The 71120-nt window shown below is 41.7% G+C and overlaps 2 protein-coding genes and 2 long non-coding RNA genes across 4 annotated transcripts; 3 read left to right on the forward strand and 1 right to left on the reverse strand.

Annotated features, from left to right (window-relative positions):
- Positions 1–8297: 8297 nt before the first annotated feature.
- On the reverse strand, positions 8298–13452 carry LOC135239795 (uncharacterized). Its single transcript, XR_010325491.1, has 2 exons — positions 12073–13452; positions 8298–11427 (listed from the first exon to the last, which is right to left on the reverse strand). It is a non-coding gene; the product is annotated as an uncharacterized LOC135239795 (long non-coding RNA).
- LOC135239794 (uncharacterized) lies at positions 8816–10600 on the forward strand. Its single transcript, XR_010325490.1, has 3 exons — positions 8816–8906; positions 9536–9619; positions 10104–10600. It is a non-coding gene; the product is annotated as an uncharacterized LOC135239794 (long non-coding RNA).
- Positions 13453–37340: 23888 nt separating the features above from the next.
- On the forward strand, positions 37341–47426 carry stc1l (stanniocalcin 1, like). Its single transcript, XM_064308214.1, has 4 exons — positions 37341–37612; positions 38413–38555; positions 40853–41064; positions 44689–47426. Exons 1-4 carry the CDS (start codon positions 37498–37500, stop codon positions 44969–44971), a joined length of 753 nt encoding a protein of 250 aa, XP_064164284.1. The 5' UTR covers positions 37341–37497; the 3' UTR covers positions 44972–47426.
- A 9785-nt stretch (positions 47427–57211) lies between these two features.
- Positions 57212–58887, forward strand: LOC135239971 (uncharacterized). Its single transcript, XM_064309018.1, has one exon. It carries the CDS (start codon positions 57495–57497, stop codon positions 58572–58574), a length of 1080 nt encoding a protein of 359 aa, XP_064165088.1. The 5' UTR covers positions 57212–57494; the 3' UTR covers positions 58575–58887.
- Positions 58888–71120: the final 12233 nt, after the last annotated feature.

The following is a 71120-nucleotide window of genomic DNA, read 5'->3' on the forward strand; positions in this document are numbered from 1 at the left end:
AGCTCACTCTTAGCCTAGAGCCCACTCTAGTCTGGAGCCCACTCTATCCCTGGAGCACACTCTAGCCCTGGAGCCCGCTCTATCCCTGGAGCCCACTCTAGCCCTGGAGCCTGCTCTAGCCTTGGAGCCCGCTCTAGCTCTGGAGCTCACTCATGGCCTAGAGCCCACTCTAGCCCTGGAGCCCACTCTAGTCCTGGAGCTCACTCTTGGCCTAGAGCCCACTCTAGTCTGGAGCCCACTCTATTCCTGGAGCACACTCTAGCCCTGGAGCCCACTCTAGCCCTGGAGCCTGCTCTAGCCTTGGAGCCCACTCTAGCCCTGGAGCTCACTCTAGTCCTGGAGCCCACTCTATCCCTGGAGCTCACCCTTTGCCTAGAGCCCACTCTAGTCTGGAGCCCACTCTATCCCTGGAGCACACTCTAGCCCTGGAGCCCGCTCTATCCCTGGAGCCCACTCTAGCCCTGGAGCCTGCTCTAGCCTTGGAGCCCGCTCTAGCCCTGGAGCTCACTCTAGCCCTGGAGCTCACTCTTGGCCTAGAGCCCACTCTAGTCTGGAGCCCACTCTAGCCCTGGAGCTCACTCTATCCCTGGAGCCCACTCTAGCCCTGGAGCCCGCTCTAGCCTTGGAGCCCGCTCTAGCCCTGGAGCTCACTCATGGCCTAGAGCCCACTCCAGGGATCCCACTCTAACTCTGGAGCCTACTCTATCCCTGGATCTCACTCTAGCCCTGGAACCTGCTCTATCCCTGGAGCCCACTCTAGCCCTGGAACCTGCTCTAGCCTTGGAGCCCACTCTAGCCCTGTAGCTCACTCTATCCCTGGAGCCCACTCTAGTCCTGGAGCTCACTCTTGGCCTAGAGCCCACTCTAGTCTGGAGCCCACTCTATCCCTGGAGCACACTCTAGCCCTGGAGCCCGCTCTATCCCTGGAGCCCACTCTAGCCCTGGAGCCTGCTCTAGCCTTGGAGCCCGCTCTAGCCCTGGAGTTCACTCTAGCCCTGGAGCTCACTCATGGCCTAGAGCCCACTTTAGCCCTCGAGCCCACTCTAGTCCGGGAGCCCACTCTATCCCTGGAGCTCACTCTTGGCCTAGAGCCCACTCTAGTCTGGAGCACACTCTAGCCCTGGAGCCCACTCTATCCCTGGAGCCCACTCTAGCCCTGGAGCCTGCTCTAGCCTTGGAGCCCGCTCTAGCCCTGGAGCTCACTCTAGCCCTGGAGCACAGTCTAACTCTGGAGCCCACTCTAGCCCTGGATCACGCTCTATCCCTGGAGCCCACTCTAGCCCTGGAGCCCATTCTATTCTTGGAGCCCACTCTAGCCCTGGAGCCCACTATCCCTGGAGCCTGCTCTTGCCCTGGAGCCCACTCTAGCCAGGTAATTACACAGCAGCCAGAGTTTGCTCCAGCAGCAGAACCGCTGAACACTTCTCCAGTTGCTCTATGAGGCTCCTGCTGCAGAACTGCTGAACACTTCTGCAGATGCTCTACGGGGCTCCAGCGTCAGAACCGCTGAACGCTTCTGCAGTCGCTCAATGGGGCTCCAGCGGCAGAACCGCTGAACACTTCTACAGACGCTCCACGGGGCCTGTGTCGTGGAAGCAGCCCACAGGGCCTGTATAAATAGAATTTAATTTCTCTGTGTTTGTTCAGGAACTCAAAGCTCCTGTTCCACTCATATCAGCAATTCAATTCAACTCAGCTGAACCCAACTCCCCCAATCCCCTGGTTTGCAGCCACTTTTAATGAGTTTCAGGGACTTGCAACTGGGGGGTTTAAATTAATCGCTGTCTCCTTTTCTCTCTCATCGCCCCCCCCCCCCCCCCCCCCCCCCCCCCCCCACATCCTGCGCATGTCAGAAATGAATGGAAATTCTTTATGTATAAGTGAGGCACTATGTGATTTGTTTATGGATTAAATTAATACAATCACAGAATGTATTGATGACATCCTCTTCAGATGCAAAGACTCATTCCCTGCTATCGCACCCAATTAAGTACTCAACAACGCAAACTTCAGTTTGATTTATTAGGGTTTGCAAATGTTATAGAAAGAACTGACATAACTATCTACCCTACAGTCTAGTTGCTGTTGTACAGTTCAGCAATCCCAACTTGATAATCAGAAAGGTATTGTAACACAGCTTAAATCCTCTGTAGTGGGTAGACCTGGGTGAAATACATATTTGAATATAGAAATTATTTGAAAAACAGCATTTACAAATACTGAGTATTTAATTTACAAAATGTATTTGAAAATATATTTAAGAAGCATTTGCAATTACTTTCAAATATTTATTAAAAAAACATTTAAAATAATGAATTTTCAAATACAAAGTGTTTTATTTAATGGAATTATCTGAAAATACTGCCAGTGATGCACCATGCGCAATTGCACTAAGCTGTTGAAAGACACTGGATATGCAAAAACTCTGAAAGCTGAGCATTTTGTTTAATTAGAGGACAGTATTTTGATGAGGTGACTGCTGATGGTCCCGGTCCAATTGTACCAATTTCCATTGTTAATTGATAGTGAATATGCATGGCTTAAACACTCTTAACACACACCACTTGGAGATTGGTTTTGCCCGCCGTCTCTGCAACCACCATCCTCTCCATTGACTGCATGTCTGGTTGGGGTATATAAAGCTAGCTGGCTTGATTTGCCAATTGACAACAGGTACAAAGCAGGGTCAGTATTTTTGAAATCATCACATCTGATCATTCTACATGTTATAATTGCAAATTTTTAAGCTAAATATTTCTGACAGTGTAGTATTCTGCATAGGCTACTGACAATAGTATTCTGAGATAAATCCTGGTTTTAAAGACAACAATAATAATAATGCTAATATTATTATACTTAATTTTTATAATTAATCATAATTAATTTTATCAAATTATTTGGTATATATTTGAAATGTCCTTTAATGTATTTGTACTTTAATGTATTTTGAAAAGGCTCTAAATACTGTCAAATAAATACTTTCCCAGGAAAGTATTTATTTAAAGGAATGTATTTTTAAATACTATTTGTGAGAGTATTTGGTTTTCCATTAAAATAATTTAAATACATCAAATACAAAGTATTTCATGCACAAATATATTTGAAAATACTTCAAATATGAACTTACAAACATTTTCAAATATAAATACAAATACAAATACAAATACAAATTTTTATTTGTATTTGACCCAGGTCTGGTAGTGGGAGAGCAAACAGCATCACACAGCAAAAGCCTCATCATTTTCATACATCAGTGTTTCTGAATTTTAGTAAACATATGAACACAATGAAGATCAGCTTCTCGCAGAACTCGTGGGGAGAACCTGTGGGCTGTTCTGGTGAACAGAGCTACAGGTGTGTTATTGCCCTCTGCTGGCAAAGGACTGAAACAGCAGTTTGTCAGCACTAGAAGCTATGAAAGCACCTTCATGGCAGGAGTCACTCATTTGGCATGGCATATCGTGACCAAACACTCAGCTCACCCAACTTTTCAATGAGGCTGTAGACCGTTTCCAGTGTTGCGGTGTAAATATTAAACTTTTGTGAAGGTCAAAGATCTGGTTTTCATAATGGCCACCCCCTCCTATTCCCTCCCCTAATAGGTCTAGAGAAGCACTGTCCTTCATTTTTTAGGGCTGCTCCTCTGCTAACATGGTGCAAGTGTTGGCCTTATTTATGAGTTCTATTTTCAGGACCATACGATTTACTTGGAAAATGGGATATGCTCTGCTACACTCAAAGCAAAAACAAGCAATGCACTGAAAATGTGCACATTACAACACAGCAATCATATTTATCATACAAACATAATTTACATCACCAAAGATGCAGGGTACAGCATTTCAGCTTTGGAAGATCCAATAAAAAAAATACATAGATTTAGTTTTTGCTTTTCACAACAAAATACATAAAACTATTACATAAGTGAAAAAATCTGAATCTGGTGTAATTCTGAGAGGTAAACATTTGAAGCACTTCAGACAGAGGTGATATAAGGTATCTCCTTATCATTGTGATTGTACAGCGAAGACCTGTCCTGGCGACGAAGCGAAGTGTGTAATCACTGTGGTTTGACCTGGGTACTTTCAAACCTGAGCTGCTTCTCTCTGTACCAAAAAAACAGGTCTAAAAGCAGAAATGGAAACAGGAATATTCTCTACTCTGTTTTACTAATTACAGACACAGCTTTCATTTTATCAGGGTGATCATAAAGCAGATCTTTTTGTTTTTATTTTTGAAATGTAACTTTTAAGAATTATTTTACTGTCATTAAATTGATTTTTTCTTTTTACTGATATTTTCAGCTTACCTACTAAACAGAAGCCAGGCAACACTGGCAAGGCTCAGGATGGGCTGTGAGGGTGAGCTTCTAGGCTTTTCCACCCAGGACAAACTACAGAAAACATCACAAAAAACACAGTTTATTAGCAGGAATGTGGCACCATGTACTGTAATCACACACAAAAACACAGTTTATTAGCAGGAATGTGGCACCATGTACTGTAATCACACACAAAAACACAGTTTATTAGCAGGAATGTGGCACCACGTACTGTAATCACACACAAAAACACAGTTTATTAGCAGGAATGTGGCACCACGTACTGTAATCACACACAAAAACACAGTTTATTAGCAGGAATGTGGCACCACGTACTGTAATCACACACAAAAACACAGTTTGTTAGCAGGAATGTGGCACCACGTACTGTAATCACACACAAAAACATAGTTTATTAGCAGGAATGTGGCACCACGTACTGTAATCACACATAAATCAGCCGACACCCTCGAGGCACACTGACAGGTGTGGATCAAACGTCCGAGCGAGGGCACAGGTGAGCAAATATGACAGCAGGGATCTTCTTGGCAGCCCCGCCCATAATAAGGGGTCCCACCTCTTCCTGTGCCAGCCAAACATGGGGGCTGCCAAAGAATACTGTCCAGAAGGCATTTTTACCTGCTGCAGGGTTTGTGTTTTTTACCATGGAAAAGTGAAAATGCACTGAATGTTCTGAGAATGTTCTCTAAACCAACGTTAACTCAATAATTAAAGCACCAATTATGCTGTAACATCTGTTTTGTGTTCCTGTCCCAGAATGGCTATACCACAGGGGCCACAGGTGGGACTAATAAGGCTTCCGGTGATTTCGGCCCTTCAAATTCAAAAGACCAAAATTAAGCTGAGCACTGGCAGCCGCACAGGATGGAGGCTGCTTGGCAACAGCAAGGGTGCCATGTAAGACAACATTGATTATAATGGATGATGCCATGTAAGACAGTATTGATCATAATGGATGGTGTCATGTAAGACAGCATTGATCATAATGGATAGTGTCATGTAAGACAGCATTGATCATAATGGATGGTGCCATGTAAGACAGCATTGATCATAATGGATGGTGTCATGTAAGACAGCATTGATCATAATGGATGGTGTCATGTAAGACAGCATTGATCATAATGGATGGTGCCATGTAAGACAGTATTGATCATAATGGATGGTGTCATGTAAGACAGCATTGATCATAATGGATGGTGTCATGTAAGACAACATTGATTATAATGGATGATGCCATGTAAGACAGCATTGATTATAATGGATGGTGTCATGTAAGACAGCATTGATCATAATGGATGGTGTCATGTAAGACAGTATTGATCATAATGGATGGTGCCATGTAAGACAGCATTGATCATAATGGATGGTGCCATGTAAGACAGCATTGATCATAATGGATGGTGTCATGTAAGACAGCATTGATCATAATGGATGGTGTCATGTAAGACAGCATTGATCATAATGGATGGTGCCATGTAAGACAGTATTGATCATAATGGATGGTGTCATGTAAGACAGCATTGATCATAATGGATGGTGTCATGTAAGACAGCATTTATTATAATGGATGATGTCATGTAAGAATGACATGTAAAAATGCACTTTAAAAATTAGCCTAATTAGCCTTTATGGGCTGTGCCTCTAGTGGCACAGCCCGTAAAGCGCTATCCACATGCTCAATGTGAGCCGTGACATCAGCGGTTTGAATCCGACCGCTGACCTTTGTCACACGTCTCTCCCTCTCCCTCTCTTCCTAATTCTTCCTTCTCTCTACACTGTTCTACCAAGTAAAGCTGAAAAAGCCCAAAAAATAATAATAAATTAGCTGTTGGTGTATGAGGAATGTTACCTGCCTATCCACTGGGATGACTTGACTTTCTGCCAACAAAATCTGGACAGTCTTTCCCCTGCAGTGTGAAAACCCCACAGAACAATATAATGGAGAGACACGTTACTCCATCAGGAACACTGAGGAAGTGTACAGCCCTGGACCAACATACCTGCAGCATGCACTTGCAACACCTGCATCACCTGCATCCTACGCGCCAGCACAGGCATCTGAGTGTGGAACAGGAGAGAGCACAGCTACATTGAGCTGTGCTGTAGAACATGTAATGTGGAAACAGGGACAGATCACTGACTGTTCTGCTCACGTGGTTAAACCTGGCTTAATCTGCATATAACATAACATAACATAACTTAATATAATGACAAGAACAGGCTGTTCAGCCCAACAGTGCTTGCCATTTTCCTAACTAAATTAGTGCTCTGATTTCCTACAGACTAGATAGTATCTAACACTGTATCAAGCCTAGTCTTGAAAATCCCCAGTTTCTGCCTCTACTACATGAACTTGCAGGCTATTCCACACATTAAGAACTCTCTGTGTGAAAAAAATCTTCCTAAACGTGTTTGGCTTTTGGGCTGATAGCCGGTTATTGAAACTTGGCAGTCTTGGGCTGTAACATGTTTTTGGTGGCTCATCCAGGATTACCTTTCCATTCCTAACCATTGTAGTGTTTTTTGGATTGGATGGTTGGCGTGCCATCTTTTTCGTGTAATAGCTTTTTGTTCATTCTGCTGTTGCAGCAGCTTTAATGCCTTGTGTCTGATACACGGATCTTCTCTTTTGATTCATTGTATCTTCCTATCTGCAGGTATCTTTTATTGATACTTTGTTGCACCACATTGGGTAGTCGCTTTTGTATGGTGTGCTTCTGTGTTATTCACTTGCTCAATATTTCAGTGCCGTTTGACCTTTTTGAGTTTGTCTCTTTGGTATTTTTCTCTGCTCAACACCTCTTTAACCATGTCTAAATTTCACCTGGCGGAGTTTGTAGCAAATCCTAGGCAGCCAGTTCTCAACAGGCTGAATAAGGAGGAGCTGTTAAGTGTAGCCGCCCACTATTCTTTGGATGTCTGTGGTGATGTCACAAAGAAAGAGATTCTTGCTAGAGTCACTGAGGTTTTGCCCACCCAAGGTTTGTTTGGTGAGGCTATTTTATAATCTCAGTCTGATGATGCTCGTAGTCGTGAGCATGACTCGGAGTTAAAGCACTTGGAGTTGCGCATGAGGGAGCTGGAGTTTGAGAGGGAGAGAGCAAGGGAACGTGCAGAACATGAACTCGCATTAAGGCAACTTGAATTACAAAGTGCATGTCGGCTAAAAGAGTTGGAGCTAGAGGCCAGAAAGGCTGCTACTGTGTCATCCGAGTTGGATGTGAGCCGTAGTTTGCAGATGGTCCCGCCTTTTAGGGAGGATGAGGCTGACAAATTTTTTACCTTGTTTGAACGTGTGGTTAACACACTCAAGTGGCCCGAAAGTGTATGGACGTTGCTGTTGCAGTGTGTTTTTACAGGCAAAGGACAAGAGGCGTATTTGGCACTGTCCACAGAACAGTCCCTCGATTACGTGTTGGTGAAAGCTGCTGTATTGAAAGTTTATGAACTTGTCCCTGAGGCTTATCGGCAGAAATTTCGCCATCATCGTAAACCTGACAGCCAATCGTATGTTGAGTTTGCCCGAAAGAAGGATTCCCTCTTCGATCGGTGGTGTATGTCACAGGGCGTCGTATCTTTTGAACATCTGCGTGATTTGATTGTACTCGAGGAGATTAAAAACTGCCTGCCCGAGAAAGTCGCCACATATTTAAACGAGAGTAAAGTAAATAAAGCTGCGGACGCTGCAGTAATTGATGATGAGTATGTCCTAACACATAAGAACGTGTTTGTCACCTCTGAGAAAATCCCAAGCTGCGAGAGTGTGCGATGCTGCCCTGATAGTGGGTCTAGTGGTACTTCTGCTCCCCCCAAGTCCAAGCCATCCTCAGCCGAAAGCACACACACAGATGCTCAAGCAAAAGGAGGTCCTTTGGTTTGCTTTTATTGTAAGAAGCGAGCGCATGTGTCACGGGTCGAGGTGAGGTGGACCCAAATGCAGACTCAGACAATAGAGTGGTGAAACTCCCATAGGTGATGTTTAATGCGGAAGTACACAATACAGCAGGCAGTCTCGTAGTCAGTTCGTGCAAAGATCAAAACCAGAAAAATTCACCGGGGCAAACGTACAAAATCGGAAGGCAAAAATCAAAGTCGGTAAACAGGTGGAGGTCAGAACAGGAAATCAGCAAAACAAAGACGGCAGGCAAAAATCGGTGGTCGGGAAAACAGGCAAGATCTAAACACGAGTCAAACAAATAAGAGGGTAAATGCTGGAAAGGCACTGTAAACAGAGGCACAATTTGGCACGGAAGAACAGGGAAACAGAGAATATATACCAAGTGAACCAGGTAACTGAAATGAGAGATAATTGAACAGAGCGTGAACATGCAAACAGGGAACAGGTGAATGAAATGACTGATTAACCAGTGTGTGAGAATGCGGCCGGAACAGGTGAGAGTGATCGCCTGAGGCGAGAGAGAGTTAGAGGAAAAACCACGCCCCAAGCTCTACTTTAGTGACTGGACGTGTTGTTGTCGGCGTGCGGCCTGGCCTCCCTGTTAAAGGTGTGTCGGTTATACTGGGTAACGACTTGGCTGGGGGAAAGGTGTCGTCAGACCCCGAGGTAGTTGCTGTCCCTGTTGCTTCTCTTAACCCTGATGAGTTGGCACAGAAATACCCGGAGGTGTTTCCTGTGTGTGCGGTTACACGCACTATGGCATAGAGCCTTAGAAAAGAAAACCCTGATATTGGTTTGGATGGTGGTCTTGATGAAATTAATCTTTGTGACACATTTTTAGCCACATCTGAACCTTGTTGTGCACAGCCCCTCCGCAAATCGACGGTTTCGCCACTCCTGTCACTAAGGCTGAATGTGCAAGTCCCTGTGATCAAGGGCTTGGTAAAATGTCTCTGTCTCGTGGACAGCTTGTTGTAGAACGGAGGAAGGATCCCAGCTTGTCCTCTCTCTTTGAATGTGCAGTGTCTGAAACGAAAATGTATCCCAGGGGTACTTTGTATGTGGCAATTTTGTTTGAAATGATTCTGAACATTTTGGAGCAATCTGGTATTTGGATATTTGTTGCTTGCCTTAATTATATGGATAGCTTTATGTCCACGTGTTGGAATTTGTTGGCTTCCTTTAAGTGCTTGCGTGGTCTCGTCCATGACCTGGACTTTGTTAATTCCAGTTGAGGCTCATTGTTCTGTGCTGTTAAAACAGCCTGTCACTCCGTCTGTTTTTGTTCCTCCTAGTGAGTGATGTGAAGCCAGTGGTGCTGTCCAGGGCTGAAATGAATGACCCCAATCTCCAAACCTCACCTGTTCCTTTGAATGAAGGTGCAGTTGTCTCATCTGATTTTGATCAAGATGAGGTGGTGTCTAATTGGATTTTGCCAGTGTTACAACCGTTACACTTTTTGTGTTGCTTTGTGCACTTTTGTTGACAGTACTTGATTTGTGTGCCCAGAGTGGGACTTTGTCGCTTGAACTGTCTGTGTACTTTTGTCAGCAGTACTGTGTTTGTGTCGGTTGTTACACTTTGATGGCTTGCACTATTTTTGCGCTTTTGTTTTTAGTGACGCTTTGGCTGTCCTGAGTGGACTTTGTTGCGTGTACTACTTTTGTGCACTTTTGTCTGTGGTCCTCGCTTTTGGTAATCCTATATTAGACTAATCTAGAGTCTTTGGAAAAAGGTGTTTACAAAAAAAAAAAACACTAACTTTTGTATTTTTTTTGTCTTAAGGGTGGGGGTGTTATATGCTCCTAGTTATTATTTTTACTGTAATTCGTTTTTAGTAATTTATCATCTTTTCTCCAGTAGGAGTCGCTCTCCAAAGGCTGCAGTGCACAGGCGTGTGTGCTGGTCGGTTCCAGGTGCAAATTGCCAAATTTCCTCCCCCATAAAAGATGGTGATATCGGGACAGCACTCTCTCTCGATCTCTCTCTCATTGTTCTTGTAGAGACGCTACAAGCTGCGACTACTGTGTCTTGTTATTTCGTTTAACAGTCAACATTGTTCTTTGTCAAAATATCACGTTGTATACTTCATAGACCATGTGGTAAGGTTTTCTTTTCTTTTGCACCTTTTTGTTCTAGTCAGTCAGTGTAGGGTAGCAGCGGACCAGAAGACTCACTTTCTCCCCTTTAATTTCTTCTTTGTCTCGTCCCATCCTCGACGGTAGTGAGGGCAGAAGTTATGTTCCATTTAGACAGTGAGTGTTAGGTTAGATCTGCTGGTTCTGTCCTGTCTACCTGTTTGTATGTGGGTTTTTGTATTGTATTGGGTTATTGGGTTTGTAATAAATATATACTTTGTATTCTGGTAAAGAATGTTGTGGTGTATTTAAACGTGTTTGGCTATGGACGGACAGCCGGTTACTGAAACTTGGCAGTCTTGGGCCGTAACAGCCTGTATGGAATCTACATTTTGTTCATTTGCATTTATGTCCCCTTGTTCTACTAACAGAACTCAACTGGAAGAACTGGTGAACTGTCAACATGGTGAACTGTCCTCCAATGACCGTAAGGTAAATAGGTGACATATGCTAAGAGGGCGAGTGGTTGGCTGATGAGACAATGTCCTTCCACCGGTTGTGCTCCCCAGGGTTTGGCTCATACAGAAATTACACAGAAGAGTATGTTAAATGCAACACTTTCCGATTTTAAGTCCACGTTCTGAAGACTGTTCTGCGTTCCAGCACAATTCAGAGACACAGAAAAGCATTTAATTTAGATGCCGTCCGAAAATGTCTAAACGAAGGAGGAGAAATGTGGGCTGGTCCCGTGTCTGCAGCATTTCTGGGCCTGGCTCTTGCACCCCTGTCCCCCTGGGCCCAAGCTCAGAAAGCCAGGCCCAGACACAGGGGAGGTCCAGGAGGAGGCTAGTCCTGAAGGGTGGAGTCTCTCTCTGGGCGAAGTAAATTAAATTATGGCAGAGGAGCCAGAGAAAGAAGAGGATGAGGAAGATGAGGATGAGTTGGAGGAGGAGGAGGCCGGAAAGTTCCAGAAGCGCTTACTCTGCCATTTATGGTATAACCAGGCCTCCTTCTCCTGCTCTTTGCAGGCTCTCTGGTAGTGATCGTCCTCCTTCAGAATCAGGTATCACACAAGGGGCCAGCAGTGCTTCTCAAAATAGTCTGGTTCTCTGCAGGACACACAGCCAGAGACAGACAGACAGGTCTGACAACAGCAAAACCTCAACACTCAAAGAGTCACCTACTGAGTGAGCAGCTACTGAACCATTGTTTAACCCCTTAGAACACACTTAAAACCCAGGACTTTTTGTAAGAATCCCCAATTCTGAAAAACAATAAAGAAATCAAAAAATTGTTTTGTATTTTCTTTATTCTGTCGTGATTATATGTACTTCTGACACTGGACGAAACCTGATTTCTTTTTACCAGTCATACCCCAGGATGTATATAGCAGGATGTATACAACACCAGAATAAAAGCTTGGCGTGGATTGAACAAAGCAGTAAAATTCAACATGTGTTTTCCCAAAGGTAGCTCCCAAAGTTGGCACCAAACCTCTCCAAATTGGAGTACTGTGCATATATTTTTTTCCCAGCCATATCCCAAACCAGAAGCAAATTCCATTGAAGGTGGTACACTCTAGGACCCCACAAAACAAACAGACTTTATCTACTCATGCTCTCTTTTTGGCTAAGCCCTGTATTTCTGTTAAAAGGTATACTTTTGGACAGCTCCTCTATACAAAACATGACAAACACAAAATTGTTACTTATCACACTAAATTCACTTAGAAACAATCAAACACTTGGTTTTACCTTGCTGTGCACTCTGACCTGTGCTCAGCAGTCAGGCTGCTGTAAGTCCGGGTTGTAAGTAGGAAGCAGGCTGTTGCAATTTGCATATGCAAACAGTGGCTGTATGAAATGAGGCAGAGCCTCCCAGAACCCATTTTATTAGTAGCTGAAGTGTGAAGTGAGGGAACTCATTTCTTATACCAACAGCCTCGCATGCAGACACACATACACACACACACACACACACACACACACACATATGTGAGCAGGCAGTGCTTTCTACAATAGCAGTTCATTTGACTGTGCCTGCTTCTCACCTTAGACCTGTCCAAACCCTGCCAAGAGTTTCTTCTCATTGACGTAGCTCATAGGGTCAAAGAGGTACACAATCCTCCTGATCACAACAAGGTGCAAGCCCACGAGGAAGAAAATTTGAACTGTTCACAAAAGTATAAAATCATAATTTTAAATAATGTAGTGCCCTTTATCACTATTGCAGTTTCCTTCACACAAGCATTGGAAATAAACAAACATACCTCCGATCAATAATTGATAAAGTGTTCCCGAAGCTTCCACTCATACGCAATACAAAAATGTGAAGTGAAAGCAACTGGATATGCAGCAGAATAGAAAGCCACATTTTCAGCTAGCTGGAAGCCGTAAAACAACATTTGAAAGACTTTGCTTATGGCTCTGAATGGGATTTTGGTGACTTCAATTACTGTAGTATCGGCAGTTGTTTGAGTAGTTGCAGACAGTTATTAGGTTACAAACACTGTAATCACCAATCTGGGGACAATTTCAGCCCACCTTTGGCGAAGGGGACTGCCATGTTATCTCTTTTATCTCTAGTGGTTTTACTGGGTTTCTTGCATCAAAGTGCGAAGAGTCTAAGCTTTACAACGGCACGTGGATTATAGCGCAGCACCTAGAGTCAGTGACTGATAAAAGCAAAAATTAAAGACAATCTTATTGTTAGATGCCAGCGTATAATTTTAAAGCCAAATAACCACAAAAATTTGACACTGGTGTCTTACGATAAAATGATTTTAAATACTGACAACCTTTTATGAAGCTTGCAAAATTGATACAGTCCAAGACTGATGCAAGCACACATAGACACAAACAGAAACACACACACACACACATAGTAATGGAGCTGAAAGCACCTGGAGATTTGGCCCTCATGTCTGGAGGAAGCTTTCAACACACGCTAATATAGTTGGTGCAGATTTAGTGCAGGTAGCAATCAGTCAGCTGACATGCACAGTGGAACTGCAGAGAGAGAGGCAAGGTCAAAGGTCATAGGAAGGCACACCAAAAGAAACACCTTCTTCACACACAAGAGGACACAGTATATGCAAATAAGCCTCAAACTTGAGCCACCTCCAGGTACATTAGCATATACCCATCGATGTCAGCACCCATCATGGCTGCTTCCATTAGCACCGTCACTGTGTAGAGCTCAGCAAAGATACACCTGGTAGGTCCCACAAACCACATAACACGCGCTACAGCTTGCTGTCTCTAAATACCAATAAAACACACCATGCACAGCTTGCTGTCTCTAAATACCAATAAAACACACCCTGTACAGCTTGCTGTCTCTAAATACCAATAAAACACACCCTGTACAGCTCAGTCTCTGAATACCAATAAAACACACCCAGTACAGTTTGCTGTCTCTGAATACCAATAAAACACACCCAGTACAGTTTGCTGCCTCTGAATACCAATAAAACACACCGTGTACAGCTTGCTGTCTCTAAAAAATACCTTTAAAATGCACCCTGTACAGCTCAGTCTCTAAATACCTTTAAAATGCACCCTGTACAGCTCAGTCTCTAAATACCTTTAAAACATAATGAAATAAATGAGCAAAAGTCAAAGCTTATAAAACAGAGAAGGTACTCTCGGTATGGGGCAGAGCATGTAACAAAATATGCACCGGGCTCTTCAGAGACACTACCAAAATAGTCACTGGAGCACTCATACAAAATAAAGCACATTTATTTAAATAATACTGATGTTTTGACTTAGCATCTTCTTCAGAGTCAACATTGTTTGCTTAATTTGTGTGAGTTAAAATAAGTCAAGATTATTTGTTGTAACTTGGCCTCATTTTGATATCACGACTTTTAACAGCAGGCTGAGCACTATGGCCTCAGAGCAAGAAGATAATGGCTTTGAATCCTGGCCTGGGCCCTTCTGTTCAGAGTTTGCATGTTCTCCTTCGGGTACTCCAGTCTCCTCCCACAGTCCAAAGACATGCAGGTAGGCTAATTGGAGACTCTAAACTGTGCTTAGGAATGATTTTGTAAGTGAATGGTGTGCATGCCCTGCGATAGATTGGCGGCCTCTCCAGGGTGTATTCCTGCCGCTCGTCCAATGCATGCTGGGATAGGCCCCAGCACCCCTAGTGACCCTGCCCAGGACAAGCCGATATAGATAATAGATGGATGGATTATAGACAGTGCTTTGTATGCACTGTCTACCTTTTTTGTAGGTTGAAAATGTGTTTTTTGTTGAGATAAAACATACCACGCACACTGTCTCACTGTCTATAAACTCCTATACAAAATCTCCTGTATATGTGAACTCACCATCGCTAAAGACAAAGCATCCCGTACAGCTCACTGTCTCTAAAAACATACAAAACCTACCTACCTACCAAACTGTAGAACTGTGATATCTCCTTACAAACTGTAGAACAGTGATCTCTCCTTACAAACTGTAAAACTGTGATATCTCCTTACAGACTGTAGATCTGTGATATTTTATTACAAACTGTAGAGCTGTGATATTTCTTTATAAACTGTAGAACTGTGATATCTCCTTACGAACTGTAGATCTGTTATATCTCCTACCAAACTGTAGAACTGTGATATCTCCTTACAAACTGTAGAACAGTGATCTCTTCTTACAAACTGTAAAACTGTGATATCTCCTTACAGACTGTAGATCTGTGATATTTTACTACAAACTGTAGAGCTGTGATATTTCTTTATATACTGTAGAACTGTGATATCTCCTTACGAACTGTAGATCTGTTATATCTCCTACCAAACTGTAGAACTGTGATATCTCCTTACAAACTGTAGATCTGTGATATCTCCTTACAAACTGTAGATCTGTGATATCTCCTTACGAACTGTAGAACTGTTATATCTCCTACCAAACTGTAGAACTGTGATATCTCCTTACAAACTGTAGATATCTGATATCTTATTACGAACTGTAGAACTGTTATATCTCCTACCAAACTGTAGATCTGTGATATCTTATTACAATCTGTATATCTGTGATATCTCCTTACAAACCGTAGAACTGTGATATCTCCTTACAAATTGTAGGACTGTGATATCTCCTTACAAACTGTAGATTTGTGATATCTCACAAACTTTAGATTTGTGTTATCACATTTTCAATGATTTCTCAATAATAACACGTTTGCCTGTGCAGACAGTTTCATGAACCCAAGAACATGGCTGAGGCTCACTTCAATTTTCTTACATACTAACTATTGATACGCCCCTGAATTATGCTTGAGCAACTTTTAGTGCATGAAGTATACTCATGTAGGCTCCAGAAAATGATTCTAGTTCTGACTGGATGCGGAAGTTACTTTTGAGTTTTATTAACTAAACGTGAGCCAGTTCAATGACAAATTTGTCAAAGTGAGGCTACAGGGTCCATATTTAAAGTTCACATGTAGCCTACACTTCTTCTTTTCCCATTTTTTCTAAGGGGTTGCATCGCTATGTGTTTTAAAACACTCCTCGTTATGATGATACTACACTGCCTGGCCAAAAAAAAAGTCATTTGTTGGACCACCTTTAGCTTTGATTATGGCGCACATTCATCGTGGCATTGTTTCAACAACCTTATGCGACGTCACAACTTTATTTCCGTCCAGAATTGCAATAATTTTTGGCCGAGGTCTTGTATTGACGACGGGAGAGTCGAACCACTCCGTAAAGTCTTCTCCAGCACATCCCAAAGACTTTCAGTGGGGTCAAGGTCAGGACTCTGGTGGCCAATTCATGTGTGAAAATGATTCCTCATGCTCCCAGAACCACTCTTTCACAATTTGAGCCCAGTAAATCACGGCATTGTCGTCCTGGAATATGCACGTGCCGTCAGGGAAGAAAAAAATCAATTTATGGGATAACCTGGTTATTCAGTACATTCAGGTACTCAGCTGACTTCATTTTATTGCCGCATACCATTGCTGAGCCCAGACATGACCAACTGAAGCAACCCCAGATAATAAGAGGCTTGTACAGTGGGCACTGTCCAAACGGTGACTCTTTTTTTGGCCAGGCAGTGTATAAACAGATGAGCATGACTGACAAATGTTTTTTTTTCTTTTTTTTTTGATGCATAGTAGGTTTGAGCTAAAATATTTTAGGCCAAAAGTTTACATACACCTGAGCTAAAGACATCCAAACTCAATTTCACAACTCGACACTTTCATGTTACCATACATTTCCTGTGTTATGTCAGTTAGGGCATTTACTTTATATGTAAGAGGTCATTTCAAAATAATAGCTAAGAGACAAATTTATTTCCGCTTTTCACACGCTTTTTACGAAGACAATGGGATTCATCATTTTAAGAACACAGGTGTGAACAATTCTGCGGTTTAAGAACACGTCGTGAATCTGACGTAGACTTTTCTTAGGATCTTTCTTAAGAACAAATTTAAGAAAAAACTTGGGAATATATTGGTGAATGAGGCCCAAAGTCCTGCTGGAAGACCCAGTTGAAACCAAGTATTAACTTTCTGGCTGATGTCTTGAGGCATTGCTTCAGTATTTCTAGATAATCCTCCTTCCACATGATGCCATCTATTTTCTGAAGTGCACCGTTCCCTTTTCCAGCAAAACACCCTCACAACATGATGCTGCCACCCCCATGCTTCACAGTTGGGAAGGTGTTCTTCGGATTAAAAGCCTCACCCTTTTTCCTCCATGCATAACGATGATCATTATGGCCAAACAGTTACATTTTTTCTTTCATCTGACCAGAGAACATTCCTCCAAAAGGCTACGTCTTTGTCCTGGTGATCACCTGCAAACTTCATTCTGGCTTTTTTATGCTGGTCTTGGAGTAGGGGGCTTCTTCAGTGCCCCCTTACAGGCCATGGCGATGTAGGATTCTCTTAATGGTGGATGCAGATACTTTGGTACCCTCCAACTCCTTCATGATCTCTTTTGTTGTTGTCTTGGGGTTCAGTTGAACCTTTCGGGCCAAAGTTCGTTCAGCCCTGGGAGTTAATTTTTGCCTCCTTCCTGAACAATGCAGTGTCTGCATGGTCCCAAGATTTTTATATTTGCATACAATTCTTTGTACAGATGCTCATGGTACCTTCAGTTGTTTGGAAATTGCACCTAAGGAGGAACCGGACAATTTTTTTTCTGAGGTCTTGGCTGAGTTGCTTGGATTTTCCCATGGTATCAAGAGCAAAAAGGCAGTGGCTTTAAAGGTGGGCCCTTAAATACAGCCATAGGTGGCAATTAACTCCCAATTAATTCCTAAGTGGCCAAATCAGAAGCTTCTCAAAAGTCATTACATCAATTTCTGTAATCTTGCAGGCTGTTTAAAGAGACAGTCAACTTGGTGAATGTAGAATTTTGACTCTGATTTGGAATTCTGATATAAATCTGTCTCTAATCGATTGTTTTAAAATTACCTCTGATGTGAACAAAGTAGATGCCCTAACTGACTTGCTAAAAGAAATGTATGGTAAGGTTAATTGTGCCGAGTTGTGAAAAACTGAGTTTGAATATCTTAGTGTGTATGTGAACTTTTGGCCTCAACTGTAGCCATTTTCCCAATGTTGGTATTTCTCGATTTAATTGTGCCACCACGTTAACACATCTACGGTTGCAGGTCAGGCACTCTTCACAGTAATAAGAAATTTTATGATAGCACTTCCAATATTGCTTGTGTCGAAAGGGCTGGGAAAACAACAATAGATTTACTCATGAGGCACATCTGTTCAGAATGTAAACAAGTAAGGCATTCTTCAAGGTCGGGAAAAATTTTATAACAACTTAACACTGTCAGTGTAAAAATTGAAAACTGACTGTTCGCTTCCTTCTAGTAAACATAAAACACACACAACCGCCTATGTTTACAGTGTGCATTAGCCTACATCACAAGACACACTGATGGATACAAAGCCATTTTGTGCCGAAATATTTCAACAAACATTGCCTGTTCTTGCCGCAGCGAAGTAAAGTGGTGCATCAGGTCAGCCGGTGTTTGGGAGCGAAACAAAGAAGCTTTGCACCTGAAGCAAGCCAGGGATTCATTTTCCCGGCAGAATGACAAGGATAATTACATAAGGTCTGCTTTTCAGGCCACTGACAGTAGTGCTTCAAATTAGCTCAGTTCCCTAGGCCGAAAAGGAAATGGAGAAGATAGACGGAGAAACATGCACATCTTCGGCTTACTTAGATTTGTAGCACCGGGAGGATGTTCTCATCTCTCGATGCGCTAGCTCTCCAAAACAATCACGACGTGCGGCTGCCCTGTCAGAACCACTGAGCTGCTGACGGTGCTTGCGTGCGCTGCTGTGCGGGACTGACACGCACACAGTGATAGAACCCAAAGAGACTGACACGCACACAGCGATAGAACCCAAAGAGACTGACACACACACAGTGACACAACCCAAAGAGACTGACACGCACACAGCGATAGAACCCAAAGAGACTGACACACACACAGTGACACAACCCAAAGAGACTGACACGCACACAGCGATAGAACCCAAAGAGACTGACACACACACAGTGACACAACCCAAAGAGACTGACACGCACACAGCGATAGAACCCAAAGAGACTGACACACACACAGTGACACAACCCAAAGAGACTGACACGCACACAGTGATAGACCCCAAAGAGACTGACACACACACAGTGATAGAACCCAAAGAGACTGACACACACACAGCGATAGAACCCAAAGCTTCACGTTCAAATCAGAAGAAGAACATGTTTTCATTGCGTTACACCAATTAAAAAATATATATATATATTTTAATGACTGCATTGTATGTATGTTTGAACAATTATGTGCATCAAGTGCTTTGGGTATGCATTAATAAAATTGTTTTGTTTAGAAAATTGTGTTCACAAATAAGATATTTTAATATTTTATTATTTTGTAGCAAAATGTATAGTATTGTACTTATTTGGTACAACTTTATTTGAGCAACAAGCCTACATTACATTAATGTGGCAAGTGCATGTATGGATAGAAATACATTTTAATAAGCCTAAATATTTATTTCATAGGCCTAAATATTTATTTAAAAGTCCTAAATATCTATTTCATAGGCCTAAATATTTCATTTTTGTATCTGCATTTATTTATTAACCCCCAAAAAGAGGCATGGATCAGGTAGGCATGATTTGTGTGTTGAGGAAGAAGGTGTATCACATGTCATCAATAATTGTGTGTAGGGGACATGCCGCTACTTCTCATAGTGGGGCACCAAACTGTAGAAGATATACATCAATATCCTCACAGGTGGCGCCAGCATATAATAATCAATCTCATAATAATTAAATATACAAACTATAAATTGGCAATTCAAATTGATAATTTAATTCATTATTATTAAAATCACACATTATAGTCAATCTTAACCAAATCATAATATCATGTTCAGCTAATACTAAAGTAATATAAATGATTCAGCTAAGAGATGAAGCTATAAGTTTTTTGGATTAGCGGCGGCTGACTCAATTCAACACAAGAGTAATATAAATACAGGCAACCATGTAAATATAATAAAGTTTATTCAACAAAGTACCGAAAAGGGCAAAGCACAATTCACTACGATGATGTAATAAACTATGTGAGTGCATGTGTGTGTAGGTGTTGTGTGTGTGAGTATGTAAGTCAGGAGTGTTGGATGTTCTCCTACGTGGGGGGTTGTGTACCGCGGACACGTGTTCACGGAGAACAAAGGAACAAGGTGGAGTATGAAAGGAGGGGTTTTTGAATCTAGACAAAGCTAGTGAGAAACAATGGCCTATGAAGCATACCAAACAGACACAGGGTAACTGAAAAGCTATCTATGTGTGGTTGATAGAGATCAACATGCCGTGTTATGACTGGTTAGTAATTAAAATAGATCACATGCAAGATATGTGCGTGACATATATTAAAACTAATGCAGCTCGGTGGGTGGCTTAGAGCCAACCAAACATATGGAACATTTTCATTAATATTAAAACACAATAACAGTCACAGTTACGTACATCCAGTAATAAACGTGGATACATTCGGTCCGTCGCTAATTATATTAAGCCCAGGGTTACAGCCTTACTTGAGTGTCCTTTGCTTTTGGTTGGTTCATGGAAATGTTTCCTGGTTTTCACTGCGAAGTCTGAGGGAGTTAAGGTTAAAAGGGGAAGCTGGTCGCCCTTTTCTGTTCCAAAACAAACAGCCGGATCGTCCGCTAGCAGGTTGCTTGCTTCGTGGGACTCGCTCTGCGGGATGCGCCGGTCGTGCGTGGCTTTCTTGGTTCTTTGACCTCCGCTAATCATAGAAGCGCTTTGGGTGCCTCGTTACTCCAGCAGCCGGTAGCCAAGGATATTCGGGCCTTGCTCCGTTGCAGGCCTTGCGAACTGTTCGTGGCATGGGGACTCACACGAGAGGGAGACGGGAGAAGGGTGACGATACCAGGGAGAGGAAAATGGTAAGGGCGCGGTCACACATGTGCGAATGACCATCGCCTGCCAAGGCGAAATTTGTATTTTGTCGTGCTGAATGTGGGCAGTGCAGGATGTGACGCACACGGAAATCAGTTTGCTGATTTGTAGTCAAGTTAAGCTAGCTAACAAATATCGCGAAATATGCATTTATATTATTGATACATTTTCCATTTATTTACCTTCAATGCCTGTCTCCCGACTCACTGCCAGCCAGGAAGCATCTCTCTTGTGGGGCAGTTCGTAGTTTTCATGGGCAACATCGTACAACTGTGGCTGGTTAGCCACAGCAACTATCAAAGTCTCCTCCATCCTGCCTCACTAAGAAAACTACAGCCAATTACAGCCAAGTGGGGTCAACCACACACACTTCTTTGCTATTGGTTGAGGCTGCGAATTCGCCAGTCAAAGTTCACCAAAGTTGAACTTTGACTGGCGAAGCAAATTCCAGTGCGAATTTGCTTCGCCATCGGAAGCGAATGTTTTATTCGCTCCTTCGCTCGCATAGAATGGAAGTGAACGGGAGGCGAATATTCGCCAATGTCGCCTAACCGAGAGAGCGAAAAACAGCAACGGCAACCGGTTTTATTGAAGCCTGCGCGTTTCAAATTTACAGTAGGCCAATACTGTAACAGGAAAGCTGTGGTAGGGCACGTGGTTAAGTGAGTCACTCTGAGGTGGATATATGGGATTTGGAGTTCAGTGTCTTTTGTAGGCCATGGTACCGACATGTGGGAAACTTGAGAAACTGGAATAAATATTTGTATGGTAAATGTTGTTGCTTTTTATTTCTAATCTGCAATCATTGCATAATGGCTCTGTCTTCTATTAAAGACCTGATTTAAATGATTGGGCTGGAATGACAGTTCGATCGGGAATTATGATTGAACAGCATAAAAAGTCCACTGATACATGCCTACATGCCAAAATGCCAAAACACAAATGTAAATTCACAGATGAATTGCAAAGGAAATTACTGTATTTCAACCCTGGATGCAATCAGTGACTTTTGTTACCACTGTCCTCTTTTTTGAAAACCAAAATAGGTTACCGTAGTAAAACTTTGTCTGATAATGGTAAAAGTCTGTTTATTTAAAGGTGTGACATGACCTGGTCTGGAGTCAGACCGTAACAGGGTGAAGGATAAGGGAAATAAGTGGAGAATGGGTAAGAGAAAAGCACTGCAAACCGACCAGCAACTCCAGTCCCCATCTGCCTATCCAAATCGAACTGAATGGTAGATAGTCTTCAAAGGGTACTGGGCACGAGGCGGCTTTGAACGCTAAGCTTCAGACAGTTAGCAAATAGTCTGAAACCAAAAGCCTAAATAGCGTACCCCCTACGGAGTGTTAAATCTTCACCCTGAGTAGCTTCAAAAACAATAAAGAAAAAATAACAAAGCAAAAATGTAAAGTGCCCCAATGAAAGGATTTTAGACCAGCTGGGAACACACTAACTAACCAGAGCATTATACGGTGAGCAGAGGATAAAAAACGAGTTGAGGTCAAAAATGAACGAATGGTCACACGCAAGGTTCAGTAAGCAAACAAAGCCAAGGGGCTAATCAGAATCGAATATGAGTGTGAATGGTCAGACATACAAAAATTTGATTTCCAAAAGGCATTTGATAAGTTACCACATGAGAGACTTGTTAGTAAAATGAAGACAGTATGAATTAGAGGATGTATTTCAGAGTGGATTTGGAACTGGCCACAGGGTAGAACATAAAGAGTAGTAGTAGGAGGGACACTATCTGAGCAGGGAACTGTGGGAAGTGGAGTCCCACAAGGATCGGTACTGGGACCTCTACTCTTCCTCATTTTTATATCAATGACCTTGACAGGGACATAGAAAGTACATTAGTCATATCTGCAGATGATACAAAACTGGGAGGCCCAGCTAATAGTTTGGAATCTACTAAAGTAATCCAAAATGATTTAAATAAAATACAGAAGTGGGTGGAAACCTATGGGGGGCCCCTGTGTGCCACCTTCTCAAATAGTAAAATCTACATTCACATAATTAAATGGACATAAATATATACAGTTTAAATTATTTATATATATTTTCTCTGTACTTAATTTATTTGTTATATTTAGTATTTTGCTCACAAATCACAGATTTATTATTTTATTTTTTATTTTTGTTTAATTTCACCAAATACATTTATTCATTGCATTTATATTTAGTATTTTCCTTCTTATATTTCCTATTTTCTTGCTCCAATATTATATTTGAGAATGTGGCACAATCGGGCCACGATATTATAATGAGGTGACGAGGTCTGTCAGTCAAGCAGCATAGAGACACACGGCGTGACGTGGCACGTAAAAAACACGCCCAAGCTGGGCACAACCTGGTGTACTCGCTATTAAAATGAATTGCGGAATGAGATTTTGGTATGAAAAATGAAAGTTATGAGGGAAGACTTAAGATTATTAATCTATTCAAGTTTAGTAAAAGAAGATTCAGGGGTGATTTGATTGAGGCTTTTAAATTCATAAAGGGGATCAACAAAGTGAACTACAAGAGATTCTTCTGGTTGAGTTCTGTTAGCAGAACAAGGGGATGGAAATTAACAAAAAAAGTCAGGTAAATTCTGTACAGACATTAGGAATAATTTTTTTCACACAGAGAGTAGTCAATGTGTGGTATAGCCTGACAGGTCACATAGTAGAGGCAGAACCTCTGGGGATTTTCAAGACTAGATTGGTACGGTGTTAAATACTATCTAGTCTGTAAGTAATAGATCTATAGTAAGCAGATAGATTGCTAAACACTAAAATTTACTTAAGTCCTGGTGTATGATTGTAATCCAATGCTAAGCATCCAACCACTTAGCTAGCTAGCTATGCTGTCTAGAGAGCTCAGTAAAACTGAATTATATAACATATATTGGCATTTTTTATCAGACCAGTTTAAATTCAATTATTAATACCAACAATATTTCAAACTGATTATATGTACATAATAGATCAAATACAGCCTATGGCAAAATGAATAGTGATTCCAAATTGTGAACCAGGGGTCGTGGCCAAAGCCTAGGCTGCATCTCTTCTGTAGTCTTCCGTTACTGATATTCCCCTCCTCCTTATCCTTATGTGCAAACTCCACACAGGAAGAACATGCAAACTCCACACAGAACAACACACTATCTAGTCAGTTTGATGGACTCTGCGTACAAGGCCTGCGAGGTTCCGGGCTCAGTGTGCACACTAATTACAACTGACTTTGCTAAGGCCTTTGATGCTGTAGATCACACAATGGCAGTACAGTGCCTCCTTGACCTTGGAGTGAGACCGGGCCTGATCCCATGGATCTGCAGCTTCATGACTGACCGCCGTTAAAAAGTGCGCTACCAGGGACATCTTTCTGATTGGGAATACCCCACGTGTGGAGTTGCACAGGGAACCGTATTAGGGCCTGTAGTCTTTCTAGCACTGATTAACAGGTCCTCCAGGACATAATAGACCACTGGAAATACGTGGATGACATGACTCTGGCCCAGACGTGGAAGCTCCAACTACCCTGTACTCTCCAACAGACCCTGAATGGTCTTGATATCTGGGTAGAGGAGCACAAAATGAAACTCAACTCAAAGAAATGTAAAGTTTTACATGTCACCCACATGAGGCATCCACCAGACTCTCTCCATTGACCAGAACATCCTGGAAGTCTGTAACACTGTCAAGGTCCTGGGGGTCACCATCCAGAGTAATTTGCGTTGGGACAGTCAGGTGGACCACATGCTGACCTCAGCGAACAGGAAGTTTTTTGCTCTGCGTCGCCTGAAGAAATTTGGTGTCCGAGACCCAGAACTGGTTTCCATCTACACAGGCTACGTACGCCCGGTGCTGGAGTATGCAGTCCCCGTCTGGCACAGTTTCCTGACTACAGACCAGGCTAAAAGGCTGGAAAGCACACAGAAACAGGCTTGTAAAACCATACTTGGCCAGAGGTACTCAGGGTACCCAGAGGCTCTCTGCACTCTCGGATTGTCCACTCTATCAGAGAGACGCACTCAACTGTGTCTTGGCCTTGCCAGAAAGCTGCTAAAGTCCAACTTCAGTGACTGGCTACCCCCCCTCAGGGAGGAGCTCACAGGTTGTCAGACAAGGAACTCAAACAAACTGGCCATCCCAAGATGTCGAACTGAGAGATACAGGAGATCACCAATAGCCTATATGTGCAGACTCCTAAATCACAGCGGATTTTAAATTTAAATTTGGGATACGAGATTAAATCTCAGCTTAGATAATTGCAATATTTTACATTTTTAGTCTACTTAGTATTGATGTTTTATTGTAACAGCAAAATAATTCAGTGTTTTTAATGACAACTGTCTTTATGAACCTGTAATAATGCTGAAACGTCAATAAAAAAAATAAAATAAAATAAAAAAAAGGACGAACATGCAATCTCCACACTGGGAGAACATGCAACCGCTACACAGGGAGAACATCCAAACTCCACACAGGCCCAAGCTGGGATTTGAACTCAGGTCCTTCTTTCTGTGAGGCAACCACTGTGTTGTGGTACTTCACTGCCAAAGAGCTTTTCATATTTGTCATATTTTCTAACAATATGAACATGAACATAAACCAACAACATTACACATTGGGTGATCAAAGGATTCCAAAATTGAATCCACCTCAAAAGGATCTTAAGGGGACAAAAAATGTATTACCACGTGTCATAGGTGGAATGTTTAAATTCACATTTTAATGATACTGAAAGCTGTGGATATTTACTACTACAAGAACAACCATGCAAAAATATCCATGAGTTATCAGCACAGGAAAAATAACAAAGTCATTGTCAGTATAAACCCAAAGGAATAAATGAAGGATTACAATAAACTGACACATTTTATTTGGATTTAATTAGGGCTGCAACAGCGAATCGATGAAATCGATAAAATTTGATTATAAAAATAGTTGGCAACGAATTTCATTATCGATTCGTTGGGTCTGTGTTGTTGCACGTTGTGTTGTGGAGCTGGCTACGTCACTTCAATAAAAAAAACCATTTGAAACAGGCGGAGAAAAGTGTTAGACCAAAATCATCTATAGTATGGGAGCACTTCACATTAAATTCCAGTAACAAGCGTGTTAGCTGCAAACTATGTAAAACCGATCTTGCATGGCACGGGAGCACCACTGTACATTACATTACATTACAGCCATTTGGCAGACGCTCTTATCCAGAGCGATGTACAACAAAGTGTATAACCATAACCAGGAACAGGTGTGTCGGAAACCCTAGAGAGAAGTACCGTTCCAAGTGCAGGGAACAACTGCATATTTCAACTTGGACCCTGAAGAATAAACTGATTAATACTAACACAAACGAGAACAGCAACAACGCAGTCTACACAAAAATACAAGCAGTAGATAAGACGAGTGCATTAACTAAGTCACCTACGAAACAGCTACCTAGTTACAACCCTAAGCTTACAGTTAATTTAGAGATTACAGGGAGGTAGGGAGGGATGGGAGAGGTGCAGCCTGAAGAGGTGAGTCTTCAGTTGTCGCTTGAAGTGGGTCAGTGTCTCAGCTGTTCTGACCTCCACGGGGAGGTCATTCCACCATCGTGGGGTCAGGACAGACAGGAGACGTATTCGGGAAGCGCAGGTGCGAAGAGGAGGAGGTGCCAGGCATCCTGAGGTAGCGGAACGGAGGGGTCTGGCTGGCATGTAGGGTTTGAAGATCCTTGGAGGTATGCTGGGGCTGATCCCTTGACTGCCTGGTATGCTAGGACCAATTTTTTAAATCTGATGCGAGCCATAGCAGGCAGCCAGTGGAGGGTAGTGAGCAGGGGAGTGACGTGGGAGTGTCTGGGGAAGTTGAAGACCAGACGAGCTGCAGCATTCTGAATGAGTTGCAGGGGTCTGATGGCAGATGCCGGTAGTCCAGCCAGAAGAGAGTTGCAGTAGTCCAGGCGGGATAGTACCATTGCTTGGACCAGGAGCTGGGCAGAGTAGGTGGTGAGAAAGGGGCGGATTCTCCGGATGTTATACAGGAAAAATCTGCACTGCACGGTAATGAGAGAACACCTGAAACGAAAACATGTTGGAGCCATGGATGAAGGGGACTCAACAGCAGGGTAAGTTACTACAAAATCTTAATTAATTGAACGAGTTTAGACCCATGGCACGCGTTGTGTTATGAAGTGAGGAATCGTTTGTCTCACAGCAGGTAGTTCTTCTCGTTTATCTAATAGCCAGTGTTTGCTCGCGATCCAGCTTGAATGGTCTATTAAGTCAAATTTACTTCAGAATATTGCATGACAAATGTATTTAACTAGCTGGCTAATGTCAGTGGTAGAGCAGAGGCAACATAGCTAACATTAGTGAATGAGAGGCATCAGTTGTAAAGCGCTATAGAATGCAGTCCATTTACCGTTCAGTTGGTCTAGCGAGCTAATTAACACTACCCGGTAGAGCTAATCACTTAATACAATTATGGCAATTTAATGATTAAGCTATTTCAAAGTGTTAATTTGCTGAAATTAGTTAGGAGTGAGACACTGTACTGTAGCCTATGTAAGGAGTGAGCTAGGACAAATTGCATTGTTTGGAGCATATCTGAAAATAATTGTGGTGTCTTGTCTGTACTAGGCCTTTGGGTTACTGGCCTTTACATAAGCAATTATTAACTGAAACAACAAGGCATGTATTGAGTTTTATGTAAAATGTGCTATTATGCATACTCATACTGTCGTTCTCATTTCAGAAAAAAACAACTCACCATGAGTGGCTACTTGATGGGGAATAAGGTGCCATGCACACCACAGCAAGCAGCTGTTTTGACAGAAAGTGTCCTAAACATGCTTGTCACTGACATGAGGCCACAATCAATGGTTGAAGATGATGCAAAGATCAACACCCTCAACCCTTGTAATAAAAGCCAACCACAGCAAAATTGCTCTCACCACTGATGTATGGACAAGTGTAGCCACTGAAGCCTACCTTGGCATTACATGCCATTACATCAAAGATGATTGGGACATGGAGTCAATCTGCCTTACCACCATGCCACTGCAGGGCAGACATACAGCATCCAACATCGCAGAGTGGTTGGAGGAGGTAGCAGTCAGGTTTGAAATTCCTCCTAGCAAAATAATCGCCATTGTGCATGACAATGGTGCCAATCTTATGGCTACGGCAAACATACTGGAGGAGAAGCATGGGTGGTCCTCTATGCGCTGCACTGGCCATACCTTGCAGCCTGCAACAAGCTAAGAGAGAAACAGCAACAAATGGCCACACCTGAGCACAGGCTTGTTCAGGACATAAGCACAAGGTGGAACAGCACGTTCTATATGATAAGCCGACTGCCTGAGCAAAGGTGGCCTGGGGGGGCGGAAAGGTACCTAGATTTGAAGCCAGACCAGTGGAGCCTGCTGGAAGAGCTTTCCACTGCCCTTAAGGATTTTGAATGTGCCACTGTCTTCACGAGTGGGGAGAAATACATAACAATCTCTGCAGTACCTCCACTTGTGAAGGGGCTATTGAAGTCCACCCAGATTGCTGCCTTCGAGTCAGCCCCGATGTGGGCTTTCCAACTCACTGCTACGGAGCAGCTGCAACAGCGATGGAAGAGGGAAACTTCTTTCTCAGACACGGCACCAAACGCAGTGAGCCTCTCCACTGCCCTTAAAGACTTACGTTTCTAACACCTGACGAAGTCCTGAATGTGCAAACCAAAGTGCAAACACTGGCTCTCGGAGTGAGAAGGGAGATGGATGAGCAGCAGCATGGCAGTCTCTGTGACAAAACCAGTGCCACCTCCACCATTACTACAGCTGCTGAACCCACAACTCCTGTCTCTTTACTTGACTCACTCCTCGATTCCGAAACCAGCAGTGAAGAAGAGAATAGAGAGCGGGAAGCTGAGGATCTCAACAGCAAAGTGAGGAATGAAGTCCGGGCGACTAGCCAAGTAACCGATTGTCTGGCAGCGGAGGTTGCGTTCAAACCCCACCTGGCATTCGAGTGTCCTTGAGCAGACCTACCCTAACCACTAACTGCTCTGCGAATAGAGCATCATTGAGCGTTTGGATGCGCTATAAAATGCAGCCTTACCATTTACAGTCCTCACATACTTTGGAGAGAAGCCCCTTGCCAAGGAAGAAAGTCCATTACATTGGTGGAAGACTAACGAGGATAGATATCCAACCTTGGCCAGGCTAGCAAAGTCCTACTTATGGATCCCTGGCACCTCAACACCATCTGAGCGGCTGTTCTCTGCAGCAGGCAACATAGTTTCCAAGAAGAGAGCTAGCATTAGCCAGGAGCATGTGGACATGCTAACATTTTTGCATTGCAATGCAAAGTTCCTGTAGAAAGAGAAAGAGAGAGGGTGTGTGTATGTGTGTGTGTGTGAGAGAGAGAGAGATAGTGAGTGCGTGTGAGAGAGAGTGAGCGTGTGAGAGAGTGAGTGAGTGTTTGAGAAAGTGTTACTACAGAAACAATCTACCTCCATAGTCCGTGGCCTGTTGTTAAAGCTATTTTATGTAGCAAAGCCTGTTAACACTTAGTTTGTGTTTTACGTTTTTCTTTTTTATTATTTATAATTTATTATTATTTTAACAGCTCAGGTCCATTCAAGCAACGTAAAAGAATACCTGTTTTTTGTGCACTTTGTAAAAAAAACTAGCATATATCTTTTGCACATGTTGCATAGCATACATTTAGGTATGTTATTTGTGTTAATATTGTCAATTTGGAATAACATTTTGTTTTTTGGATAAAATGATGGAAATAAAATTAGTTTTTGTGTTTTTATCCGATTCATCGAATAATCAAAGAAATAATCGACAGATTAATCGATTATCAAAATAGTTGTTAGTTGCAGCCCTAATTTAATCACACTCTGGTGCATTGGTCCAACAGTCCATATTAATAAATTAATCCAAAAACACTGAAAGTCCTTTATTATATTACATTATTTGTTTGGTTAGCAGACTGCCTGACCCAAGATAATATCAATTGTACACCTGAGTAAAGTGTTTCACCTAGAATACGTAAGTACTCAGGCATATAAATTAGTAATATTGAAGTCACTTAGCATAAAGGTGCCGGTCAGGCATTGAAGTGTTCAATTAGTCAGCTGAATGAATGAACAGAAACAGGACCTGCATGCTGTAAGGCCTGTTTCCATGACACATCACTGCTTAATTCTGTTCCCTCATAGATGAACAATGCCAGGTCAGTACTCTGCATGAATTATCTCAGTCTATTTTTAGAACCTTTGACTATTTTTTTTTTCCTTCTCTCACCTATTTCTAAAAATACCCAAATTCCGGCCCCTGGTGCATATGGCCCCGGGGCCCCTGCGCAGGTCTGCTGGCCACAGGCAGCTGGAGAAAACACTGACTCCACCCTGTTCCTGCGTCACTACATGCTAATTAAGCAATTTCATTTGATCTGATAAAAATAAAGCGAAAGAGTGTTAAACCTAAAAGTAAATATGCCCTTAAGGAATGTTCCTTAAAATAACTTCCCTATTTTTAAGCAAGGAAAAGGACACACTTGTCTTTGTTTACATCCCCTGACACCCATCACTGAGCTTTGGGCTTGGGAAACAAAACGAAGATGTGGATGAGGGTATTGCACCCTGATTTGTTCAGCCATCGAGGCCTTTCTGCTCAACAGAGACAGATACACCCATAGGAAAAAGCCTTCAAAATATTGTATTTTAGTTTTAATATTTAACTGAACATTTGTTTTCCATATCTGATTAATGAATACAGCATAAGATTCATTTAAATAATGAATTATACATTTGTAGGTGTTGGTTATGCTTCATAAAGACTTGATGAAGTTAAAGTAGAAATCCAAAATTCACTAAGTGCATGGTATCAAAATTCACTATGTGCATGGTATCAAAATTCACGAAATGCAAGGTATTAAAAGTCACTAAGTGCCTGGTATCAAAATTCACTAAGTGCATGGTGTCAAAATTCACTAAGTGCATGGATTTATAATTCACTATATGCATGGTATCAAAATTCACTAAGTGCATGGTGTCAAAATTCACTAAGTGCATGGATTTATAATTCACTATATGCATGGTATCAAAATTCACTAAGTGCATGGTATTCAAAGTCACTAAGTGCATGGTATCAAAATTCACTAAGTGCATGGTGTCAAAATTCACTATATGCATGGTATCAAAATTCACTAAGTGCATGGTATTAAAAGTCACTAAGTGCATGGTGTCAAAATTCACTAAGTGCATGGTATCAAAATTCACTAAGTGCATGGTGTTAAAATTCACTAAGTGCATGGATTTATAATTCACTATATGCATTGTATCAAAATTCACTAAGTGCATGGTATTAAAAGTCACTAAGTGCATGGTATTAAAAGTCACTAAGTGCATGGTATTAAAAGACACTAAGTACATGGTATCAAAATTCACTAAGTGCATGGTATTACAATTCAAATCATCAGAAACCGGTTATAAAAATCGGGGTGATGCTGTGATTGAGGGACATCCCACAAAGCTGCCTTTGCGTGAACATGTTGGTGTTTTAGTTTGAACACATCCTCCTCACTCTGACTTTCCTGGTACCGTCCCCCTCTGTGATTAGTTTGAACACATCCTCCTCACTCTGACTTTCCTGGTACCGTCCCCCTCTGTGATTAGTTTGAACACATCCTCCTCACTCTGCCTTTCCTGGTAACCGTCCCCCTCTGCGATGGTGGAGTGACAAAGGGAATGAGTCTTGAGCCTGGCAGTGTCTCCTACGGTGGCCCAACCAAGATAACCAAGATATACTTATGTTTTTTCCTTTGGCCGAAATGTCAGTGTTTTTTTCATCTTCATCTTTTGGTGTATTTTAAATTTAAAGAACATTTTTTGTGTTCCACACTTGTTGGTTTTGAAAGAACAAGGCAGGGCCTTTAGGGCTAACTGCCATATTATAGTTGTCCCATGTACACAGAATGGTGTCTGACACAATGCGTGTTCATTATCCGGTGAGATGTGATAAAAATGTGAAGGAACATTGGAATATGTTGCAAAATAATAATTTGTTATAAAATAAAGACTTGTTCCATGGCCAAGGAAAGCCTGGCTTCCCATATGTACAGTGCATCAAAGTGACTTACAAAAGGTAAATTCATGAATTTTCTTCTGTTTAAAACATTCTGTTGTTTATTTACTCATGTGTTTTGGGTCATTGTCTTGTAGTATCACCAAATTTATATTAAGCTTCAGGTGAAGAACCACTGCCTGACACTCTCCTGTAACATGTCTTGATACAATTCTGAATTCTTTGCTCCCTCAATGATTACAAACTGTTCAGGCCCTGAGGCAGCAAAGCAGCCCCAAACCATGATGCTCCCTCCAGCCTGCTTCACAGTTGGGATGAGGTTTTGGTGTTAGTGAACAGTACTTTTTCCCTCCAAACAGTATTGCACAGTAGTGTGCCTGCGTGTGGTGTATGTGTGTGTGCCGGTGTGCGAGTTTGTGTGTGTATGTGTGAGTGTGTGCGCGTCTGTGTGCGTCTGTGGTGTGTGTGTGTGCACGTGCCTGCGTGCGTGCCTGTGTGGTGTATGTGTGTGTGCGTGTGCTGGTGTGCAAGTTTGTGTGTATGTGTGAGTGTGTGCGCGTCTGTGGTGTGTGTGTGTGTGCACGTGCCTGCGTGCGTGCCTGTGTGTGCGTGTGGTGCATGTGTGTGCATGCGTGCGGGTGTGTGTGCGCACATGCCTGTGCGCGTGCCTGTGTGTGTGCGTGCCTGCGTGCATGTTTGTGTGTGTGTGTGGTGTGTGTGCATGCCTGCATGCTTGTTTGTGTGTGTGTGTGTGTGTGAGTGAGTACATGTGCATGTTTGATGACCTGTGACTAAAGCTGACCTGAATCCTGGGACCTCAGGTTTTCAGTTGTCCACAAATTTTCATTGTTTCCGGTGAATGATTGACAAATCATTGCCAATAGCAAGTGTTCATTTCTCAGAACACCAACCTATACCAAACTCAACCCTCTTAGTCTTCAGTTTTAATCAATCAATCAATAATTCACAATCAATTATTCAAACTGCACATAATTTAACACCATCAGCAAACTACCACAGAACTCACTGCAGAAAGGTGATAGCAAATTATAATACAATATCAATTGAACTAATGTACAAGTTAATGGAAATTAATGAAATGAAAAACATTTTTCAGAATTAAACAAAGCTTCATAAACAGCTATGGCTGGAATGTGGGGGCTTTGGGTCTGGTCTTTGGGGTGCGTTACAGCCCGGCTCGAAAAGCCACAACAACAAGTCCAATGCACCCAAAAACAATCCAAAAACTGATCTAAAAACACAAATCCAGGCATTTATCAATCTAAATTACAAACTAAGGCACAAACTAAAAACACAGGAAAACCCACAAAGTTCAAACAAAACGATCTTCACAAAAACTACAAACACAAAACCACAAAAGAAACCTGAAAGATCCCAAATAAAGCATCTGGACACAAAAGCCCCAAAAGAAAAACTCTCCTGCCTCATACTACTGGGCTTATATTGGGCCACAGGCAGGTGGAGGCAATCAGGCAATTAGGTAATTAAGCAACTACCTCCACCTGCACTACCCAGGCAAGCAGAGGCAGGGGACGTAACAGGGTGCTTGAGGGTTTTTTGTTGTTGTTGTTGTTTAATTAGTGAAAGTGAGATTTAGCAAAGCTAACAACCAATCAGCCATGGCCCGCTGAGCAAGATCTGCCATAAAGCTAAACTGTACACAGTTTCTGTAAACGGGACAGTATTTTACAGTATATTGAGCAGTATAATACTGTGAAATCATTACACAGTGCATTACTGTGAATGGCAATGCATTATGGGGAATTATTTAGTGTATATGGCATGGGATACCTTACTATTGGTTGTACTGTAAAACAATTCACAGCAAATGTTTCGATCGCAAAAAACAGACCAATGAAAAAAAGCAAAAGGTTTTTGAAAAGCTGACGGGGCAGAAGGCAGAGGTCTGGCCTTGGGAAAGCTGGATTCTACCTTTGTTGGGTGTGTATTTTCTTTGTTCAGTAGGCTAAATCATTTTAAACTACCTGAATTATTTTCAGAATTTGTCTTACATTCTTTGATATATTTGCAATGCAGACCACCCAGACTGCTAATTTGCAGTATTAGCACCACATGCTTTTGCTGGCCGGAGCCCCTGGAATAATAGGTAATGTAAAAGGGAACCTGATGTACTCAGTAACGTGACTCGAGTTCATCTGGCTTTTTACCTTAGATAAAATATGGCCCTGCATTCAAATCCAAACTCGGCCTGTATTTGCCCAAAAATACAGGCCAAGTTTTTTTTTTTTTTGCACAAGGTACTTGGGACAAGCTAGGTTGCGATGTCATAAACTCAAGTACCCCTTACTGCAGCCTACAGGATGGGGTGGAGTCGGATGTTGGGAGTCAGGGGGCGGGAATGTCTGGGGGGCGATGAAGGAAGAAGAGACATGGAGCCATGGAGCCCTACATCTGACTGGAGGGGCGTTCTCACCGGACCCGGCGAGGACATCTGGTGATGCGCCGGACCCCAAAGTTTGCAGCTTAATGGCCAAATAGTGTAGGTGGGTTCCATTGGGTGGATGCCTCTATGGAATCAATATGTACAAGTGACTTAGCCTACTGCCAGGACCTGATTGGATAGACACTGGCCGGACCTTGGTTTGGCTCACATTTTCAAAACAGAACAATATGGCAGAGCGTTGATAAACTTTCTCTTTTTCCACATAAACTGTCCACTAAAATATATTTCTGAAAACATCTGAGGCAAGAAATAAGCAATGTAGTTGCTGAATCTTGGTTCAAATTTGATCTGCAACACCTAGTTTGAAAGTTTGATCCAAGTTTTGTGAGCCAGAGCCTTTATTTGCATGGAACGAAGATGGAGTACAAGCGCTTATGCGCTTTGCCATCATGAAAAGGAATAGTAAATATTTTTAGAATAACTGTCGTTACAGTTTAATTCCATTATATTGATCCTTGGGACTTTTCTTTTGAAAAGAATCAGAGTTATCGCAAAAGTCCTAGCTTTACACTGCATAACTTTATTCTGGATTAAATTGATATCGTTGTCTCAGAATTTTATCTGCACACCTCGGCATAATTAAATAGGGGCGCCACAATCAACGTTAATTAGCAACAGAAGCATACGGCATTTTAAAACACCAAATTTGCAAAATGAACAAACTGCCATTGTTAGCAAAAAGCAATCTACAGTCGTCCATTTCCTATGCTGCTTCTAACACAGACAAGCTGAAAAACGAAACCATGAAACTGTAGCTAGCTAGCAACCTTTCACTGCTGTGATCTCATGTCCATGCTTGGTTTCACTTCTGGATTGCTAGCAGATTACACGCTAACTATTAAGTCCGACCCATCACCGCCTCCCTGATGTTCCCACCCCCCTGTCCCCTATCATCCGACCCCACCCCATCCTGCAGGCTGTGTCAGTACTGTTACTTTTAGCTAGTTACCTTATGCAGTTAGATTGCCAAAGTTGGGTAGCTTTTGCATCGAATTCTGTTCGTCTATCAAGACGTCTCACCCCAATGGGAACTGCAGTTACTGTTTATAGTTGCACCTTAGCTAGCTCTGTAATTCACCTACATTTATTTCAATAAGGGAAAATGAATTCTGTCTAGCTAACGTTATGTGTAGCCAACTTCACTAACAAAGCTAACAAAGTTACTAAAAACTTTGAAAAGGCTATGAATACCTTCATGAAAAGGTCATTCACTTTAAAAGTATATTAGCTAAATATGATTGACCTATGGCCTGCTAATATTACTTATTCCCCATGTGATTCTGTGTTTACATGCAAACTCAGTCATCCTGCTTTGTGAAACAGGGCCTAGAATAGCTAAATATCAAGCGAGGAAAACCATAACATAACTGCACCAGCAGTACGGAGTAGCTACTGTACGATGTTCCCATGCACTAAGGGGTGCACTCAGGGTAAAGATAATTATAACACTGCATAATTATTGTTACCATCTATATGGAATCATTCATGTTGCTAAAAATGCTATTTTCAGTATCTCTGACCACCTCATCTTTTCGCTTGACATTTTGCTTGTAGCGCTCGAGAGTGTGTCCTCAATGGAGGTGTGGGTGGGGTTGAGGACTAAGGTGAGTGGGGTTTACAAACACAGAGTCTACAAGGGCCACAAAATCCCACATATACCTTTAAGTATGAACAAATGTGTTTGGGAAACTGTTTATTTTAAGAGTGATCCTGAGGCATTTCAGTTCAATTCAATTCAATTTTATTTGTATAGCGCTTTTAACAAAGGAGCTTTGTCACAAAGCAGCTTTACAGAGGACCAGCCCCCAAAAAGTAAGCCTAGGGCAACAGGCAACAGCATTTAAAAAGGTTCTTTAGGGAAACCCACCACAGTTCCTCTTTCTCCATCATACTTGTTCACGTTGTACCAAAGTGATGTAAAAAGGAAAGTGAGCATGTAGAAATAATGATTAAATATGAAATAATGATCAAATAACCATGTAGAATAATTTTCCATATGCTAGAGAGATAAAAGCAACATGTTTTGTGAATAGCATTTATTTTGATATTGCGCACAACTATTTATTAATTACAACATAACGTGAATGGATTCGTATGGCAAGCCCTTTTAATATTTCTAGCTTTGCTTGACTATCCATAATTACATTTTATATATCTACAAATGCATTTTGACTCGTCATAATCACAATGTGACTAATCATAATGATACTTCAAGATATCTGCAAATATATTTTGACTAGTCAAAATACCTTTTAAAATAGCTATAATGATGTCACAGACACCGCCATTCGACTTGACTAGAAGACAAGGAAAAAATATGTTGAAAAAGATATGTTGATGACGTCACGACTAAATTTTTGCCTATCACATTGGACCTTCTAAGCAGTTCTGGCTATTAACATCCATATTATCGGATAAAACAGAATTAAATTTTTTTTTAAAGAGCTGAGTTCAAAGAGTTGGGGGAAAGAGATAGGCCTATTTGCTAATTTGTCGATTTTCATAATATGTTTTCAAAAAAATAATAATGTGGTCAATATGGTACAGGCAGCAGATCTGTCCATCCTCCATATCTATGAAGACATTACATTACTTGTCGGCCTTAATTTTGATTGAGAATTTATGAATGCTTTATTTGTGTGAGTTAAATACTCACAATTTATTATTGATTTATTATTCAAGTCTTATAGGGTAATCAAGGCGTTGTGTCATACCTAGATTGGCTAAACCTTTCCTGCCTTAGTTATTAGTCAAGGTAATTCATTAAACAGTTGCGAAAAATGGAACGTGTCACTGTCGACAACCATTAAGCAGACACTTAAAAGATAATGGCTCAAGATAAGGACGAAAAAGTTCCTGAATGGCACTTAGTTGGAAAATCGATTTAAACGTCGTCACAGAATCACATTGTGTCCAGCTTGTTGTAATCTGATTGGCCAAAAACTGACGTTTTGTGATGTCCGTCAAGTTTTCGTTGATATAAGAGTCCTATATAAACTGCAAATTGCGCTCGGACGAAGCATTGCGGAACAGCAGAAGCATAACACCGGTAAACAATCGTCACTGTAGGTCTAAACTACAAACTTTCTGAACCAGACAAGAAACCGCCTTGCGCCATTTGTTGTCACATCCAGAAACCTTAAGTATCCTTGCTTAAAAATGCTGCGAATGAGTGGGCTAATCCTCACGCTTGTGCTGGTAACTGCTGCCTACGAGCAGGATGAGAGCGAGCCCTTATCTCCAAGGACAGCGCGCTTCTCCGCCAGCAGCCCATGTAAGTACCGGATTTTCAGTATGCGTTCACTATGTTCCTTATATTCTGGTGGCTTCGTTGATGTCCCGACTCTTTTTATATCTGAAATTGCGTCTACGGTACATTGGAGACACTTGTGCACTGATGACGACTTGGGTTTCTAATTTTTATACATTTCTTTTTGAAAACAATCATGTAAGAGCACGCGAATCTTTACGCCACAGTTCTGCTGGTCACATGAGAGGAGTCAAGCACGCGTGCGTTCATCACCTGTTTAGTAACAGTTCACAACAATAGTAAATAGAATGTGTATGTATGTGTGTATGTTATTTGTCTATGCGAAGTTTAAATGGGTGAATCTGATTTAAAAAAGAAAGTTAACGCTGGTCGAGTGGGGCGACATAGCTCAGGAGGTAAGACCGGTTGTCTGGCAGCCGGAGGGTTGCCGGTTCAAACCCCACCCTGGGCATGTCGAAGTGTCCTTGAGCAAGACACCTAACCCCGAACCCCTAACTGCTCTGGCGAATGAGAGGCATCAATTGTAAAGTGCTTTGGATAAAAGCGCTATATAAATGCAGTCCATTTACCATTTACCATCAAGTGAACTATGGTAGGCTACTACTCAGTAGCCAAGCCAATGGTATATGGGGCTGTACTCCAATCAGTTGTTCACTGCACCAGCTTGCTCTGAATATGAATTATGTAATGTAAGAGAAGTGTTTTTTAAAACTGAGTTATCCAAAATTCCTGTGGATTTTCCTGGTGACTTCATGTGCATGTTTATCAGAACAACACTTGTCTCTCTGTCTGTCTCTCCACAGCTGATGTTGCACGCTGTCTGAACGGGGCCCTGCAGGTGGGCTGCAGTGCATTTGCCTGTCTTGACAACTCCACCTGCAACACCGACGGCATGCATGAAATCTGCAGGTCCTTCCTCCACGGTGCTGCCAAATTTGACACACAGGTGCCGGCATACTTTACATTTGTCAACAGCCACCATAGAGCAACACTATACTGAATACTGAGCTGATTGTACTGAGCTACACTATACTGAGCTGATTGTACTGAGCTACACTATACTGAGCTGATTGTAAGGGGCTGCACTATACTGATCCGATTGTACTGAGATACACTAGGTATACTGAGCTGATTGTACTGAGCTACACCATACTGAGCCAATTGTACTGAGCTGCACTACATATACTGAGCCGATTGTACTGAGCTACACTATACTGACCTGTTTGTACAGAGCTATACCCAAGAATCAAATTGTATTTTTTAGAAGAAGAAAAGATTAGGTGCACTTGCCAACAAGAACAAAATTTAATGTTGTTCTGCCCTAAACTTCAAATTCAGACAAGACTACTTTTAAATGTGGAATCTAAAGCAGTAATCTGCAGGGGTATAAGGCTTTCCTTGCCTTGGCTTATTTCATTGAAATAGTTTGTCATGTCTGAAAAATCAGGCCACCATGAATGCATTTAGGCTTAGTTCATCGACCACAAAAACATTATTCCTACACCGCAGGCCAAAAGTATTAGGCCACCTGTGGTTTTTAAAAGTAACTGTACATTGGGCAGTCTGGATAGTGTAGAAGTATAAGCACTTGCCTACCACCGCAGATCAATCCCCGGCAGCAGTACTTCCGGCTTGGTCAGACGTTCCGACAAACACAATTGGCAGTGTTCGCGGGTGGGAAGCTGGTGAGGGTATGAGCCCTGATCGTTGCCTTAGCGACTCCTACTGGTTGGTTGGGGCGCCTGTTCAGCAGGGAGGGGATCTGGGGAGATAGCATGAACCTCCACACGCGTTACACTCTCCTAGTGGAACTCCTCGCTGTCAGGTGAAAAGAAGTGACTGGCGACTCCACATGTATCGGAGGAGGTGTGTGGTAGTCTACACCCTCCGCAGACCAGCAGAGGATAGCGCATTGACCAGGACTGTGTGATACACACGGGGAATTGGTATAAAGACTAAACTGGGGAATAATTCAGTTAATGTATGCACATTTATTGAATAAAAAAACTAGTATAGTATACTATAGTACTAGTATAAACATTATTTTTACATTTTACCTACTATTACACAAAAAGATGAGTTTTACTGAAATCTCATCTACCTTAAGTTTTTTTTTTTTTTAATACCCAGGTAGCCTAATACCATTCGCCTGTACAGTGCAAGTAAAATAGGTATTACAGTTGCCAGAAATATGGCAAAGAAGAACGCGTTAGGCTTAGATGTGCCGAGTCAAGTAAACGTATTGTGGCAAGGTTTTCCCAGCGAGAAATTGAAAAGAAGCTTAAGATTTCCAGGTGCAGTGCTTCCAGGAAGAAGGAGGATAACATTAGAGGCACTGACAAATATCTTGTGGTGTCTAGCAATAGAAACCATCGTACAAATGCATCATAACTAGAGGAAGAACACAGTGCACCTAGAGAGAAACCAGTTTCCCTGACTGCAGTGAAACGGCAACTATAAACTTCTGGTCTCAATGGATGTGTATCTGCTACAAAGCCTTTTTCCAGTCTTTCTGGGGCCAGTGTTGATGGAGCTTGGCCCACTGGAGTCGTCTTCTTATCAAAGCATGTAGCAAGGGCTTTTTTAGCAGTTTTTAAAAAATACCACAGCTGGCGTAATACCATATTGTACATAGCACTACTACATATTCCACACATAACAGCACCGCATACTTCATGTACATATTTGTCATTGATATTTATGTGCTCTCATGTTTTTGTTTATTATACATGTACAGTATTACAGTACAATATTTAAAGGACTTTTCTGCTGCACTGAAAAAAAGCACTTTTTTATTTTTATTTTTAAAGCAAATTAGTATAAGCCCTTTTTATGTCTTTTATGTCTATGTGTGATATGTTGTTTTTATCTGCTGCTGTAACACCCAAATTTCCCCACCTGGGGATTAATAAAGTCTATCTTATCTTATCTTAATCAGCCTTTTCCCAGTTAACCGGTGCTAGCCAGTGGCATATGGGCTTCCCCTCTGCGTCAGGTTCTGCTCCAGGTTTCTTCCTGTTACCAGCCTGGGAGATTTACTAGCCACTTTTGCCCCCGGCCTGCTCTGGGGGGTTCAGGCCCATATCTCTGTGAACCTGCTTTCTGACAACGCCCTTTGTAAAAAGCACTATACAAATAAAATTGAATTGAATATTACTAGTATTAGTTGATACCACTGGGGACTGGATGAACAGAACATGAGAATTTCTTTGCCTTATGTGTTGCATGATGCATGTCACACAGGGCAAGACTTTTGTGAAGGAGAGCCTGAAGTGCATAGCCAATGGCATCACCTCCAAAGTGTTCCTTACCATCCGCCGCTGCTCATCCTTCCAGAAGATGATCTCAGAGGTTCAGGAGGAGTGCTATAGCAAACTAGACCTCTGCTCTGTCGCCCAGAGCAACCCAGAGGCCATGGGGGAGGTGGCCCAGGTGCCCAGCCAGTTTCCCAACAGGTAAGCCCCCCACCACACACACACAAACACAGTATGACCCTTATTTCCTCATCTCTAACATAAGGCTAGGGAGGTGCAGACTGCCCAGATGGAAGCTGTCAAGGCTACCTACAGACCTGGGTCAAATATGTATTTGTTTTGGATTCAAATACTTTTTTATGCTCTATTGATCTTGCCTGGTGTAATTGAGCTTGCCGATATGGCCAGAAGGTGGGGTTTACACTTTTGGAGAGTATTTCATTGGTTCCAATACACCAGACAAGATCAGTAAAGCGTAGAAAAGTATTTGAATCCAAAACAAATTCGTATTTGACCTATGTCTGGCTACCTATAATATTGTGAACACTAATTAAATCTTTTTAAAGCTACATTTTAGTAAGGGTGGCTTGGGACAGCGGGGGGTGAAGGAATGGGAGAGGATGTGCAGAAGTAATAATCTGAAACGTCTTTGTTTAAATGCTAGAAGAATAAAAAAATATTTTTTGGAACTTGAGGCCACTATGATTACTGGGGGCTATGGCATAGTTTGGATTACAGAGACATGGCCTGGGGAGGAGGATGGGGATAAATATAAAATAGAAGGGTACAAACTCATTAGGAAGGATAGATCCAGTAAGAGACGTGGGGGTGTAGCTCTCTATGTAAAAGAAAATCTTCCCATGCAGGAAATTCCAGAAATTGACCACCTTATGGTAGGGGTGTGTTACCGGCCTCCAGGTTCAGACAGTAGTGTGAACTCAATGCTCTTTGGAAACATAAAACAAGCTTGTCAGGAATGTGAGAGTACTATTATGGGTCACTTCACTTACCATGCTATTAATTGGAAATTGATGACAGGACAATAAAAAAGGGAGAAATAATTTTTATATGTTTATAAAATGACCTTTTTTGGCACAGTATGTCAATCAGCCTACAAGAGGGAACTCAATTCTGTATCTGGTGCGTAATGATCTGGTATGTAATGATCCAGACAGAATTTGTAGCATAGCACAGAATTTCGAGCCACTTGGGACTAGCGATCATTCTGCTGTTAATTCTGATGTATTTCTGCAAATTAACAAGGACTCTACGGTCAAAATTACAATTTTTAGACAAGCCTCAAGTTTTTAAGAGGGTAGTGAGACCAGCTATGTTGTATGGTTTGGAGACGGTGGCACTGACCAAAAGACAGGAGGCAGAGCTGGAGGTGGCAGAGTTGAAGATGCTAAGATTTTCGTTGGGAGTGAGGAGGTTGGACGGGATTAGGAATTAGTATATTAGAGGGACAGCTCAGGTTAGACGGTTTGGAGACAAAGTGAGTGAGGCAAGATTGAGATGGTTTGGACATTGGACATATTGGGAGAAGGATGCTGGAGATGGAGCTGCCAGGCAGAAGGAAAAGAAGAGGGCCAAAGAGGAGGTTCATGGACATGGTGAGGGAGGAAATGCAGGTGGTTGATGCGACAGAGGAAGATGCAGAGGACAGGAAGAGATGGAAATGGATGATCCACTGTGGCAACCCCTAACGGGAACAGCCGAAAGAAGAAGAAGAAGAGACTAGCCAGTTTTAACAAGATGCGAGTACATTTAAGTAACATTGAAAAAGTGGGGCAGGTTCAAAAGGGTTATTCTTGAGACACAATGCAAATTTATTTCAGAAGTAAGGGAAAGTAAGTTGAAGAAGTGCTCTCCCCAATGGATGAACAAAGCCATACGGAAGACTTAGAGAAAAAAGACTGTATAAGATGCATAAAAACGACAGCACTGAGAGCAATAAGGCTGAATATTGTGAATGTGTGCTAAGGTTAAAAAAGAACTACGGGAAGCTAAGAGGCTCTTTGACACAAATCGCCCAAGATGCAAAAGGTAATCCTAAACGTTTCTTTCAGTACTGTAGTAGGAAAAGGAAATTGTAGGAGGATGCAGAGAAATGAAGAAGGAGCATTGCTTTATAAGAATAAAGATATTGCTGAAGTTTTAAACAGATATATTGTTGAGAGTTTTACTAGAGAAGAGGTTACTAATAGACTGGAAGACGTATTAAGAATGTCTTAGCAGATATTGAGGTAGAGGATAAAGAAGTACTGGATAAATTGCATAAACTTAAAACAAATAAGGCAGCAGACCCTGATGGCATGTACCCAAGGGTACTCAAAGAGTTAGGTGCTATCATCTTTAAACCACTGCCAGATATTTTTAGACTTAGTCTTTAGAAACTGAAGAAATGCCTGAGGACTGGAAAGGTAATATAAAACCAACATATAAGAAAAGGGGCCATCCTGATCCAGGAGATTACAGGCCTGTCAGTTTAACTTGCATCACCTGTAAAATACTGGAATCTATCATAAGAGACAAGTTAGAAGTGTTTCTTGAAAATACAGCATCCTAAGGGATAGCCAGCTTGGTTTTTGTCATGCCTGAGTGTTCTTTGAAGAAGCTACCAAGTGTTTTGACTATTACAAGGCTTATGATATTATATAATTAGATTTCCAAAAAGCATTTGATAAGGTAGCACATGAGAGACTTGTTAGCAAAGTTAAGACACTAGGAATTACAGGAGGTATTTCAGAGTGGATTTGGAACTGGCTACAGGGTAGAACACAAAGAGTAATAGGATATTATCTGAACAGGGAACTGTGGGAAGTGGAGTCCCACAACAATTGGTGCTGGGACCACTGCTCTTCCTCATTTATATCAATGACCTTGACAGGGACGTAGAAAGTACATTAGTGAAATTTGCAGATGATACAAAACTGGGGGCCAAGCTAATAGTTTGGAATCTACAAAATCCAGAAGTGGGCAGAAACCTGGCAAATGAAAATTACTGAATCCATGCCTATGTCTTTCTTTCAGCTCGAATGTATGTATGCTTGCATGTATTTATGTGGGTGCATGTCTCTCCTGACCTACATTAAAATGCATTACTATTATTACTTACTCATAACAAACTCAGTACAAAAAGAAATGCCAAAAGTATTGATATCAAAATTAGGCCAAGTTACAAGAAACAATATTGGCTATTATTGCTCACAAATTAAACAGGCTGTATTCCAAAGCAATGCTATTCAATGTTTCCTAAATTATTTCAAGTAACTTGGCCAAGTGTTTTTTTCATGATACCTTTTGAAGACAATGTGGTCATTCAAAATTTGCGTCAAATCAAAATGTCAATTAACAAATAGCCTCATGGAAGAACACATTTATATTAATTTATGAAACAAGAAGACTTTGATTTCATACAAATACTTACAAGTTTACGAACAGGCATTTATACCAAGACAAATACAATCATTCACACTACAGAAATACCGGGGGGGGGGGGGGTTAAATATTGAGGCTTATTAAATAAATGTTGAATCTTACAAACCTATCTATACCTATTTTTACTTAGCTAACAACTAAGTTTTAATTTGTGACTTACAGACAGTGCTTTGTATATGTGAGTAACTTGCTATTTTTGTTTGGTGAAAACGTTTTTCTTCAGATTAGCTATTAGCAATATTCACAAAGGGGTATGTCACTTAAAACTTGTGATGCCAAATTGTTCCCAGTACGTTGATGGAGGGAGCCCAGCAGTTGTCCATTTGGCTGGTATTTTGAATGTGTGGTGACCGCTGGTCTGCGTCCCTTCCGGGCTCCCCACAGGTACTACAGCACCCTGCTGCAGAGTCTTCTGACGTGTGATGAGGACACCGTGGAGCAGGTGAGGGTCGGGTTGGTGTCCCGCCTGGAGCCAGAGATGGGGGTGCTCTTCCAGCTCCTCCAGACCAAGGCCTGCCCCCCGAGCGCGGCCGGTGGCACTGGCCCAGTGGGGGCAGGAGGCAGCTGGCGCTGGCCCATGGGGCCCCCCATGTTCAAGATCCAGCCCAACCTGCGCTCCCGGGACCCCACCCACCTCTTTGCTAAGAAACGCTCGACCAGCTCCTAATTACCACCCACCAAGGCTAGCACTCATGGATTGTCCTTAACCCCCTCCCCTAAAAAAGAGTAGAGAACAAATTGTGCTATTTCCTCTTATGTACACAGGCGGTAATAAGCTTCCAACTAGGGTTTTAAAACAAACAAACCTTCAGTAAACACATGTGGTCTACTAGACGACAGTATTTGATGGTGGACCTGTATTTGAATGTACTAGTTGTACTGGACACTCAGCTGGTAATGTGAAGCTTTGTGTTTCTTCATGTGGTACAGAATATTCATTCTTTTTTTATGCATTGCCTTGTATATCATCAAGTTTTGTAAGAAAATATCAGGCTGCATGAGTTTATTTTGTTGAAGGTACATTATATTCTAAGTAATATTTTGAGTTTAAAAATATTGTCCTTGTACAAATCAAGGATTTTACAGAGCATAGCCAATCACATCTTTTCGTCTTTTTCCCAAACCTCAAAGCAGATATTAAACAACATGCTCTTTGGAAATGAGGATAATCAGGATCCTGTGTTCTGATATGCAACCATAATGAGACCTAACAGGACTATTCTGTAGTCTTGTTAATATTTTATTGATATTTAATTTCCTAAATAATATATATTTTTTCATTTAATTGTTTTTATTTGGTTGAGTTGCCATGGTTACCACTGTAAAGTACCAGGAGTTGAATGCGCAGTTCTGTTTCGGGCCCCGGTGGTGAATCTTGAAGCCCAGTCAGAGGCAGTTGAGCCATTATGAGCAGGACATGTGCTTCGATCCCATGCTGGTCATGAGGGTCATTACAGCTTTTCTAGTTGGGCACAATTATCTGCCGGTATTTTTCCAGGGCCTTATATTAGACAGCTCAGCAACTCGGCAAGGTTTGGAACCCTTGTAAGACAGAAAGGTCACAACATGTCAATAGTGTTACTTACTCATGTGTGCCATAACACAGAATGATTTAGCTCTATACATTTTGTTAAAAGTACAAACACTTTTTGGTGGTTTGCTGTGCAAATACTACTAATAACAGATCATAATAGCAAGAAGAGACTCTTCTACACCCAGTCTGATTGGCTAAGGAAACACTGTGCAGATTTTTTAAGATTTTGATAGGGTGCTTCATACTGTTGCCTGTTATGCTGATTTTAAGGCCTTAGCCAAACTCAGAAGATGATTCTTTGTTTGCTTTCGAGCAAAAGTTAAGGCCTAAAGCACCTTGAACTTAGATTCCAGAATTAACCTCAATGATTTGCTTCAAAGGACTATTGCATGTCTTTGGGGGCAAATCATTGGTTAGATCAATAACGTCACACATTAAGAAAATAAGAAAGAAAAAAGTATATCTGCATGTCCAGTGTAAAGGATGTATCAGTACATTTATCATTAATGTACACTTAGTCTATTTTCTCTGCACTGTTCCAGCTGCTGTTAAGGTGGCCGTTTAGAAGTGACATCAAAGTCTGTCCACTTGAAATGTGAGCCAAAACCCCTTTGATAAGCTGCAGCATGTTCTTGTCATATTTGGTTCAAAGCCCTTGTTCCTGACCTTGCAGCCAATGTTAAACAGAACGTATGTAACATTCCAGAAGGCATCCTTTTGTAACTGTTTCTCCATGTAAATGTGAATGAAAGTCTTATTTTTATTAGAAATTATTTGTGCAAAAATGACCACATCTGTGCACATTGTGGCAATCATTTCGGTAGTTTCATGTCTTTTGTGCATGGCACTCTGCCACCTGCTGGTGATAATCATGTAACTAAGTTTTATTTTCTGACACACTTAATGAGCTGGCACACTTAGTCCATTTTTGACAATCAGATATTTGAATCAATATGAGGATGTACCTTATGAACCTTATGTCTGCCAGTTCTGCTCACCTGAAATGCAAGAGTGAAATGCATATAGTCTCTGCATATGGAAATGCATATAGACTCTTTCAGATTTTTTTCAAAATGGGAAGAATATTCATATGGAATAATGTTTGTAAGTTTCACGATAATTTAAACATCTGCATGTCTTTCTGAAGGAGAGGGAGTTCAACCCAATTGCTAGGAGAGCAATTTCACAATTGAATTGGTTTGGGCTTTAATGATTTTACACATCTCAGGTGAATCCTTTCCAAGCTTAGAACACCTTCCCTTCTTGTTCTAATCAGTTCCCCTCACACAATTAAATCAGAATTTTTCTACACACATATTAATCTAAATACTTTTCATATTTACCAATTGGTGACAAAAACCGAAAGTTACTACCAATCATCTGTGAAATCTTAGTATGCATGTGCAAATGAATTCTGATTGAACCTGATTGATTGACTAATAGCTCTTCAGTACAGGTTTTATTCAATTTTCTCTATGTACTACTGAAATACGGCTGTGTATGTATAATAATTAAGCACTATTTTTTCATCTGTATGTTGTCCTTTGGCTGTAAACAAATAAAGTACGATCATATCTGGTATATGGTATTACGTTGGTCATCGAGTGTAATCATTATGAAGCTTATGTTTTTTCTCTCTGCTGTCCTGTCCAACTGAAATCCCTTTTGCCTCCAGCCTTTTGGTACAAATGCAGAGCATTGAACATCAAGCTTCAGTCATCTCATTAGCTGACTGTGGCATGGGTTTAAGCTGGCCTGGGACACTCATGTCCCTTCTACACCCCCCAGTGACACACCAGTGTGAGATAAGGCTCTCCTCCAACAGGGGCTAGCTCCTTCCTGTAGTACTGCAGGGTAGGTCTTTCAGGTAAACCAGCTCACATTCAGGTAGGCATCGCCGAATTCAGGTAAGCCAGCCCGCATTCAGGTAGGCCTAGGCACATTCAGGTAGGCCTGGGCACATTCAGGTAGGCCTGCCCGCATTCAGGTAGGCCTGGGCACATTCAGGTAGGCCTGTGTGCATTCAGGTAGGCCTGGGCACATTCAGGTAGGCCTGTGTGCATTCAGGTAGGCCTGGGCACATTCAGGTAGGCCCGGGCACATTCAGGTAGGCATCGCCGCATTCAGGTAGGCCTGCCTGCATTCAGGTAGACATCGCCGCATTCAGCTAAGTCAGCCCACATTCAGGTAGGCCTGGGCACAATCAGGTAAGCCTACGAATGGAAAAGTGCTAGCATCTCAACTTCCACAGGAGGGTACTGAACAAATTTTAAACTAATCTGTTCTTAATGCCAGTTTAAAATGTTTAGTCTTTGGCCATCCTTAAAATAAATGCCCCCTCAATAAAAATAAGTCTAAATTTTGACATCCATACCTATTACAAGTTGCAATTAGCATATTAGTACATGTTAGAAACGTACCTAAAGTGTGATTTAATATAATATCAAACAATACCTAAATGTTATCTAGGACAAATAAATATTTTTTTTAATCATTTAATTTGAATCCAAGTAGTTTTTTTCTGAAATCTTAAAATGTGGAAATATGAAAAAAAAAAAAAAAAGTTCTTAAATGATATTTTTTCCCCATTTTGATGAAGTAAACCACTAGGGGGTCCCCTAATCCCAGTTTTGGAACTCGACTTCAGGTGTATGCAGGTGTGTTTTTCTGTGTCTGTCAGGTCTCCTGACTTATTACAAATGTAACCCTTCCCACTAACATCATAACTAACATCAGAGGCCATTTTAAGAACAGAATAAATCCAGAAGGACCCAAAATCTCTGGGTCTTACTAGAGGGCTCAGGTCTCATTTCACTGGCCAGGGTTATGAAGCATGCTTTATTAAATGTGATCTATAAACCCATGTTGGCAATGTGAATTTAGCCATAAAATTTAATACCAAACTTTATAAATGTCTTTCACAATAAAGTAAGCCAGTGTGAAGTCCTACCACTAGTTGAAAGTGTCTACACTAGCAATAATTTGAATGTCACCAATCCAGAATACCACAGGCAAACCAATCAATCAATCAGACTTTATTTGTATAGCACTTTTCATAGAAGTTAAATGTAACACAAAGTGCTTAACACAATACAATAACCCCCCCGCCCCCCGATTCCATACTCAACGCAATGATTTTGTAAATTAATAAAACACTCAATAATAACAGCATTCAATAAAACAGGAACTGAGGAAACACTGTCATAAAAAACAGATAAATGCATAAAACTCAGTTAAAAGCCAGACTAACCAATAAATAAATAAATAAATAAAATAAAAAAATTAAAAAAACAAATACTTGAAAATTTAACATTATAAAGGTACACCAGTATCAATATGATGAACCAGTTGATGAACAATTCATAACTTCTTCCTTAATATTTATTGTGTTTGGGGATGTCCTGATCCAATCTGTGGATCGCTATTGTCTCCCAATAGCATCATATTGTAGGGATCTCAGAACCAGACAGACCCATTGGACCTTTTCTGAGAAGCCGTAATCAGGAGAAGAGCACTGAATCTAACACACGGGCAAGACTGGCCACAAGCTGCCCTTGGGAGTTCTATTTATATGGCCTGAGGACATTATGAAAACATGAACTGTATTTACAACACCAATACCAGTCCAGCTAGACAGTCCAAATACTAACTAGACTGAGCAGGCACACGGAAGTGAAAATAACCACGGTGGCCAGTGTGTAGCATGTCTGCTTCAACACAGTCCCCACTCTGGCAGTGTCCCACAGCCAAGCAGGAGGGAGGCCAGGCCACGTGCCTTCCTGGAGGAGCGGAGACTGCTGACTGCCGCCGCGGAGTGGTGTTGAGGTTGGCAAAGGGTGACTCCCAGTCATTCAGTATTCAGAGTGCTGAGCCGCTAACAGGGTAACCGAAATTGAGCCCCTAAATAGTGATTTTGTTTGTGTGTGTAATGGATTAATATATGTAATCACATAAGCAACACATTTTCAACGTACAAAACTGTCAAGTTACTCACACACACAAAACACTCTATAACTAATTCATTCAAACTGGCTAAATCTAGGCCTGCCATTAAAAGTATTGATGTCAAAATGATGCCAAGTTACTGTACTACAAACTATACCTTGCCTCACCGAAATTAAAGAAGCTGTATTCCAAAGCAATGCTACTCAATGTTTTCAAAATTGTTTCAAGCCACTTGGGCCTGTGTTTTTCATCTTACCACCTTACAGTTCTGTCCTGTTCTTACCATTCTGTCCTGCTTACCATTCTATTATTTTGTCAAGATGCACTTTCAGTGCATATAGTTTATAAGGCATTTTGATAGGCTTAGCAGATCGCTGTTTTGCTTAGCTAGACGGGAGAATAGCAGCAGACACCAATCAGCCATATCTTATTGTCAGGTTGTCCTACAAGCGATACAAAAACTCTTGAGTCGGCTAAATGGCTTTAAGTCATCAAGGGTCCAACGTATCAAATGAGCCTCAAACCTTAAACCTGCCGCCCGATATGCAGTAGATATGGATGGATCACTTCAAGCGTTGTTTCTCCTGAACAATTGTCCTACTGAACCCAATGGGCAAATTATTCAGGAGAAACAACTCTTGAAGTGACCCATGCATATCTGCTGCATATCTGACAACAGCATGATGGTTTGAGGCTCATTTGATACCTTGGACCTTTACGACTTAAAGCCATTTACCCAACAAATGTGTTATATACTGTATCAGCATAATTTACAGCTGAATCTAGTCCCACCCCCCAATTCCCGTAGAGATCCGTTCAAATGCAAAGAGTTTTAGTACCGCTTGTAGGAAAACCTGAATATAAGATATCCAGACTCTGACGATGTTGATAGGTCACAGACATCAGGAAGTCATAGCATGCAAATGATATGCAACCAAATACTAAACATGACTACTTTCATTTACATACAGTGCACACCATAAATGGAAATCCAGGAAATTCAGCTATATCTCTTTACAAATAAAAATATTTGGGGTTCCTATATGATGTAGTGTTTCAGCAACACTGGTTTACCAGGTACCAATGAAACATATCAAGGACCCAAAGGTGCTCAATTGAATTTTGAAGTTGCTCAGCACTCCCCATCAAACATCAAGGCACTCAATGTTGGCTAATTCACTGATTTTACAGTTATTGATGACATATCTTTCTATGTTGCGGTTAAGTATATGTTTCATACATGTCAATTTTGTTTTCTTTTTTGTGATGGTCATAATTTAGAAGCAGAAACAAATTTTGCTCAGAGGGAGTGTACTCATTTGCAACATGGCTTTTTGTAACTGTTGTGAATGTCAAGCGTTGCGAGATAATGCAAAAGTATTGCAAGAGAACGCAAAGGTAGCTCCAAAAAAAAAAAATCCCCACCATTATTCTCCATATTTTTTTCTTCCAATCCAGTTTTTTTTTTAAATTCCAGTCCAGATTTTGTTTTCTTCCAGTCCAGTTTTTTTTATTTATTCCAGTCCAGGTTTTTTTCTCCCAGTCCAGTTTTTTTTTGAATTCCAGTCCAGGTTTTGTTTTCTTCCAGTCCAGTTTTTAAAAAAATTCCAGTCCAGGTTTTGTTTTCTTCCAGTCCAGTTTTTTTTAAATTCCAGTCCAGGTTTTTTTTTCTTCCAGTCCAGTTTATTTTTTAAATTCCAGTCCAGGTTTCATTTTCTTCCAATCCAGTTTTTTTGTGTTCCAGTCCAGGTTTGAAAATTTTTTTTTATTTTTTTTTTTTAAAGCGCTCAACAAGTTATTTCACACTAAAGGGACACCCCGGCCATTAAACAGTTCTAAAATCAATGCGATACAAAATCCAGCATTCTAAAGAAGTTTAAGCAGCAACATTATTCTTTCGCTTTTGAATTCACTCGACAGAGACCGCACTCCTCTCGGTCAATGAGTCGCTTCACGCCGCACAAGCAGCCTTCCATTCATCTGTCCTGATCCTCCTAGACCTTTCTGCTGCCTTTGACACCATCAACCATCCCATCCTCCTGTCCTCCCTGGCAGCTATGGGGATCTGTGGCACAGCACTTGACTGGATTGAGTCCTACCTCTCCGGTCGCTCCTTCCAAGTCGCCTGGGCTGGTGCAGTATCAGCACCTCGCCCCCTTGCCACAGGAGTTCCCCAGGGCTCTGTCCTTGGTCCCCTCCTATTCTCCCTGTACACCCAATCTCTTGGTCCTGTAATCTCTGCCCATGGGTTGTCCTATCATTGTTATGCCGATGACACCCAACTCTTTCTCTCCTTCCCGCCCTCTGACACTCAGGTCTCTGCTCGCATCTCTGCTTGCCTGAGGGACATCCAGAACTGGATGGATAACCACCATCTTAAGCTGAACCCAGGCAAGACGGAGATGATCTTCATCCCTGCTCCATCCTCTAACCTTCTCAACTTTTCTATTTCCCTGGGGGACACTGTGGTGTCATCATCACCCACCGCAAAAAACCTTGGAGTGGTGATGGACAACAGACTGTCCCTCTCCCAGAACATCACGGCGGTGAGTCGAAAGTGCAGGTTCTTCCTGTACAACATCCGGAGAATCCGCCCCTTCCTCACCACCTACGCAACCCAGCTCCTGGTTCAAGCGATGGTCCTGTCCCGCTTGGACTACTGCAACTCGCTACTGGCTGGTCTGCCAGCATCCGCCATCAGACCCCTGCAGCTCATCCAGAATGCTGCAGCGCGTCTGGTCTACAACCTCCCCAGACATTCCCATGTCACCCCCCTGCTCACTGACCTCCACTGGCTGCCTGTTATGGCTCGCATCAAATTTAAGTCCTTGGTGCTTGCATACCAGGCAGCTAAGGGGTCAGCACCAGGGTACATTCAGAGGATCATCAGACCCTACACACCAGCCAGACCTCTCCGTTCTGCCACCTCTGGACGCTTGGCACCTCCCCCTCTTCGCGTCTGCACTTCCCGCTCCCGTCTGCTGTCTGTCCTGGCCCCTCGCTGGTGGAATGACCTCCCCGTGACGGTCAGAACAGCAGAGAATCTCACCACTTTCAAACGCAGACTGAAGACTCATCTCTTCAGGCTGCACCTCTCCCCACCCCTCCCTAGCCTATAGTTCAGCTCACCGTACCTAGCTAGGATAATTTGATTATGTTAGTGTATCTGGCAGGATTGTTTTTGTATGATTAGGTGTGATTCCAGTGCTAGTTTGTACTTGGTAGGATTCTTGCTTGCTGAACAAGCTTACTCTACAGGGTTGGAGTCCTGATCGATGTGGTCACTTCTGGCACTACGATCCTTACTTCACTCTAGTGTTTATTTTGCGCCTCTACATCATGAAACCTATGCACTTGTTGTACGTCGCTCTGGATAAGAGCGTCTGCTAAATGCCTATAATGTAATGTAATGTAATGAATTGTTGTTACATACTCTCCCCCTTTCAATGTCCAATTTCACAACTGATGGCAAAGCTGAAACACATTTCTAGTTACTGTTGTTGCTAGCTTTATTTTACGCATTCAGCAAATGGAATCGTCCCTTATTTGGACAATAGAATTGGCGTTGCGCATTTAACTCATGGCTATGGGACGCATTTTCATCCGTATTTTTGTGAACGATTGGTTTCATCGTAACCGCTGTTCTGAATACAATTCAATAGTTAGCTAGCTAGCAAGCCGAGATAACAAGCATGCCGTGAGACCATTCTGACCTAAAACCAAGAATTTCAATATTGGCTACGTGACAAGTGACGGCGACCCTATCATTAAGCTAGCTGCATTCAAAATCCGTTTTAGAAAGACGCTATGTCTACACTGTGCGAACACATCATTTAAAAAGCGAGACAGTGTTAGGCAGATGAATTTGACTGACATATGGTTTACATGTGGTAGTTTTATTAAATAATGTTGTTGTGTTGCAGAATCAGGAGGCTTTAGAGGCAAGCACGGAGTATCAGAATTAGCTTTAGGCTACTCAAGAGCAGGACTGTATGCATCTTAACCCAATCCCTCCTCGTCAACACGCTTTCACCCACGTCACATCCTTAGGGTAGTTTTCCAACTACTCTCGGGAAAGTAATACAATGCCTGTAACATCTAGTATTGAACACAACAAATGTAATGACAAAAAGCTTTATACATGGTATAAACTAATTGCATGGTATGAAACGAGAAGGAACTATTTTTTCTTGATAAAATCATTGTTTTCATAGAACTAACGACCAGAGGATTTTGCTTAACAACGGTGCAAATAGAACTACGAACCAGAGTTTTGCTTGACAACGGTAAAATAATATGCCCAAACGCCCGCAGAAGAATATTTCACTTTCAGATGATTAAATCTATAAAAATCAATAAATATAAAAGTAAACATATATATAGTCGTTGTTGGTACACTGTAGGAAATTGATGTAAAATTACAGGGAAATTCTAACGTGCTGTTTTATTGATATAGGCCTACAGCACATTGCTGGAGACAGAACAGCATTGTGGGCGTTTTGCTCTTAACTGCATAAAACCGTTTGAATTAGCAGTAATTAACTGGAAATGGCAAAGGATATTGGGAAGCCATTGGTTAGTAGTGGTGGGAGATAATTTGCTAACAAAGCAATGCAAAGTTTAGAGTGTCACACCTAATAGGCTACACGAATTTAAAAGTAACTATATTACAATTTGTTCGTTTTTGATTTCCAACAGAATACGTACACTTTGTTGTACGTCGCTCTGGATAAGAGCGTCTGCCAAATGCCTGTAATGTAATGTAATGTAATGTAATGTATTTCACATAAATCTTCTTTTCCAAGGCAACCCTGTATTTCGAGTATTTTTTGTTGCAGCTGGCTAGAGGGTCGCCGGATCGCGCAGGTAGGCTACGTGCGTTTCAAATTCATTAAACTAGTCAGTATCATAACGGCCAAACATTCGCCAGCGATAGCTTAGTATGAAAGCATGTTTCCATGTCAGTATTGTGGTCACCAATGCTTAACGAAGTATGCGTTTGTTAGGCATATGAAAGTAGGCTACATGCGAGTCTTCCAACCACGTTGTTTAAATGCGCCTTTTTTGATTGCACCCGTTCGTTCAGAAACATGACGCAGTTGGAATGTCATGTATGTCGAGAGCATCAAGATAAGAGGAGAGCACAGGTAACTGCAATCGAGTTTGATCTTGTCATGTAGAATTTTGCAATGTTAGATGCAATGATTTATCCAGTTTAAAATCTCATTTGAAATCTCATATCAGAGAGTTTCTTGTCCATTTCGCCAGTGTGGGAGAACGTTTTCAGTCGTCTCTTCCTTTACTTCTCATTTTATAAAGAGTACACAAGTCTTGTACAGCATCCAGTCTTTTGGGCCATGTAACAGTAGGAACAGAGACCAGACTAACGGCAACCAATGAACAAGTTGAGCAGAGGTGCTGCCAGAGAGAGCAGATGAATCCCTTTTCTTGAACAATTTGGCTTTCTTTTATTTAAAGTTGCAGGCAAAACTTTTATTGCCAGCATCAGTCATACAGTCAATTATTGAGGATTTTCAAGCAGTGCATGATATCAGTCAGTCTCATTTACTTCATAAGTTGGACGAAAAGCTGGTATCACTGGACATCTCTGATAGTGAGAGAAATAATGTCATAGAGGTTCTTAAATCCGAGGATTTGTGTCGGGCATGCAACACTTGTACCTTGAAAACTGATCAAAGACAAAAAACAGTTTTGAAAAATCAGTTTATCTCGGAAAGAATGATTCAGGGAAGGAATGTTTTGCTCAATACATTCCGTTAAAAGATACACTTCGATCACTCTTTCAGTGTCAGTCGGTCAAGCAGCAAACACATAGCGACAAGCCAGAGATACAGTCTTTGTCTAGATCAAGAGATGTCTTGGAAGACATCTGGGATGGTAGCAATGTGGCAGCAAATGTACTGTTTAAGAAGTACGAGGAATCTCTTGGTCTGGTACTGTACCAGGATGCTTTTGAAGTGGTAAATCCGCTAGGCTCTGGCAAGAAAAAACATAAAGTGCTAGCAGTCTACTTTACTATTGCAGATATACCACCACACAACAGATCCAGTGTGAATCAGATACAGCTGGTTATGCTTTGCCGTGAACAGGATTATAAATATTTTGGTCCGGATGCTATCTTTGGGTCACTTGTTTCAGACTTAAAGGACCTTGAGGAAAAAGGTATAGTCTTACCTGATGGACATGTGTACCGAGGAACATTGTGTGCCATAGCTGGAGATAATCTGGGATTACACAGTATTGGTGGCTTTAGTGAAAACTTCAGCAAAAGCACCCATTTCTGCAGATTATGTACTGTTGACCGTGCTCAATTTTTGTCATCTCCCTTCACAACAGGTGAAAAGAGAACAATTGCATCATACAAAGACAGCGTGCAGCACAGCATGCAGCATAACATAAGTACATCAAAACTGTCACTGGGAATTAAATTTGATTCCAAATTTAACAAATTAACCCACTTCCATGCGTGCCAACCTGGTCTCCCTCCTTGTCTGGGCCATGACTTATTTGAGGGTATCGTCGCATATGACTTCGCTCTATACCTAAGTCATTTTGTCACAAATCAGAAATTCTTCACATGTATTGAATGGACGGCTTAATCACTTCAGGTACCTTGGCAATGACGCCAGCAATAAGCCATGTGAAATGAATCCAGGAAGTGAGAAATTGAGTGGACATGCTGTCCAGAATTGGTGTTTCCTTAGACTTCTGCCTCTCTTGATTGGGGACAAAATTTTAAATCCAGTTGAAAATGAAGTTTGGCAACTTGTGTTGCAGCTAAGGCAAATAGTTGAATTTGTTTGTGCTCCTGCCATTGCAACTAGCCGGGTGGCATACTTGAAAGTCCTTATTGAGGAGTATTTGCCAAGTCGACAGGATTGTTTTCCTAATCACCCACTTAAGCCGAAACATCATTATATAGCCTATGTCACTATCCTGAACTGATACTTTGCTTTGGGCCTCTTATTCACTTATGGACCCTTAGGTTTGAGTAAACATACATATTTTAAACAGTGTGCTCGAAAATTACACAACTTTAAGAATTTGTGTTCCACATTAGCAGAGAGGCATCAACTTTTACAAGCATTTCTCTGTGCTGGTAATGTACAGGTACAGATTTCTTTTCCAAATGATTACAATGACAAGATAAAACAATCTGTTGATCATTTAGGCCTCCAGCTACTTAACTCTGTGGCTGTACACAATGTCACCGTTAAAGGCACAAGCTACAAAAAAGGCATGTGTGTTGTCTTGGAGAAGAATGATGAGGGACTAGTCTTTGGCAAGATAGAACTGATTCTTGTTTGCAACAGTTGTGTTTACTTTGTCACAGAGAAATGCCAGTCTGATTTCCTTTTTGATCAGGGGATTTACTGCCTAAAGATGGGCTCAGAGAACCACATTTCTGCCTAGAACATGCAAACCTGCTTGACTATTACCCTTTGCCTGTGTACAACATGTTTGGTCTGTCTCTAATAGCCCTTCACCACTCCTTTCCTTCAGAATGTCTGACATAAGTGAGAGCATCAAGGACGCAGTCATTTCTGTCCTGCCAAGTGTGCCAGAAGAGACGTTCTGTTGGTTGAAAAGATCTTACACCAGGGAGTGGAAAGCAAAGATGACTTGCAGTACATAAGAGAGCAGGACATTGCAGAGTTTTTTCGACCAATCCAGTGCAGAAAACTTTTAAATGCATGGAAATGAGCAGGTACTGTACATTTACTACTTCACTACCAAATTAAAGAGTGTATTAAAATGCTTATTGTTTTATTTAATTAATTATGCCATCATTTTAATCAATATTCATAATGATAGATTTTTGTTTTCATTGCCAGATGCCATAAGTTGTGCTACACCCCTACTCCAGTCTCCAGAAGGCAGTTCATCACTGTCAAGCTCCTCGAGATCCAGTAGCCCTTCACCATCACATTCCACACAGCCACCAGTAAAGCAAAACTGGCCAGAAACTTTCCAGATACCCTGGGAAAAAATGCCACCAAGTATTCGTACTGCCACTGAAAGTGGGAAAAGGCCCTCACCAGCAGATAGAAGGCAAATGGTTTGGGTCTTGGTGGACGAAATGAAGAAGTATGAGGCCAACCCTTCATGGTCGCAGTGCCTCATAATTTCTGTCAAGATTGTCAACGAATTTCCACAGTCCTTCGCTGACATGATAGAAGGGAAATTTATAGGGGGAGGATATGCATCTCTCCTGAGTCAAATAAAAATTCATGTTGTGCATTTAAATAGAAATAACACTTTGGCACGGCGCAGGTCTGTCACCACAGGGGCAAAGCAAAACACAGGCCCTGCAGATAGCTATAGCTGCACACGGTGGCAGCCAGACCTTCCAACTGAAGAAACAGAAAGCACACTGGAAGAGAAAAAGAAGATACTTTTGGAGTTCTTCTCTCGTGAGGGCTTGTCTGGGATTGAAAGAGGAGAAGTACAGAATCTCATGGAGGCAACGTACTACTTACAGCGCAAGATGATAAACACAACACCGGCGCACACACTTGAATATCTGAAATCTCAGTGGCCATACCTGTTTGTCCCTAGGAGTATGTGTAGACATTTTGAGATGTTAACAGACATCAACATTTTGAGAAAACTGGAAGCATCTCTTGAAGGAAATGGAGAAGGAAATATCATGGAGTTCCTCAAGAAAAACCCTACCAATAGTGAAGTCAAGGCTGTTCTGACCCGAAGCAATACCAGTGTGGCAGCTCCATATGTTCTGCTGGTGCTGGTGGCTCACTTCAAAGAGTAGAGTGATGCACTGATACTGGAAACAGATGTAAGTATAAAGCCATTTCATTGCTCTCTCTGATTTCCTGTAAACAAATTAAAGAAGTAAATATACAGTGCAGTCTGTATGTGTTTGGACAGGGACACATTTCTTTGTTGTTTTCATTCTGTTCTCCAGTAAACAAACAGTTGACATAAAACAGTCACAATGTGGTTAAAGTGCAGACTGCGATATTTTGATTGGCTGGTGTTGGTGAAGGATTGGCTGGTGTACATGAAATGACCAATGGGTACACACATTCTTTGTGGGCTAGGAGCATTTCTGGCAGGAAAAAGGAGAAAATGTAAAATCCCCTTAGTTTGGGGCTTTATTGTGTGGACATGGGAAGTTGTTAATTAATTCTGTCTGTTGAAATGGAGTCAGGATGAACCGAAATTAATGTTTTTAAGGGCTGAGAGTTTGTGGCTGTTGCAGTTATTTCTGTGGGGAACCCTGAAAAGTGCCAAACTCTCGGTGCTATATAGGTATGGGGCATGCCGCCCTGCCAAGGCGTAACTTGGCGGGATGGCATACCTTCCATCCCAATGGAGGGGGGTGTCAAACATAGACTATACTGTGGTTTAGGGTTTCATTGGGCACTGCTGCCCTGAGAGATCTTCCAGGCTAAGGCAAATTAGCATTTTTTAAAGGTTTTTCCTGAGGAACTACTTGTTCTTCACACAACCACCACCAGATGGGAAATGAGAGCACTCAAAACCATATCTGACAGTTAATACTTAGATCGCAGGACTCACAAACGAACTAGAACAGTGGCTTGAGATCAAATTATCACTACTCTTATTTTAATGGGAAAGGAGAGGAAAATACATTTTAGTGACAAGATGTAAATAGGGACATCAGGGTTTCCACCAGTGTTTGCAAGCCTGGCGGCCCGCCGGGGCTAGGTTGACCCCCCGCCGGGCCTAAGCATCGGGGAATTAAAAAAAAAAAAGAATTAAATGTATTTTTCAGAAGATTTTTAAACTACAGTTACAGTGGGGTGGCTCGGTTGAAAAGCTCACCAGCGACATCTGTTGGTTAAAACGTGAACGCACTGTAGGAAAGCTGGTCTGAGATCAGTGTTCTTTACCCTCATTGTGCGTAGAGTGACGTTCAACACTTGACGCTTCCAACTAACACAAGCTAACGTTACCTAGCAAGCCACAATTTTTTATTTAGTTGGCTAACTAACCTCGTTACAAACTGCATTATCACTTCATCTCATCGGTAAGTACATTCTTTATATTACTAAGCATTGTGTGTAACGTTAAAATAGTAGCATGATGTAACGTTCGATATATTGTAACTTACAGCTTATTATCGCCATGAAATAACAACTCCTGTTATTAATAACGTTAGCTTGATGACATTGATGTGCACAACAACGTTGTCATAAATTTTTTCCCGACCGTGAAAACTGCCTGACTTGTTTACATTTTGGACAGATGTGGCTACAGAGTAAATCCATTGTTGTTTCCATCGCAGCACTTTCGACACAAGTAATATCGGAAAAATTTCTTCTTATGGTGAAGAGTGCCTGATCGGCAACCATATTAAATGGTAAATGGACTGGTAAATGGACTGCATTTATATAGCGCTTTTATCCAAAGCGCTTTACAATTGATGCCTCTCATTCGCCAGAGCAGTTAGAAGTTAGGGGTTAGGTGTCTTGCTCAAGGACACTTCGACATGCCAGGGCGGGTTTGACACCGGAACCTCGACTGCCAGACAATCGGTCTTACCTCCTGAGCTATATCGCCCCATATTAAATGTGTTAACACAAAATTAGGCTATATCCAGAAATACCATCTTTGGGGAAAAAAACGCTACAGTTAAGGGTCAGGCACTCTTCACGTTAAGAAGAAATTTCAGGATTTTGTCTATATTGCTTTTGTCTAAAGTGCTGCGACAGAAACAACGATAGATTTACTGAGGAGCCACATCTGTCCAAAATGTAAACAAGTCAGGCAGTTTTCACGGTTGGGAAAAATTTTATGACAACGTAGTCATGTAGCTAACTTAGCTAGCTAGACAAACAGTCAGTAACACAGATACTTACTTTGTGCCATTTAGGGACAATGTAAAGGAGGAAAGGTAGCCTACTGTAAAAGCCAAAAAAACTTAGACAGTTTTTTAAATGTTTAAATATGCCCAGCATTCCAAGGCTTGTGGTAAGATTCAGTAGCCAATCAGGACTTTTGCCGGGCCCCCGTCAAAAAAGACACTTGGCCGCACCGGGCCGGGCCGCCGGCCCCCGTCAAAAGATACTTGCCACCGGGCCTAACAACTTTTCTGGGGGAAACCCTGGACATGCTTGTTACCCATAAAATTTTTGTGTGTATTTGAGTGAAACATATGTCAATTAATGGTAGTTCAGCGAACTTCATGGCCAGGCTGCGAAACTTAACAATAGCCAGGTAGTTTTTAGCACACTCTATACGTTAACATCATCCATGTTAGTTTCACTTAGGATATAGGGGAGAGTTGGTAGAAATGTAATGCATCATAAATTGAAACCTTTTCGTACACTGCTTTTGAGGATTCTTGTTTGAAATTAAATGGTCTGTTGTCAATAAGATAAATGCATCCTTTTGCAATGCTGTAAAACATAACTTCATTCACAGGTCACTACATTGACTTAGAACAGTAGGCTACATGGAAGCGTGGAGGTAATGGTAAAAATCCAGCTCACCACTGAAATGCTGTTTGAAGTAAAATTTCACAGTGCTAGGCTAAATATTTCCAGAGAAAATAAGCAAAATCCAAAAACTGTTACATTTAGACTCTCCCCCATGTCTGCAACAAAATTGTTTTTAATTTAGAATTTATTCAAGATAAATTGTCCTGTCATGTGATCGTTATGTCTCTCCTGTCAGAGTCTAGTTCTTCATTTACCGAATAGGGGAAACAAACAATTATTGAAATTACTGAATTATTGAAATAAACAATTATTGTTTAGCATTTTGATGTGTGGAAAAATTTTTTTTTGTTGAGACATCTTTGAGAGACCGGCAAAGATGTGTGCAGACAAGATAGGCCAACAACAAGCATGTAAGGGCAATGTGAGACCTGACACCACGATATTTAGAATACAAATTAGTTGTTAGCTTTGTATTGAACGGTTTTTACTGGCAGTGGTAAAAAAAATGTGTCTTCATATGTGCAATGATTTTTAAATGGTAATAAATCAATTATTGTGTCTCTTTGTTTTCTTTTTGTTTTAACATAACATAACATAAGACGAGAACAGGCCATTCAGCCCAACACTGCTCGTCTATTATCTGCTCGTCTATCTGATTTCTTTTTTTTTAATTGAAGTAAAGTCATACAGGCAGTTTGTACCATTTTTCTTCACAAAACCTCCCCAAGGCAGCATGTTTTGGTACCTGGTCATGTCTCGCTCTCTCCTCTGGCATGCATTTGAGCAACTGAATGACTGACACTTTGATACAAATAGCTCAAATTGTTTTGTACATATAATCACACAAAATGAATTCATTACAATCGTGTGATGAAGCTGATAAAGACTTTAGGATGGGGATGAATAATTAATCAGAACTCAGTTGATGAGAACTTGGCTTCAGTTAGCTAATGACTACAACTCATCTCTGGAAAGGGCCCATCATCAGCTCTCAGTTTGTGAGAACCTGACTTCCCTCTACCAACAAGTCTCCTCTGCAGAAGGCCCATAATCAGATCTCAGTGTGTAAGGTCCTGACTTCACTAAACAATCATCAAGTCATCTGAGGAGAATGCCCATTATCAGCTGTCAGTTGGTGAAAACTTGACTGAACTGAACTAACAACAGGTCATCGCTATGGAAGGCCCATCTACAGCTCTTATTTGGTGACAACCTAACTTCATTGAACCAAAAACAAACTATCTTCTTTGACTAAGGCCCACAATCAGATGTTGCTTGTGAGAACCTGACTTCTCCAAACAACCATTCATCTCAGAGAATGCCCATCATCAGTACTCGGCTGATGAGAACCTGACTTCACTGGGCTATCCCCTACAAGCAATTTCTGAAGAAGGCCTATCAACACCTCTCAGTTGGTTGTTCAGTGAACCAAGTCATCTCAACATCAAATCTGTTTATGAGAACTTGACCTCCCTAAAAAATCAACAAGTCATTGCTGGAGAATGACCTTTATCAGCACTCAGTTGGTGAGAAACTGACTTCACTGAACCAACTATAAGTCTACTCTGGGGAAGGCCAATCACCAGCTCTGAGTTGGTGAGAACCTGACTTCACTAAACAAACAACGAGAAATAATCTCTGGAGATGTACCATAATTTGCTATCAGTTGGTGAGATGACTTAATTTACCCTTTTAAAGCAAACATGCTGGTTACCATACCGTATCTCCGCAACCGTATGAGCTATCAATAAGCTCATAAGTACCTCATACTAGATGAGCAGACCTTTCTAATCATATGTAGAACTTCTACTAGCTCCTTGTTGTTGTCATGAAACAGCATGCCGTAAAAGATTGCTTAGCCATTCTTCCCATAGCAGTCCAACTGTCTCATCAAATGACTCTGTAGTCTGAATGCATGCCTCTTTTGTCCACCTTCACTTCCAATTGACTCTGATTCTAAATCATCTCTGGCTGCATTGGCTGCCAATCATTTCATTAGTGAACAAAATGATGGTGTAAATTATATCTCTCTTCAGGTGATAGGTCACAAATAGATAATCATAGCCTGTGCATTCATTCATATGGCGCATTCGTTTACGGAAAGAAAACAGCTTCTCTAGAAGGCACGTCATTGGCTCTCAGTTGGTGAGAACCTGACATCACTATACAAACAACAGCAAGTCATCTCTGGAGATGTCCCATAATTAGCTCTCAGTTAGTGAGAACTTGACTTCATTAAATAAAAAAACATCATCTTTGGGGAAGGCCCATCATCAGCTCTCAGTTGATCAGAACCTAATTCCAGTGAGCCAACAAGTCATCTTTGCAGAAAGTAAATCAACTTTGTTGATTTAAATAAATATAGGTAATTGGACAATGTAAGTGCATGCATTTGTTAGGACATAACATTTTATTTGAACAGAAGCCATTACAGCTATGCAACCTGAGTAAACTGCACGTTGTGATCTTTGATGTGAATATTCTCCAAGTGTCAGTGTACAGAATGAAGAGTACATGTATCCACAATTTTACATAATGTTGATAAAACATGCACAGTTTTTCATTGCAAATAAAAATTATTTTAATACTTGCCTACAGGCAGCTGAGGAGAACTAGCTATACCTGATGGTACTGAGCATTATGTATAATTTATTATGAATACATCCGTCCATCCATTATCTATACCCTCTTATTCTGGGTAGGGGGGTGCTGGAGCCTATCCCAGTCTGTATTGGGCAAGAGGCAGGAATACACCCTGGACAGGCCACCAATCTATCGCAGGGCACACCCACCATTCACTCACACACTCATACCTATAGGCAATTTACAGTCTCTAATTAGCCTACCTGCATGTACCTGCATGTCTTTGGACTGTGGGAGGAAACCGAAGTACCCAGAGGAAACCCACGCGGACACGAGGAGAACATGCAAACTCCACACAGAAAGGTCCAGGCCAGATTTGAATCCAGGACCTTCTTGCTGTGAGGTGACAGAGCTACACACTACACCACCGTGCCACCCTATGTGAATACAACATACTTCATAATTGTAATTTCATAATATCAATGTTTAAGCTCTGCTGATGCATTTTTATTTTATTTTTTTAGGTTTACTTTATTTTTAAATTACAATTTCAAAGTACCAGTCTTGGCAGTATAGCAATAACTAATTAAAGGAGTAACATGGCGGTTTTCACACTTTCTCTGTTTATGTGCTATTTGCACAAGAGGCATTGAAGAAACACGATGAGTAAAGTATTAAATATGTCCGTTCTTTATTTTGGGATAAATATGCGTTTTAAATTTATCGTCCTATTTTGTTATCAACACCTATTTGAATGTTATCAACTTAGTGCGTCACAAGTACAGTAACCCTTTCCACACCCTGTAAAGAAATCTGACTGGACACACCGTCCTGCTACAAGTGTGCTGTGAAGTTTAGGTAGCAAACAACAAGGCTGAATCCTTCTGACGTAATTTACATAGAAACTATACGCTCAGATCGCCTAGTTTCACTCACTGTAGCCAAGCGGAATCGATAACAGTTGAGAAAATATAAAACTTTAAAAGGTTTCATTCAATCTTCTACTGGGACTTGTGCCGTTTATTGAGGGTGTGAAAGAAAATATTGGTGCCGCTGACTATAATTGAATGTTTTTCAGATTTACCGTTCGATTGAGCAAGTATCATTCAAAGTACATTTTTATGGGTTAGTGCTATCCGATTGTGCTAGCTACTTCACATTAACCTTGTACAGCGATCAGTAAAGGCTAACAGCACAACACCACTTAATTATTGTCACTTCTATCACCACTGAAAAGGCAACAAACTACCTTTTCTGTGAGAAATGTATTGTCGAGCTCACACGCATACACTGCTGGCGACATTCTAAAACTACGTTTTGCCATCCCTACAGTCAGTCAGATTGCTGTGATAGCTCATTCTAAATGGATAACTCATGACCCATAGTTTGTGCCACTGGCTTACAGGCAAGACAATGCAAATATTTGACTAACGTTAGGTTCACTTATTAGAGTGCCTTTTAGGGACTCTAATAAGTGAACCTAAAGGACTATTAGACTATCTCTGGTTGCTTATATTCATTTATAGCTAGCTAGCTAGCTAACGTTAGCTAGCTAGCTATGTATTTTGCTTTCATAATGTAATGTTATTGATAACGTTAGCTAGCTAGTTTGCTTTCATAGTTGTGGTTTTATCTTAACTTGGCTGGCTAGCAAAAATTATTATTGGATATAAGTCAATGTCCTTAGCTGTCGATACTTGATATACTAAGTTAGCTAGCTTGTGAAAATTCAGTCTCCCAAGATGAGCGCGTATCATGGAGGTAGCTATGGTAACGGGGCACGGTCTGTCAATCATAGGTAACTGACCGTTCTTATTACCACGCCCAGACAGTTTGGGTGAACTTTTATAGTGGGAAACATAGGCTTAGAAAAATATGTTTTAAAATACATTTAAATGACTGAATAATAAAAACATTATGCACATTTGTTTTGTTGTTGCCTAAAGACAACTGGCAAGTGTCACATTCAACCACCATGTTACTCCTTTAAGCACTACTGGCTTATACACCATATGCCACCGGTTAAACTGGACACTGTGACAAGCCTACTTTCTTTTTTCTTTTTTGCAGTGTGAAATACATTGAAGCGACTTTGAAATCATGGACATCCATCTGCCCAAGTCACAGAACTGTCTGTGGTCGAAGTGTATGTTGTTTTTTTCTGTGATTGGTGCTGCACTTGTCACTGCAGTGTTTTCCTATCAGAACTGGAGAATCTGAATCTACGCTCTCCCCTGTTGTAGAGTGGCACTAAATGAACACTCTGAAGCTACGTCAAGGAAAGATATACACACTTTTATATACAGTGTTTGGATGTTTGATTAGAGCCGAGTTTACCTTCTCCCACTAAGCGAAGCCAGAGCGATAGAGCGAAGCACATGGCCAATGGGATGAGCACACAGTGTCCACACAGTGGTCATGGGAGTTGTAGTATCATGTAGTATCACCACGAGTAGACTGAACTATTTCAGATGCTTTTTGTAAATTACAATATTTACTTTTTAATTGAAAATGCCACTGAAAGGTCATCAGCCAAAGAGGCTAGTAAGAGTCAACGAGTTATACACCACCACCGAATTTAGCATTTGGCCGGTGGCGGGTGTTGATGTCAAGCTATGGTTGCAATATATTTATATGTGCAACAAAGCAACTGCAACAAAAATCATCTGGGTCTGTTTTCATTTTGTTGTATTTTCCTCATTTAAAATGCAAAACAAATTATGCCATCACATTATTGTCTTCATCATCGTCATCAAAAAATGGCACTGACATTAATGAAAACAACACCGTTTTTCTTTCACTGTCGGTCTACATGGGCAGATCTGTTGTGATTTTACCCTCTACACTGACAGCACAGCAATGCAAGACTGACAGAGGCACTCTGTCATGCTGCCACAATGACATGTGGAGGAAGCCCATTGGGGGAACAGTGGAATCAGATTTGAGTCAAACTTATCAAAGAAAACATCATACTTTTGGCAAAGATTTGTGTTAAAATTATGACAGTAAGTAAAGCATTTATGATTGAGTGTAAAGAAATTAATATTGCAAAGAAAAATATTGATTTCAAGAGTAAAACTTAAGACTTTTCGAATTAAAGACTGCAAGAAAAAAGGAAAAAAGTATTTTTATGGCTGTGCAAACTGTTGTGTTTAGTGGTTTATGAGGTGGAGTGTTCGGTATAGGGGAAATATTGTTCATTAAACATTCACCCTATAAAATCAAAGCAAAAAAGATTAGAACAATGCTGAGAAAAAAGTGTGTACATATGTACTAGCAAAAAGTTCATCATCCTTCGAAAATGAAGAAAGTTTTGGTACACTTAATTTTTAGTACACTTAAAGGGGAATTGCAATTTATAACACTTCTGCTTCTCATGACTGATATTGTCCTTCTAATGAATGTGAGGCCCTTCATTTTTTGGTTAGTTATTTCATTATGTTAATATTTTACGCTGTTTTGTTGTTTTCCTTTACAAATGCAGGAAGCAGACCCAGGCAGTTTAGTGTCGAACTCGAGTATGCATATCATTGAAAAATGACGGGCGACACATTCATTAGAAGGACAATATCAGTCATGAGAAGCAGAAGTGTTATAAAGTGCAATTCCCCTTTAACAGTAGCTGCAATTATTTTAGTTTGGATTTAGTGATGCCAATTTACACACTGACCAAATCAACCACATACTCATCCAGTCACACTCACACGCAGGCTGTTTCTCTGTCAGAGTCACACACTCAACCAGACACACACTCTCTCTGTCCACCACCAAGAGACACACACTCTCTTTCTGTGCACCACCAACACACACACACACTCTCTCTCTGTCCACCACCAACAGACACACACACTCTCTCTCTCTGTCCACCACCAACAGACACACACACACACACACTCTCTCTCTATGTCCACCACCAACACACACACACACACTCTCTTTCTCTGTCCACCACCAACACACACACACAATCTCTCTCTCTGTCCACCACCAACAGACACACACACACACTCTCTCTTTCTCTGTCCACCACCAACACACACACACACATACACACACTCTCTCTGTCCACCACCAACACACACACACTCTCTCTCTCTGTCCACCACCAACAGACACACACACACTTTCTCTGTCCACCACCAACAGACACACACACACTCTCTCTCTTGCTCTGTCCACCACCAACAGACACACACACACTCTCTCTCTGTCTGCCACCAACACACACATTCTATCTCTGTCCACCACCAACACACACATTCACTCTGAGTGGCTCCCTCGAAAGTGAAGAGCATTAGTGAGCTCTCACCTCTAGAGGGCGAACAGAGGCATAATGGCAGTCTCAGTGCTTAGACAGTGCTGCTCAGCTCTTTAAACATGGCAGTGGTTTTCTGTTTCTCCCCCATGCAGGGTGGGGGTGTGTTTGTTTTCCGAGGACACAAAGGTCCATCCCAGTAAAAATAAACAGCATTGATTGGATGGAGCCCTTTCTCCCACCCCCATCCATACAGACGTGCAGACTGGAGCTTCCTACAGGTCTGCATTGCGCCTTGAACGACTCACCCACCCACTCTGTCAATAAACACACAGACTTGACAAGCTTACTTGAATGAAATCATCTCAGCATCTACTATGTCCCAGTGCTTGGAACCTCCCAGCATGCACTTGTGGGTGAGTGGTTATTTGATGACATGGTTGATAATTTGACGAGGGCCACTACTGCAATTGTTTTGTTTTTGTTTGGAGGATATTTCTGACAAAATATAAGAACACAACACACTTCAGAACCTGCCTTTCCTTTAAATTTTAAAAATGTATTCCCTGCAGAATAAGGAATTTATTTAGGGATTCATAACTGGGACCTTGTTTGTCTGTATGCATGTGCGTGCATGTGTGTGGTTATGTGTGTATTTGTGTGTGTGTGTGCGCATGTGTGCATGGTTGAGAGAATATCTGTCCTTGTCCTGGCCTTGCAGGAGGGGCACTGGGTCTCTCCTACGCACTAAGAAAGGTCTCAGTTATGTGTACCTTTCCCCATTACAGCCAATCAGTCCCAGGCTGTGTAAAACGAAGTGCCTTGTTTCAGTTGGTCCAGGTCTGCCCTCAAAACAGTGGCTCCTCTGGCCAACCCTGTTGTCTACCTATTGCTCTGTTGTACAGAGCATTTTTAATCATACTTAAAATAGTTTGTTGAATTCCTTATTAAGATGAATCCTCTCCCATCCTTTAGTCTGTGCGTTTTGATGTTTGGGGCTGTGTGTGTTTTTGAGCCCCCCGTACTGCCCTCCCTAACAACTGACTGAGTATAGCACACTCCTGCTGCAGCTGGTTTGGCACAGATGTTTCGCAACATCTGGTACAGATGCACCAGCCCCCCCACCCCCCACCCAACACAGTCCCAGCTCAAACACCATCTTCAGTAAACCCCACCCAACACAGAGTCCCAGCTCATAAACCTTCTCCATAAAACCCACACAACACAGACCCAGCCCATACATCATCTCCACAAACCCACACCCAACACAGTCCCAGCTAATACACCTTCTCCATAAAACCCACCCAACACAGTCCCAGCTCATACACCTTCTCCATAAACCCCACCCAACACAGAGTCCCAGCTCATAGACCTTCTCCATAAACCCCACCCAACACAGTCCCAGCTCATACACCTTTCCATAAAACCCACCTAACACAGAGTCCCAGCTCATGAACCTTCTCCATAAACCCCACCTGACACAGTCCCAGCTCATGCATTGTCTCCATAAAACCCACCCAACACAGAGTCCCAGCTCATAAACCTCCATAAACCCCACCCAATACAGTCCCAGCTCACAAACCTTCTCCATAAAACCCACACAACACAGTCCCAGCTCATTCACCTTTCCATAAAACCCACCCAACACAGTCCCAGCTCATAAATCTTCTCCATAAACCCCACCCAACTCAGAGTCCCAGCTCATAAACCTTCTCCATAAACTCCACCCAACTCAGAGTCCCAGCTCATACATTGTCTTCATAAACCCCCACCTAACACAGTCCCAGCTCATATACCATCGCCATTAAAACCCCACCCAACACAGTCAAAAACCTTATCTATAAAACCCCACTCCCGGGCCTCCCTTCCCATGCATCATGGCAAGATGTGTAAGATTCATCCAAAACTGTGCCCACCCTTGAGCTCCAGAATAAAGTAATGGTATTATGAACCCTATTATTGGTGGAGGTAAAATGTTCTGTAATTTGACTTGTGCAAGCCACTTTTTTTGGTTCATTAAGTGAGAACATAATGAACACAAGCAATACAAGCTGAACTGATGTTTGTGGTTTTGAGTGTTAATCATTGTGCTCACCCATGGCTCAGAGATAAGTATATATGATTCTCTTCAGTGTTTTTAAAGTTGATTTTGCTCCTGCTTTTGGAATTGGCAGCTGATGATGAAGCTCTCATATTATTGTCATGACCTCCCAAGTTATTTTGGGTAGCATCATCATGGAGGAAGGGATCCAGATCATGAGACCATTCTAATCCTGCGCGTCTAAGCTTGAGATGGTGAACTGCAGAAAATGCTTTAGAGAAAAGTATGGAAACAGGCCTACAAATTCAATTGGACAGTCCTAATCTTTTGAGAGAAAAATCAGGATAAAGATAAAAGATAAAATCAGAGATAAAACCTGAAATAAAGACAAAGACTCGCCCTCGTTCTGCACTTTGGTCCAGCACCCTGTGTACAAATCTGCATTCACACCTCAGATGTTATCTTTGGTGCTTTATTGTTTTCTTTGTTCCTCTGGGGGGGAGGGGGGTGGGAAGTTTTTTCTCTTTTACCCACAATGGTTTGGGAATATACAACAACATATTTAGGCTGCACACTATATTTGTAAGCCCCAGGACCCCATTGAACTTTGACAAATTCAGTATAATGATAGACTAACTGTATGACAGGAGGTTTCATTCTTATTCTCCGGGCCTGGAGAAGCGGTGGCCGTGGTGCAGCCCCGCCCCCAAGCTGGGCCTGTGACCAGAGCTCTCTGCGGCCAGTGCTGCAGAACCACACTGGTGAACCGCTCTGTTCGATCAGTCAGGAATCTGCAGGACAAAAAATCAGTCCTCTGTACGCACTGGAGTCCTTTGTACTTTACCTTTGGCATGGTAAACCTGACCTGCTCACATCAGCCAGGCAGATGGGCCATGGATCATGGTCTAGAACCACTATTAGATGATCTGTTAGGTGTTTCTGAGGGAGGCTGTACATTACAGCTGGTGGGCATGGGAGTGAGAGGGTGCATTTAACAACCCCTCCCAA

Source organism: Anguilla rostrata, chromosome 14, assembly GCF_018555375.3.
Source record: "Anguilla rostrata isolate EN2019 chromosome 14, ASM1855537v3, whole genome shotgun sequence".
Taxonomy (NCBI): Eukaryota; Metazoa; Chordata; class Actinopteri; order Anguilliformes; family Anguillidae; genus Anguilla; species Anguilla rostrata.

Coding starts and splice junctions, on each gene's coding strand:
- stc1l (XM_064308214.1), top strand. CDS start 37,498: ATGCTGCGAATGAGTGGGCTAATCCTCACGCTTGTGCTGGTAACTGCT. Junction 37,613..38,412: donor CTTCTCCGCCAGCAGCCCAT/GTAAGTACCGGA, acceptor GTCTCTCCACAG/CTGATGTTGCACGCTGTCTG. Junction 41,065..44,688: donor CCCAGCCAGTTTCCCAACAG/GTAAGCCCCCCA, acceptor GGCTCCCCACAG/GTACTACAGCACCCTGCTGC.
- LOC135239971 (XM_064309018.1), top strand. CDS start 57,495: ATGCATGGAAATGAGCAGGTACTGTACATTTACTACTTCACTACCAAA.